General features: G+C 40.0%; 2 protein-coding genes across 7 annotated transcripts; one reads left to right on the forward strand and one right to left on the reverse strand.

Moving 5' to 3' along the window:
* Positions 1-3,004: 3,004 nt before the first annotated feature.
* On the reverse strand, positions 3,005-12,148 carry Ald1 (fructose-bisphosphate aldolase). 5 transcript variants are annotated; one of them, XM_070286300.1, is made up of 6 exons: positions 11,921-12,148; positions 7,339-8,155; positions 7,026-7,225; positions 6,393-6,485; positions 6,081-6,173; positions 3,005-3,767 (listed from the first exon to the last, which is right to left on the reverse strand). In XM_070286300.1, the coding sequence occupies exons 2-6, from the start codon at positions 8,132-8,134 to the stop codon at positions 3,678-3,680; spliced, it is 1,272 nt and encodes a 423-aa protein (XP_070142401.1). In that variant the 5' UTR covers positions 8,135-8,155; positions 11,921-12,148; the 3' UTR covers positions 3,005-3,677. The 5 variants fall into 5 exon arrangements, 3 of the variants coding, with proteins under 3 accessions (XP_070142401.1, XP_070142399.1, XP_070142400.1); XR_011445083.1 differs by lacking the exon at positions 6,081-6,173 and having other exon boundaries at positions 6,340-6,485; positions 11,921-12,144; XR_011445082.1 differs by lacking the exon at positions 3,005-3,767 and having other exon boundaries at positions 6,025-6,173; positions 6,340-6,485; positions 11,921-12,144.
* Positions 12,149-13,699: 1,551 nt separating this feature from the next.
* LOC108078793 (dipeptidase 1) lies at positions 13,700-29,221 on the forward strand. 2 transcript variants are annotated; one of them, XM_017172859.2, is made up of 8 exons: positions 13,700-13,750; positions 22,056-22,792; positions 22,854-22,923; positions 22,993-23,169; positions 23,257-23,341; positions 23,435-23,510; positions 23,667-23,805; positions 28,685-29,221. In XM_017172859.2, exons 2-8 carry the CDS (start codon positions 22,134-22,136, stop codon positions 28,790-28,792), a joined length of 1,314 nt encoding a protein of 437 aa, XP_017028348.1. In that variant the 5' UTR covers positions 13,700-13,750; positions 22,056-22,133; the 3' UTR covers positions 28,793-29,221. The 2 variants fall into 2 exon arrangements, 1 of the variants encoding a protein (XP_017028348.1); XR_001770839.3 differs by lacking the exons at positions 13,700-13,750; positions 22,056-22,792; positions 22,854-22,923; ... (2 more) ...; positions 23,435-23,510; positions 23,667-23,805 and adding an exon at positions 27,635-27,958.
* The last annotated feature ends 42,868 nt before the right edge of the window (positions 29,222-72,089 follow it).

The raw sequence follows: 72,089 nt of genomic DNA on the forward strand, positions 1-72,089 counted from the left end.
TTGGGTCTCCACTACCTCTGACGCTGCCACTTCCTCCATTGCGCCACATGACGTGCCGTTGATATTTATGTCATCGCCATTCTCGTCTCAGTTCTCGGAGCTCCATTCTGAGGACTCGGTCCTTCTCCTTTGAGCGTAATCAGCAACGTGCCAGGACAGGGCGAAATCACAATTGCACCGCAGGAAGCCGAAGGATACAATGAATGTGTAATGCACTGAGAAACGAAGATGAATTACAGGTCAGATAAGAACGTGATGAAGGCAAGTGTTTTTATGATGGAAAGTAGCAAATTCGAATTTGATATTTAAGAAATAAAAGCAGTCTCTTATCCCTTTTAAGCTCTGAAAATATCTATAATTTATAAATAAATATATTATTTTCCTCAGTGATAGCTGTCGGAAGGGTGTACCTAGTTTAGAAACGTTGCAGGTCGAGATCCTGCCGGCAACGTGATGATGTTTACATGCTATGCAAATACAATTAATTCCACTTTTGTGGACAATCTTAGTGCCAGGAGGTTGGTGGAGGGGTCGAGTGACATAGGAAATGTTGACACTGCCACGGGCTGTGTGGATCAGGATGCCAAATGCCAGGCGCCCTTTGTTAGGTTTCCCACCCAGCATTTCCCCTTTGTGGCTGCTAGCCCCTTGGAGGCTCACATTAGCAACAATTTGAGAGCCACTGTGCGAATATTGTTTTGAAAACCATTGGGAGAATTTCCTTATTGCCTTCAATGACGCAATGACGGTGTAAACAATTTGTTCATCCCACTGCTGTAAATCAAAACATTCCATCCTCCCTCCAAAAACAAAGGCAATTAAATTGCCTGTAATCGAATTTTTGATTCTACACAGAGAAAAATAAGGTAGGGAGAATATTTAAAGAAATATTCTGAAACGATTTTAGCGGGCAAAGATGTCATAAAATGATCTTCCTCTTTGGAAAGCTGGAAAAGTATGTATTTTTATACCCTTGCAGGGTATTATAATTTCAGTCAGAAGTTTGCAACGCAGTGAAGGAGACGTTTCCGACCCTATAAAGTATATATATTCTTGATCAGCATCAACAGGGGAATCTTTCTAGACATGTCAGGAAGAAATCGATTTTTTGGCCATTTTTGCAAAATTTTATAAGGGGTTACATCATTAAAATTTTTGATTTTGATAAAAAATTTAATTTTCAAAATTTTTAAATGAAGTATGCAGATTTAATAACTGTAGAAAATCTTGCACAGAACAGTTTTCCGATTTAAAATTAATGCTCTTTTGGCCGAGTTATGATATTTTTAAATTTAAAAAAAAATCAAGAAGTTTTTTAATATAAAAAATCCGATTTTATAATACAAAATAATATTTTTCTAAGTGAAGGAATCATTTTCGACCCCATAAACCATATATATTCTTGATCAGCATCAACAGGTGAATCTTTCTAGACATGTCCGGAGGAAATCGATTTTTTTGCCATTTTTGCGAAATTTGATAAGGGGTTACATCATTAAAATTAGCAAAAATGGCCAAAAATTTTGATTTCTTAAAATTTTAAATTTGGTATGCAGTTTTTTTAAATTAATAAAAACTAACACAAAACGGCTTTCCGAATCGAAATTAATGCATGTTTGGCTTAGTTATGATATATTTTAATTGTTACCTGCAAGGGTATACAAACTTTGGCTGGCCAAAGTTAGCTTTCTTTCTTGTTTTATCTGACAGACTCCTAAAATAACAAATAATTAAAAATTATATAATGTATTAATAAATACTTTAATAAATATATACATATTTCCTTTGATGCATTCCCTTTTCTTATTTCCAAATATTCAGAAAACCCAGTGTCATCTCATTGCCCAGTCTGGCTGTCTGGGATGTGGCGCATTTGATTTGGATACGATTAAACGAACTTTGCTCTCGGCGAATAAAACAAACTCGATTGGGAAGGGAAAGGGATCACGGTGCAGATTACGTTGCCCATTGCACGCCGTGTTTACATTTGCATTTTGCAGCGAAGGAAATTGTAAATTGAAATTACGCGACATGGACAGAAAGTGGGATATCAATTGGGTCGACCAGCAAATCTGTCATTGACCTAAAACACCGAGGGCTTTAACTTGTGATTTGGAATTAAATTTTATAGATTCTGTATGGGATATTATTTCAGAAAGGTTTATGAAATCATGGCATAAGCTTATATGCTTGGTAAGCGTGCCATATTACTATAATTACACTAAAACCATATTTCTTCGATGATTGAAACTACATAATAAAATGAAGATGTATCTAAAAGTAATGCTTGTCAAACTAAAAAGTCTCAAGCCCACTTTACAGTGCTTTTCCAACTGTAACTTACGCCTGAATGTATGCAAAGGTATTCTCACCCATTCCGCTCAAAATAAAAGCCAAGTGCCATATTTTTTGCTCTTTAGGTTTTTTTTTTATTGAATTGGTGTTGTTTCACACCCTTAGTTTATGTTGTTATTATTATCTTTTTTGTTGTTTTTTATTTCTTGTATAATGGTTGAACAGCTGGTTGTTGTTGCTGTCAAAGGTTGTGACTTTTATTATATTTATTTACTGAATAAAATAGTTCTTAATTATTTTGCCTGTTACTGTTAAATATATTTTTTGTGTGTTTTATTTTCACATTGCACTTCAAACTGGTTTTTTGTAATTAACAACGATATGCAGAAATTGCAACTTGAATAACATATATAAATAAAAACATGCTTTGATAAATATATGTGTGTTAGTCATTCATACAATATTTAAGTTCATAAATATGTATTGTGACAGCACTGCTCTGCTACTGTCTACCGAGCCTTGATGGGGGTCTCAGCAAAAAGAGTCGTGAAACTCGAGTAACAAGTACTGAGCCCCAGCTACTGGATGTCCTTTTCCAGTCCTAAAAGTTCGTTTTCGTGTTTAGTAACAACATTTTGTTCGTCAACAATGTGTGTCAGTAAGTAAATATGTTTGTTTGTTGTATATAAGTATAAGAGTTGTTTGGGGGTTCTTTTGGGATCTATTGTATGTGTTTGTTTATTTTGCGTCATATTCTTTCACTTATACTTATCAATCATAAATATAAATTGTAATAATAATATTAATGATAAAACATCGATTTTCATCATAGATAACTTTTTGTGTAAACATTAAAAATTGTAAGAAAACTTTGAGTGATTTCAATGGTGCAAGCCATTTTACATTTCGGTGTTGTTGATAGCGACGGCTGTTCTTTTCACTATGAAATGTGAGGGATTAACTTAACGATTTACGACATATTTTTGCTTGTTCACATTGAAATCTTACATAATCATAGTAATAATAATAAAATAGAAATTGCATAACTTCAACAAGTATAGTTTCTTGTGCTTAAAACTAAAGATAAAATTGCTTCTCATCGAACGTAATCCTTTATATAATCATGTAGCGTTTGTTTATTATTGTTGTTATTTTTTTGTTTGCGTATATTCGTTTTGCAAATATATACTAGAAGAGAATAACATGTTTTCTTCAATTATAATCCTTCATTTTTTTTTGGGGTTTTTTTTCTATGCTTGCTTGCTTAGCTCACGAAACTAAGATAAATATAAACAAAACTGCCAAAATCAAACATTTCAAGCAATCGGCTTCGTAGATAGTTATATGTAGTTGTGTGTAGACAGTGCCGCTTCCGCCCCAAATTAGTAGGCGTGGTTGGCCACGAACAGGGATCCGGATCCAGCGCCGGCGGAGCCAGCAACGTACTTGCCCACAGAGGCATCACCGTTGGCCTAAACAAATAAACGAGAGGAAAGTGAAAGGTAGAAATGTGATTAATTTCATTTGGGAAAAATCCAGGAAAATACTCCTCTTAATTACAAAACACTTGTTCTTAATTATTACTTAGTTATTGCCTGGCAAGCCGCAGCAGAAAAGTTTTCGGCCAGCATCAAAGTTTTTGCTCTGATTTTTGCTCTACGGACACAAAACTTTTCCCAGTTTCCCAGCCACCTGCGGCAATTTCATGGAAACTTTACACACGAATACATCGTACGGATAGCGAAAAAAAAAACTTTTGGAAAATTTAATTTTGCAGTTTCTCTGAGGGGAAAATGTTGATTCGATTATATGAAATTTCACTGGTAGCTCGGAGAAGTCATTTTTCTACTTTTTTTTTCTGGGAAATTCCAGCTAAACTGTCAGTTACATTAACCTAATGACTTCCAGCTTTTATGATTAAACTTTTAAATGTTGTCTGACTTTGTCAAAATAACTTGCTTAAAATAAATGAAAATAACTTTCTTATAAATTAAAATGTGAACATTAAATTAGGTGTATTAAATTAATAATTTCTCACTTAATTCTAAGATTTTGAAATTATCTACTCTTTCTCTATAATTTCAATAGTAATAAAACGTTTTTAAATAATTTTAAATCATAAATCATTTAAAAATAAAAATCAATTTAGCAAATATGGTAAAAAGGTAACATATAATTTATTAAGTTTGTTGGTTTATCATTTTCAATTGCCAAAAGTGTGCGATTTTCAGCTAAAAACTAGTCAGTTAAGCGGTAAAAAAGTAAAGGATAGGCTTTAAGGAATATTTTTGCGGTTCCTTGGCTGGCGGAATGTGTCTGTGCCGCCAGTCTCTCAGTTCAGCTGGATCGTCGTCAGGATCTGTTATAGCATCGGTTCGATTCTGACTCGGGATTAGTGCGTGGGGCATAGTGCTTATGCCCATATGATACACTAATGCAGTTTTCATTAATTAGCTACTTCATTAGAACCTTGAAAGAGACCACTATATGTGTAATTTTGTGTAACTTGGCTTGAATTTTGCTTGGATTATTTTGCTAATACGACTACGGTCACATCGTCCGTAAAAGGTAAACAAAAAAACTGCCGCCATTCGCGGCGTATAACTATGAATTTCTGAATTCCTCGTCGAAGTATTCTTGCATAAATAAATGCAGAATCCTTTAAATTTATGTTTTTAACCTATGATGCTTAAAATTTTTTTAATTATTACCAAAGAAAAATTTTAAATTAAATTTACAGCGCAAGAACCTTGCCACCGCAAAACATATTATTTTTCCTAATTTTCTAATATTTTTTCAGTTAAAAAAACCAGCGAAATTATATAAAAATAAATATCTCATTGTGAGACCATACTGTCAATGAGCTGGCTAATACATTTTTCAATTACAATTTTCTTCATTAAACCCGTATTTTGTTATCGAGTATCTAGTATATAATATGTAGATCTATCGATTATCGCTCTAATGAAGTAGCTAATGCATTATTCTAATGCATTAGAGCGCCATATAGTCATCTTGCTCGCACTTGTGCAAAACGCTATAGCGCGGTCAAATCTTTAATGAAGTCTCTAATGCCCATATGATACAGTAATGCAGTTTTCATTAATTAGCTACTTCATTAGAACCTTGAAAGAGTCAACTATATGTGTAATTTTGTGTAATTTTGCTTGAATTTTGCTTGGATTATTTTGGTAATACGACTACGGTCACACCGACCGTAAGAGGTAAACAAAAAAAACGGCGGCCTTTCGCGGCGTATTATTATGAATTTCTGAATTCCTTGTCGAAGTATTATTGCATAAATAAATGCAGAATCCTTTAAATTTATGTTTTTAACCTATAATGCTTAAAATTTTTTTAATTATTACAAAAAAAATAATTTTAATTAATTTTACAGCGCAAGAACCTTGCTACCGCAAAACATATTATTTTTGCTAATTTTCTAATATATTTTCAGTTCAAAAAACAAGCGAAATGATATAAAAATAAAATTCTCATTGTGAGACCATACTGTCAATGAACTGGCTAATACATTTTTCAATTACAATTTTCTTCATTAAACCCGTATTTTGTTATCGAGTATCTAGTATATAATATGTAGATCTATCGATTACCGCGGCAATGAAGTAGCTAATGCATTATTCTAATGCATTAGAGCGCCATAGAGTCGTCTTGCTCGCACTTGTGTAAAACGCTATAGCGCTGTCAAATCTTTAATGAAGTCTCTAATTAATGCGGCAGTGTCATCCCACTATAATTAATGCGGCAATGTCATGCCAGTATTAGTATTTGTGCTGGGCGACAAAGAGGCTGGCATTTGCGGCGTACGATGGAATCGAGCCGGCCACATATTGACCCTGGCAGGCCAGGGCATTAGCCTGTGGGAGCGGGAAGGATGGGGATTTTGGTTGGGATTAATTAGGTTTAGTGTTTTTTTTTGTTTTTCCAATTACAAAAAAGCGAAGCATTATGTAATGAAGGCATGTTATGAGTGATTTCAGCTTGGCAAAGGCAGCTACTTGTTAATTAATGTTAATTAGTTACCACATCAAAGTTAATTCTTTGCCAGAGAGAAGAGAATATGGCAGGATTTTTCAGTAGGTATGATCATCGATATGCAAGGTATCTTTTCCGGCAGCACTTTCAACAGAACCAGCTTCGTAAAGCCCACAAGTAGCCAAACCATTAGCCTAGGGCATGAGGATATATGAGTTGGGGTTTTAAAATTATGAAAGTGTGGATAGTGTGGGAAATTTTTAGTAAATAAAATTTTAAAATATGACGTTGAATGGTGATGAACAAAGTAACCAATTAATAAATTAGGTTTAGTCAATGATAAATTAATAAAATGAATATAATGGTTAAAAGAAAACTATTTTTAATTGTTTAGTTCTGAAACTAATATTCTTAAATGAAGCTCGAGATAAGGAACACATATATTAAAGTTCAAGAGCAAAATATTTCGAATAGATTAAGCATCGATAATGGTATTGATAAGTGCTATTGAGTGGGGGAATATGGGAATGGTTAGATATTGGGATTATATTTTGGGAGTGGGAACGTGGATCAGCGGTTTATAAAGGCGTAATAATTCCTTAGACCGATTAAACCATTAAAAAAAAATTCGTTCAAAGCAATAACCCAGCATTTCCGGCACTCCATGTGCCGACACCACTTAGTCTACACCCGATCCTATATACATAAACTTAAGTATTTAACCGAAGACTTACCTTAGCGCGCTTAAGCAGCTCGTTCTGGCCGGCAGCAATGTTCTCCTTCTTGCCACCCCAGGCACGCAGGACGGAAGCCTGCAGGGCACGGCCGTAGGAGAAGGTAAGGGCCCATGGGCGGCCCAGGGGAACGTTGTTGATGGCGCTCAGGTTGACGGTGGCCTCCTCCTCGGACTGTCCACCAGACAGGAAGGTCACGCCTGTAAGCAGAATTAGATTAGATTGGTTCTATGGAAGATGCGCCGGAAAAGGTGTATCAGAAATCTAAATCTGTGACATCCTTAACTCTAATCTAATCCCGATCAGGACTCACCAGTAACAGCGGCGGGCACGGTGCGGCGCAGAGCCTGCACGGTGGCCAGGGCGATCTCCTCGGGGGTGTTCTTCTTGGCCGACTGTCCAGCGGTGACCATGTTGGGCTTCAGCAGAGTACCCTCCAGGTAGACGTGGTGGTCGCTCAGGGCCTTGTAGACGGCGGCCAGGACGGTCTCGGTGACCTTCTGGGCGCGGTCCAGATCGTGATCGCCATCGGGCAGAACCTCGGGCTCCACAATGGGGACGATGCGCTGCGACTGGCAGATGGAGGCGTAGCGGGCCAGGACATTGGCGTTCTCCAGGATGGACTGGTAAGAGGGGGTGTTCTTGCCGATCTTCAGCACACAACGCCACTTGGCGAAGTCGCAACCGTCCTTCTTGTACTGGGCGCAGCGGGCGGCCAGATCATCCAGACCCTGGGTGGTGACCTCATCCTCGGAGCCGAACAGTGGCACAACACCCTTATCGACCTTGATGCCGGGGATGATGCCCTTCTTCTTCAGGATGTCGACGAAGGGAGTACCGTCATCGGCCTTCTGGTAGAGGGTCTCGTGGAACAGGATCACACCGGAGATGTTCTCGGCCAGTTTGGGGTCGGTGCTGAACAGCAGCTGACGGTAGGCGCGGCGGTTGTCATCGGTGTTCTCCACGCCGATGTCCTGCAGGCGCTTGCCCATGGTGGACACGGACTCGTCGGCGGCGAGGATTCCCTTGCCGGGAGCCACGATCTTCTGGGCGATGGTCCTCAGCTCATCCTGCAGCTCCTTGCTGGGGTAGTTGAAGTAGGTGGTCATTTTTGAGATTCGAGTGTAGTTCTGCAGCACGCCGATCCATTTTCCCAGAGTATTTCGTTCGATTCCCAGCAAGAGATGGTGTTGGAAAGCAGGTAGTCCATTTGTGGTGAAAGAATAAGAATGGGAGAGGTGGCTAGTTAGTATTTTGGCTATGGAACACGAAACCGTATTGCGAAAAAGTGCGCCATGGTTTAAACGGAGAATTTTGAAGCTGTCGAATGTTACGCCTAAAAAAGCAGTATAAATTTATGTATATATTCTGTTAAATATCTAAAAAGACTGACAAATCGACCAAAGCTATTTTCGGTTCGAAGAAATTCTAATAAGATAACGATTTTGATTGATGGTATAAAAAGAAATATGGGAAAACCTTTATCTTATATATCAAGTTCTAAATAAATTTAACTTATAACTTTTATTATAAGTTTATGATTTCATCATCTTTTCAGAGTCATATCAATGTCACTCAAGACTTCTTAAATTTGGTAAATTATTTTTCCATTGAAAAATATATACATAATCTTTGTTTGGTAGTGTTCTTCACAGCTGATTTCAGTAATTGAAAAAATTCAAATGCGCATGCACTGAAAACGTGCCTTTTATTTCGCTCTCTCTCTATCTATCTATAAATCTGCCTCTCTTTCTCACTCTCACTGCCTTTTCCTCTCATTTTTAGAGTACATACAAATTATAGTACACTTTTTATCAAGTTTTCCCCTCAATTAACAGAGAAAAATAAAATGTTCCATACGGCGGAATTGTAAATGGAATTTCTTCAAATATCACTTAGTTATGTTCTTTTTCGGGCACTCTTAATTTTTATTTTTTAATTTATTTAATCTCCTTGCAATAAAAATAAAAAAAAAAAACTGATTTATCAATTAACTTCTGGAGCACTTGGGAAAGGCCAACCAACCTCGACGATGAATGTTCAGTAACTGAGCAAAGTCACGGAAAAGGCTGGCGAATAATGATTTCCTCTGATGTAATCAAAGTCATGGAGCCTTCCCTCTCGCTCTCCCACTGCCTGCTCTCTCTTTCACTCGCCCGCACAAAAAGCGTGACGTAGAAACTTTCACTTTCAGTGCTGCTCTGCCTCCGCCCGGCAGAGAAGCCGGCGCAGGGCGCATGAATTTTAGCTTGACATTGAACAAGGTCAGGCAACAATGTGCCTTCGCTTGGCAACAATGTTGCAAGCGAAATGTGTTGCTTACGAAATGCGGATAGGAATTGTCGAAACAACAAACACACACCGCCGGTCGTGTGGCGCGTGTGAGGAGCGAATAAGATAGCCAGATACTGTGCGAGAGAGATCGAAGACCTATCCAGCAATATGTAGATACAGATACGAAATAATATTCGCAGCTAAAAATTCAGACTTGACTTGTTTGACATTGACAGTGAGCCAGCCAAGGACTGGAAAATAATAAATGTCAGTCTATAGATTAGACCACCTGAACTTATCGCATGAGAACGATTGCCCCATTTCTATTTTATGGTGATATAAATGGGGGGGAGGAATTTAAATATAGCTTTCCTAGTTTAACTGAAGAAATATTTACAGAAATATATGTTATTATATTATATTAACACATTTTTTGAATTAATAAATCGATTAAAAGTAAAATTTTAATCAACTATTCAAGTTCCTATATTTATAAAAATATATTTTAGAAATTTTTGTCACACTTTTTCCCATAAAACACATCTTCTTTTCTATATAACACTAAATCACTTGACCAAGTCATACATATACACTCTTCTGTATCTTTGGGATGAGTTATCTATATCTAATTCTGAGTCACTTGCAGCGGGACACACACCTACACTTGCCGGCAATCAATCGAAGACTGAGGCGTTTCCAAAAAACAAGCGTAATATATACCACGAATACAAAAAAATAAAATAGAGAAAGAATGAGGAAAAGGGGGAAAGAACTAGAGAATAAAAAACCCGAAAAGCATAACAGGCAACGCATGACAACAAAAAACAATCAAAATATATTTACTTTGCTATCAAGGAGCATGTATAAAAATAAAACCGACACATGTCTCTCAGTCACAGTGTGTGTGTGCTCTTTTTTCTTGCTGTATAGAAAAAAACAAGCTGATAAAACGAGAACATAGAAACAATATATTTGGTAGAAGTTGCTCCGGAAAGATGAAAAAACAAGTTGGGCATGAGACGACCGCATTTTGTATCTGCTATCAGTGGAAATTTCGAATCAGAAAGCGGCACAAAAAAACGAGCCCCCGTGGGGTGTTGGTTCCAAAGGTTGCCTGGCTTAGCATTATCATAACAAGATTTTTTAGGTCCGGCCTCCTCGAAAAAATACAGACAGTGGGTCAAAAGAACATCTCCCGAGGGAGATAAGTCCCACGGCTACTGATGTAATAACTGCCAACTGACGTCAAGTGCTTTTTGATGGTAAACACGAGAGGTATTCGAATACTATAAAAACAGCTGCTGGAGGAGTGGAATTTGGAAGCGAGCACGTATGCCTCCATTTCTATCTGTATGCCCTTCTTGAGTGACCCCAATAACTTTGCTGACTAATCCTAAAACGATAGGTTCTATGTCGTTATTGCGCATTATTATTGGAATAAATATTGATAGGAACAATAAAATATTTGTATAATAAGGATACATAATGTTACCTTAGATTTCTAGGTCAAACATATATTAAGCCAAAAAGGAATGCTAAAAGTGTTTACTTCTTTAAGAATCTCGAAATTTCTTTGGGTTTTGGTACGATATCTTTCAATCAATATGTTAATTAATACTACTAAAACTTCTTTTTATTTCTCTGTAAAATAATTTTAAAATAAAATAAATTTTTCAGGCATCTGATAATTTTTAATAAAATATCTTAATTATCTTTAACTTTCAATCTGAGCTGGCAATTCCTGTTGACCTTCAAAAGAAGTCCTTGCCCCTCCAAAAACTTGTTTCTCTACACAACGCAAAACCACCCTTAAGACTAGTCTCCCTCTTATCACAATTCCCTCTTGTTCTCCGTGTGCAAGTATTGTTACTTCCACTACTTCTCTCATTCATTGACCAAAAGGTAATTGAAAAGAGCACCGAGTAAAGAGTAAAGTGCAATAACACGAGAAGACATCAACAAACCGAAAAAATCAGCGATTAATTCAGCTAATTGAAATCTAAACGAAAGTGTTAAAAGCAACTCGGCAAAGATACATTTATATAGGCGCATATATATGTAGATCTAACATTTGCGGCAACTATTTATAAAGAAAAACCGCAGCGGCAACTACAAATTGCAGTTGAAACTTTGCCAACAGCCGCCAAGTGAACTCAATCTGTGGTGAAGGCGGGACGGCAGGGAAGGCGTGGCGGCAAGAGAGCCGGTTGAGCCGGTAGGGAAAACTACTTTTGAGAGACTTTGATACCCGATAAGGTTTCCTTATCGCCTGCAGTTTTCCCCTCCTCGTAGTGCATAGGTCAATAACACTCGTTTAAAGTTCTAGAACCCATCATAAATACTGAGACACACTGAGAAAAGTTCGGGAGAAAAATAAGAGAATAGAAAGTCCCCACGCATACACACGCAACACTCTCACGCTTACAGATTGTCAGTGTTTTTTTCTGTAAATTTCCGTTACGAAACAACCCAGAAAATTGGGACCGATTACGCGAATTTTCTAAGGCACTTGATGGGTTTTTTCTTGTGGTTTAGTTGAATATCCCAGCGGGTTTTTCTATGGAGTTTCTCTTGCCTTTTCTTTGCTTGTTTTTATCACTTTATCACGCCCACTCACTCACCGAACTGGAAACTGAATCTGGGAGGTGATTAGCTGCTACTACTGGCTGCGACCGCTGCTGCTGCTGCACTGGAGGAGAGCGGTAAACGCTTTTATTTTCGGCCCGAGTTGCTGCCGCCTCTGCCGCTGCCTCTGCTCCCGTCGACGGCGGCTGCGGTTCCAAAGCGAAATAAGCGAGACACGGCGACGAGACCCCAAAAGGTTGTTTAGAGGTCGTCGCCGCCGGTGTTGGGCAACCGACTGAGCCAGGCGCTACGTGTTCCCAGACCCCAAAATGGAGAGCCAGAGAGCAAGCAAAGCCCTGTCCAAAGTTAAGCTTTTCTGAGAGCTTTTAGCTGATGATAATACCGAACTGACGGATTCAAAGATACGCTATAGCTTTGGGGACAACTTTGCACTGCTTTAGCTTTGCTTTTGACGGTTTTTTATTTAAAATGGGTTTGATTTCTGTATCTTATTATCCAGTTTTAAGGGGTCATTCTTCTATGGCTTATATAAATATTAATTATGTACTTAATATTAAACAAATTATAACAAATTTGCTTTAGAAATAGATATAACTAAAAATATATTCCTAAGTCTCTATACTCTTGCAGGTTACAATTATATCAGGGTCCGAGTTTAAATTTTCTATACAAAGCTGGAAAGCTGTTCTGTGTTGGTTTTTATTAGTTAAAAAAAAAGGCTTACATAATTTAAGTTCGATGAAAATGCAATATTTTTAATTTTAGAAATTGTAACAAATTATATATAAAACAACATTATTTTTAATATATTTTACCCCTCTTTTAAAGTATATTTTGTTACTCATAAATACTATTAACTTTACCCTAAATGAAATAATAAAATGTGTATATTTTTTTCTTACTAATTACTCGCGACCTGCTTTACTTGGAGCGGTCAATGAATTTTTTCGTGTCCATCAGCATCAGGTACCCCTCGAAAGCCGTCGACGGGGGAAAAAGAGAAGGAGGAGGAAACAGCAGCTAGAATAAGCGACTTTCACGCCATGCCTGACCTCCTGCAATGTTAAAGGACTCAACCCCCGAGCACCCATAACGTGCCAAACAGCTGTTTCACAGAGAGTGAATTTCCCAGTATTTTCACTAAGCTGATTTTGAGTAAAAGAGCAAAAGGCTCGGCTAAAAAGATTCTCTTTTCTAATTTATACATGTTTTGTGAATGAAAAACTTTACTAAGATTTATAGTTTAACTCTAAACTATAGCCAGGATCTTAGAAGCAAAGTCTTTATATCTTAATCCAAAGAATATGGTAATTAAATTGAATAAAAACGAATAACAAGTGCTCTTACCTAATGCAGCAACCTCGGCTGGCTGTGCTCTTCGCTGGCCTTGCTCTCTGGGCGCCTCGTGTCAGAGTCCTTCGTCCTTGCTCGGCCCTCGTGCCTGCCTCACTCGCTTCCCAGTTTCGCTTGGGGATCCTGGCTCAGTTTTCAGTTCGAATTCGTGCGTCGGCCGGTCGAGTTGTGTGCCAAACGCTCGGCACCTGTCGCCTCACACGTGTTGCGTTCCACTTGCGCTGCGCTGCGCGTCTCCTTCGCTTCTGGCACTTCGCACATCCACGCCCGCGTACACCGCGGCGTATACGTTACGTTATATATATTACGTATTGCCGAAGGAAGCGAAAGCCAAATCGAAATAATATTCGATACTAATTATGTGAACCTAGAGAGTGAAGTGCTAAAAAAAAGTCTGCGTTTCAAGCTTAAGCTGAGTGTTTAAACCTGAAAATAAATAAAATAAACCAAAAAGAAAGAGAAGGTGTGTGTGTGTGTGGCTTAAAGAATGTTAAACAGTTTGTCCAGTTTTGGTAAGAATTTGGTGTGCTCATTAATATTAAATTATGTAGTGCAAATACTTTAAATAAAATATGTGTTTAAAATAAAGAAGCAAATTTTAAACATTAGAAAACCAGAGAAATTTGTTATACATTCCAATTTTTGTTTAGTTTTTATATAGATGTAAAAACTAATTTTATTTTAAAGGTCAAGATTTAAAGGGGATGCATATAATTTTATTTCCTTTTTTTTTTTGAATATTTATTATTATAAGAGATTTACCTTTTAGTAAAGACAAAAATACAAAAAAACCCAAAAATATTTTAAGATGTTTTCATGTTCCCTTAAAGCGTATCCTTAAATACACAGTTTGTATAAAAAAAAAGTAGATAAATAAATGAAATGTGTGCAGCGAAGAATGCAAACTAGTTGGTCTGGTTTCTGGTAAAGTTCAGTCTACGAATATGTGTTTCATATGCAGATTTTTGCTCGCCAGAGTCATAATATTGAGCAATTGATGAGGGCGCGTTTAGCTTTGGCTGTGTGGCATTCGCCTCATTAATATGCGGCAGGCGACACAACACCCGGACTCCCTCCCTACCCCCTAGTGTCCTCGGCACCTCTCCATCTCCTAAAACACACAGACACTGACAGAGACACACATTTTGACAACCCTGCCACCCCTCTTGTGCATGTGTGGGTCTGTGTTTTGTCTCGTCCTCATCTGCATTCGTCCCGAAATGAGTATGAGTATGAGAATGGGAATGGGTATGGGTGTTTGGGTGAGGTATCCTATAACCGACTGAGCAGCATCCTGGCTGCTGATGATAATGTTGATTCCTGCCTTCCGCTACAATTTGCTTTGAACTTTATCCGCCCAGCAGTCCCGCCCCTGGAGCAATCCGTAAACCCAAATTGAACCCAAACTCCGGCTCACATTTCTCTTGCAGCTTTTGTTGTGGCTATTATAAATGCCAGTTACCTTTTCTTCGGCTCGTTTTTTGTTTCAACCAGGACAAAGTGTTTATGGGGCTGTCGGTCAAGTCGGTCTCTGGCACTTTGTCTAGTTGAAATTTTGCGGCTTCCAGCTGGAATCTCTCATAAAATGCTTCGAATTGTGGTTGCAAACACTTTAAATGTCCGGATTTGGAAAACTAAGCTCAGAATGAGTGTCATGGAATGAAGAAGATAGGCAGCAAGAATTTTCTTTTACATAAAGTAAGAGAATTTTGGAAAAACTATGCTGTAAATCATGTTGTGTTGGTACTATATTTCTTGAGAAATATTTAGAAATTAAAATAAATTAAATTAAACCTCATTCAATTAACTACTTCTTTTTAATTTCAAACTCTTCTGCCCATTATTTGGACATCTGTTAAAAGGCCATTCCTTCTCTGATTACTTGTGGCATTTCGTAACATAATTCGATTTATTTCGGGTCAAAATTTGGGCTTCATTTGGTTCTTACGCCTGCAATTGGCCTAACTCAAGCATAAATTATGCATACAAAAAAAGGAGAGGAAAATAAAAAAGAAAACAATAAAAGGAAGCCCTGAAAGGGAGAGCGTAGGTCGAGACAAATCAAACAAATGGCAAGAAACATGAAAATGTTGTAAAATAATTTCAATTCATTCGCATGACATTTCGCATGCCTTTGGGCCCTAATGTTAGCCGGTTGTCATTGTGTGTATGTGTGTGTGTGTGCTGGTGCGGTTTATTGTTGCTGCTGCTGCTTTTCCGGTCCTCGAAAAATTCCATAGAAATATTCTGTTTCTGTTCGGTTTCGCTTGTTTACGGCCAAACACAGGACGCCAGGAGAAAAGAGAAAATGAAAGCACACAGTGCACATCCTTGTTTAAATTTTATTTTCTTTTTTTTTTTCGCCACTCGCTTCCTTTTGTATTTCTAATTTTGGCTTTATTTCGCCATATGAGTCGCATTCTGCCAGCGGCAATTTATTTAATTTGTGCCAGATGAGGATCTTATTTTGAGTTATTTGGAAATAAACCAATAGCAATATTGATAGAATATTTATAAATATTAAAAAATTAAAAACAAGTGTGTGCTTAAATAATATAAATTATATATTTGATGGCTTGCTGGTTGTAGGATAAGAAAAAACAAGAAAGGAAGCTAACTTCGGCACGCCGAAGTTTGTATACCCTTGCAGATTGGTTTTCATATTTATATTATAAATTATAATGCCGAAAACAGACACTAAACGGAGTTTCATAACATTTTACCTATACTTAATATGTTTACAGTTTGACAGTTACAGTTATACATTCCCAGCTTTACATTATCTCTACATCTACGGATCACTTATATGGCAGCTATATTATATAGTTCTCCGATTTTCATAATATTGTTACCAAAATTCTGAAATAATACTAAAAGCTCATGTCTCAAAGTAGATGAAAATACGTTGAAAAACAAAGAAGTTATAATTTTTTCTATCGCTTTCCCTATCGTTCCTATGGCAGCTATAAGATATAGTCGTCCGATTTTCATTAAATTTATACCAAAATTTTGAAATAATACCAGAAGCTCATGTCTCAAAGTAGATGAAAATACGTTGAAAAAGAACGAAGTTATAATTTTTTCTATTACCTTCCCTATCGTTCCTATGGCAGCTATAAGATATAGTGGTCCGATTTTCATAAAATTTTTACCAAAATTCAAAAGTAATATATAATGGCCATGTCTTAAAAATTGTGCAAAAATGTTAAAAAACATCCAAGTTATAATTTTTTTTCTAAAAATTTATCGAACAGCTATATGATATAGTCGTCCGATCCGGCCCGTTCCGACATATATAGCAGTGAGAGTATATAGAAGACTATATGTAAAGTTTCATTCAGATAGCTTTAAAACTGAGGGACTAGTTTGCGTAGAAACGGACAGACGGACAGACGGACAGACGGACGGACAGACGGACAGACGGACGGACAGACGGACATGGCTAGATCGACTCGGCTGGTGATGCTGATCAATAATATATATACTTTATAGGGTCGGAAACGTCTCCTTCACTGCGTTGCAAACTTCTGACTGAAATTATAATACCCTGCAAGGGTATAATGAATAAAATAATATTTGATGCTAAATGAAAACTATTTAATCCGCTTTTTTAGTGCTTCATGCAGCTTATTTTCTTTTTGAACTCATACAATTGCGAGAAACAAAAAATTTGATTATTTATATGCATTTAAATTAATATTATTAATAACAGATTGGAAAATGTTCCATCACTTTTCTATAAATAAACTCCTTCTTAGAGCTGAGCTTCTAGGAAATTATTTGCCTGCTCCTCCTTCACTTTAGGGGCTTTGTGTGGCCCTGGAATCAGCTGCTATTACCAGAACCCTAATGATATGTTTTATTTCTTATTATCCTCGTACAATTGACTTAGCATAAGCTAGAAAAATTTCCAGTATGGCCTCGAGCAACTTGCGCATTATGGTGGAAACCTTATCATCACACCGGGAGGCGGCATTCCCCACGAACCAGAACCACACAACCAATCCTCTAAGGAATCCGCCAACTCCCCAAGACGGAAAAATTTCTGAAGTGGGCGGCGTGGGTGTAATTCGCATTGACTGTTTGCTACAATTCGCTAGTGAATGGAATTTAGAGCTGAATGAGAGGCGAATGAAAGGGAGTTGGGCCGAGAGCTTGGCTGGGGGTTTGATTATAAATAACGTAAAGAGCACATGAATGCATTTTGATTGTCTGCTGTAGTTTACGGCACGTTTCCTTTATTTTTTCTGCTGCTACTCCTGCACCGGCTCCTCCTGGTTCGGGCTTGGGTTCTGGAGTTGTGAGGAAAACGGAAAATGAAAGACGACAAACTCGCAGGGTGATATCTAGGGGGCGGGAGGAACTGCTCAGCGGGGCGATGGGGGCCGACTTCCTTAAATGGTGCACTAATGTAGAAAAGAAAAGCATTTTTTATATTTATTTGCTTGCCACTTTGCATGGAAATTCCAACTGCAACGAGGACATCGCATTTCCTTACTGCAATTTTCCAACGCGCGCGCTCCGGTTTCTTCGTCACAACCTCACCCCCATTTTCCTTATTTTTCCCATACTTCCTTTTTCCTCCCGCTTCCTTTTCTTGCCTTCCTTCGTTATTTTCTGTTTTTCTTCTCTCCTTTTTTTTTTTTGAGGCCATGCAAAATAATGTTTCATGTTGCAATAAATGTACGATTCAGTTCGTACCTCCCACCGTCGTCATTCCATACTTCCTCGAAGTATGGAACCTCCCGCGGTTCGTTTCGGAACATCCTTGCACCCATGCATGCCACTCAACAAAAATAAAAAGAAAAATAAATAAAATGCATAAATGAAATAAAGGCAAGCACACACACACATCTACGCATTGCTCATACGCAGCGTTGTACGCAGTTATCCTTGCGCCCATTTCCTGTCCTTTCGACTGTGTCTGCTGGGATTCCGCCGTTCACTTTTCAACAGTAAGGAGCGCAATTTATTAACTTGCCGCGTCATATTTAATATTGTCCGATAGGGTTCAAAATTGTCCAATGCCTTATTAATCAGAGTTCACTTGAAGTAATATTTATCGTTACATTACAACAGTTTTTGGGAGTTTGTCAAGTCTAATAAAGTTTTAAAAGAAATGAGATGATCACTTAAACTTTAAATAATTTATAAACAAATGTATTTCCTATTAAATCTTAATAAATTTACAAGCAAATGTGTTAAAAGCATTTGGAACACCTAGCAGTTGCCATAGACCAAAAAGCTTTTAGGGGTTTATACTGTTTTATCTTAGCTCTTATGTTTAGACTATTAAAAATTTATCAAAATACATAACAAACAAGAATGGAAACTAACTTCGGGAAGTCGAAATTTGTATACCCTTGCAGTTTGTTATAGGATTATGGCATCTAATCAAAAATCATTCATAACTCTGCCAAAGAATAATCAAATTCAATACGGAAAACTTTTCTTTATTAGTTTTTAATGTGCTAATAAATCTGCATACTGGATTTTAGTATTTTAAGAAATAAATTTTTTGTTAATTTTTGACAATTTTAACGATGTAACCCCTTATAAAATTTTGGAAAAATTATAATTTTACATATTTTTTCCAACATGTCTAGAAAGACTCGTCTGTTAATGCTGATCGAAAATATATAAGGTTTATGGGGTCGAAAATGGCTCCTTCACTACTTTGCAAGCTTTTTCCTAAAATTATAATACCCTGCAAGAGTATAAAAATAATGATAAATTTTAACATTTTCTGGAAAAAATAACATTTACAAATACATATACAAATCCTATTAGAAATTATTAATTTTTAGAACACACTTTATTATTAATATTATTTTTATATTATTTCATCCAACATAATTCATATATTTTATCCAACTATTCACTATTTTATTCCCTTTTAAAATAGTCCCAGTCGATCTTTGATTTAACTCCATTTAATTTCATCCTTGTTTCACTTTATTTTGCCCTGCCAGAGCTGTTGAACTTAAGGGGGGATATACATGTAAACCAAAATTTTTTTTTTGAAAATTTTTTTTTTGTTTAAAAAATAGTTTATTGCTTAAAGAATATACTGTGTAAGTTTGATCATCGAATTCCAACTTGAAGTGCCTCAAATTAAGTATGCAAGCAAAGTATACAAGTGTTAACGTGGGCGCATCAAAAACTTTAAACGTCTTTTTCTCAGCTTTAAATTTGTGCATTTTTACCTATTCTATGGACACGATTCACAAAAAACTACGTAAGATATCAGAGTGAATCAAATTTTATTATGATCCGCATGAAATTATCTTCTATTTGAACCTACATGGTTGTTATAAAACTGAGTATTACTATTTTTTAATAGGGTGGGAAGTGAAAACTGATCACCTGAAAATGGCATTTTTTCCTTCAAATCAAAATTAAATTTTTTTTGTCTTGAATTCTTTTTGGTTTTTTAGGTTCAAATAGAAGATACAGGTGTAATGAATACAAACAAATTTAGTTTACGGATTTTGGACAGGAATTACGAGCTCTATCGTGTCCATAGCACGGCAACTCAAAGCTCGAGGCGCTACGGCATATGTTCCATAAATCCGCCATTTTGTAAAATATTGTTTATAACTATATTTTTTTTATCATCTCTGATTCTACTTTTAACTATATCCAAAGTTTCTCGACGATTGCTTGACTATTTCTTATAAAAAAAATTCACGAAAAATGGCAAAATTTTGACCGCTTACATGTATATCCCCCCTTAATTAAATATACCATGTTGTGGCTCTTAATTTCGGTTTGCATGCCGCTTGTTTTGAGGCATCAATGTTTAATGAAGCGCCAAACGTTTTCGATTTCACAGACCCGGCTTTTGTTTGTCGTCCTTGCCGTCGTCCTTTCCCCTTTACCGCCATGTTAACCCAACTGGGTCTAATTTGGACCGCTCGCTCCGCCTTGGTTGTTGTATTAATAATTCGTGCGTTGCGTTTGAGTCACGTTTTGCATGTCGCAAAATATTCGTGGCGCGTTGCCCTTGTCAATGTTGTCATTTCCTGCTCATCGCTGCCTCTGTTGATTTTTGCATAATTTTCCTTTGGCCAGATAGCTTAAGGATTGTACCAAACAACACAATGAAATTGGGGACAGTATTGCAAAGAAAAAAGAGAAGAAAATGGGGAAGCAGAAAATTCGTTTGGACCAAAAATCTATAACCAGAAGCAGAATGGGAAGAAAGGTACAGAGAAAAGTGGAATGGGAATACTTTGAAAGGTTTTTAAGAAATTAAATTGTATTCTGAGTAAATGCTACGATACTTATAGAGTACCTACACTTGTCTTGACTTAGAAGGTTTCTCAGATCAAGTTCAAGTCTTTATATTTTTGATATCTTAATGCTGATACAAATTTCTTCCTGTGTGGAAGCTGTAACACAGTCAGAAGGAGACCAAACAGAGCAGATAAGATATCGCCCAAGTTCTGTATAGTGGAATGTTTTCATTTTGTTCGCAAGCATCAGAGCATGAAAATCAACATGCGAACTCCACTTGCTCCTCGCTCTGGATTCTGGATTCTGGATTCTAGATTTAACTTTTATTTCTTTGTGACCTGCCGAGTGCACACCAACAGTTAACATATGAAAATGAAAAAAGAAACTCACGCATAAAAATGTAGAAATATAAATAAGAACAAGTGTTAACATAATCTTGGTAAATATACATTATTTGGTTTATTCAGTGTGTAAAGCTGATTTCGTATAGTCACTCCTTGTTATTTTTAAATCAAATAAATGAAATCGTAGAATTCATTCGTAAAGCTTCGATCTACAGCAATAAATCCATGGCATTCCCTTAGAACCAAACCGAATTTCTTTGCATTTTTATTTGCTCAGTTTACCATTTCATTTTGGCCATTACGATGCTCGACTTTGTGGCCGACTTTGCCGTTAAAAACTATTAAAGTTGTTGAGCTCACTTTCCCTGTTTTGGGCTAAAACTTTAATTTCACTTTCTGGGACAAAGAATATATAAATATTTGCGTACTTGGCCCCCTTTTGGGGCAACGCAAATAGGGCTTCAATTTCTTGGGGAAATATTTAGAACTTTGCTCCCCCTCTCTTAGCTTTCTGCCACCTGCCAGGCTCAGGCCGAACTTTATGTCGTATGCGAATATAAAAACAACTTTAGTATACCAACTACCAAAATAAAATCGTATGGATAACGTATTTTCCACGCAGAACTTTTTTACCGTACAGCAGGGGAAACTATTTAAATTTTCTGCGATTTCTTTTTTGGGTTTCGGTGACTAAAAAAAATAAATGGAGAGGACACTTTGCTATAAATAATTTTGCATTTTTGTTGTGCATTTTATGCATTTTGTGCGCGATTTCGATTTGAAGTTGGGCTCTGAAATAAATATGAAAAGTTTTATTTATCTTTGTGGGGTGGAAAAGTCGGGAAAAAAGTGGGCGTGTTCGGTCTACGCCATTGGCTTTTGGGGCTTAGATTTGGTTTGGGGTTTTGAGCTGGTGGCTGGGACAGGGACTGGGACTGGGGTTATTTGGTAGCACCGCCGTGGGCGTTATATTTATGACATTTGTTTGCCAACAACTTTCAATAGCTCAATCACGCCACCCGCACATGCAATGGGCCAAGTCACCGCCCCCTCCGTTGAACCAGAACACGTTGGGAATCAACGACATCTTAAAACAAACACAAAAGTTTGGGCTTAAGGTTGTTTTAATTTCCTTGAGTACATTAAATTCGAAATTTAATCTAGAGATTAAAAATAAATCAATTAATTTCCCCTTGAAATGTAACTCCATCTCCTGTCTCTATTACTTTTCCAGCTAGAAGACGGAACATATTCAATGTGAGTGCTGCCGGCTGTGTGCTCTTCCACTAGAGCTCCGCGCCACTCGGTGGCAATGAAATCGCGGAAGCTGCCGAAGGGCTTCGTGCTTTGTGGCCTCAACTGTTTGACCTTCGTCTACTTTCCGCTCGTCCTGCCCATCCTGCGATGCTCGGCCGGAGCGGCAACGGGCGGCTCGGGTGCGTCCGGCGGTGGCTCAAAGACCGCCGACGACTTCGACTACCGGATGCAGCGAGTGCGAAATGTGCTCAAGGAAGTGCCGCTGATCGACGGACACAACGATTTGCCGTGGAATATACGCAAGTTCCTGAAGAACCAGCTGAAAGACTTTCACTTTGGCGGGGATCTGCGGGAGCTGGCTCCCTGGTCCTCGAGTGCCTGGAGCCACACGGATCTGCGTCGTTTGAAGGAGGGCATGGTGTCCGCCCAGTTCTGGTCGGCCTATGCCCCCTGCTCGTCCCAGCATCTGGACGCTGTACAGCTGACGCTGGAGCAGATCGATCTGATCCGGCGACTAGTTCAGCTGTATCCGCATCACATGGCCCTGATTACCACCGCCTCGGGCATCGAGCAGACTCACCGGACGGGCAAGATCGCCAGCCTGATTGGGGTGGAGGGCGGTCATGCCATCGGCACCAGTCTGAGTGTCCTGAGGATGTTCTATCAGCTGGGCGCCAGATACTTGACTCTCACACACACCTGCAATACACCTTGGTAAGGGGCTAAAAGATGAGATTTCCTTTCAGAAATATATTATTAAATTTTCCTATTAAAGGGCGGACTGCTGCAAAGTTGACGAACCGGGGAAGTACCCGCACATAGGCGGGCTCTCGCAGTTCGGCAAGGTAAGTGTGCCGTTTCTCCTTTGACATACAAGGATAATGTCTCTAATAAATCCACAACGACTCGGGCAGCTGGTGGTCAAGGAGATGAACCGGCTGGGCATGATTGTTGATCTGTCGCACGTGTCGGTGCCCACGATGCTGGACGCTTTGGCGGCGTCGCGGGCGCCGCTCATCTTCTCGCACTCCTCGGCGCACGCCATCTGCAACAGCTCCAGGAACGTTCCCGATCATGTCCTGCAGCGCATTGTGAGTAGAAGTCCATTATGGTCGCATTAATCCAGCGGTAGCATTAATCCAAATCCCCCGCTACACCTCTGGCCACATCCATTGCAGGCAATAAACGGCGGTCTGGTTATGGTGGCCTTTTATCCGCATTTCGTCAGCTGCTCGGGACAGGCGACACTGCACGATGTTGTGGGTAGGTTCAGGGTTCACTGGGTGCGCCGGGTGCAGGGCTCTCTGAGTGATTAATCTTTAAACTTGTGCTTTTTGGCCCACGTCCACCCCGCAGCGCATATCAACCACATAAGGGAGGTGGCCGGCATCGATCATGTGGGCATCGGAGCTGGCTACGACGGAGTCAACTTGTAAGTACGGGCCAAAGGACCTTCGACTGTGCACTCCGCACGCCGCATGCAGCTTCAATTACATTTCATTTCATTTGGCAAATTATGGTCTCTCTTTCGTCCTTTTTCGTTCTCGCCTTCCTCCCTCTCTCTCTCTTTGCCGCTTCTCCACTTAAGAGTGCCCAAAGGACTGGAGGATGTGTCCAAATATCCGCATCTTTTTGCTGCCCTGCTCGAGTCTGATAAATGGTCAGAGGAGGATATTGCCAAGTTGGCTGGCAAGAATCTAATACGTGTATTCAAGGAAGTCGAAGCGGTGAGTCCACGGCAAAAAACACACAGAAATTGCTCACTTTTCTCTGGCATTTCTCTATTGTTCAATGTTCTGCCCCTGAAGTATGCTTAGGTGCTCTCGCAACGGGTATTGCCTTACCAGTTCGAATTTGAAACTTTTTGCTAGAAACGAAAAACACAGCAGAGGGTAAAATAATCCCAGTTAAAATCTGAAGTCTACAGAGATATAACATAAGTATATTTTTAAGCTAAAAAGTGCATTTCTTTATTATTAAGTAATTTCTTTAAAAATTTTAGGTTTCTAAACACTCCTTGTGTCACTTCAAATATTTATTTTAACTCCCTAAAGCTTCCTCTAAGACCTGCGACTTTCAAGGGTATTAAATATTTAGTCCTTACCTTATTAGTCTGTATTTTTTCTTGGTGTTAGGCGCGTACCTGACCGACTTAAAGACGAAGCCAGTGCCGGGAACTGAACACACATTTCTTAGCAAACAAACAAAGAAGTTGAAAAAGAAGGACATTGCTTTGGTCTCCGCTCACTCGGTCCCGGTTGTTATTGCAGTTGGAAAATTCCTTTCGCAAGGATAAAAGGAATAATGTGGCTTTGCAATGGAATTTGCACATACTTGGAGTGGAAGCCAGAGGAGGAAAATGGCAAAAATGGGAGTAGAAGTGGGAGAACAGGCAAGGCAGGACCACTGGCAGGACATTGGCTTGACGTCGAAAAGACGCAAGTTGTGAAATAATTTTAAAAGGATTTTCAAATGCTTATTCCGATATTTATACACGAGCCTGACCAGCAGCAGCAACTGAAGCAACAGCTCCAGCGCCAGCTCAAGCTCCAGTTCCTCCTCTAGTTTAGCAGTTTGTTTGCAGCATGCGGTCAGCTTGTTTGCCGTCCCAGCTCTCGGATTGGATACAGACAGAATTTAGAGCGGGGATAGTAGTGTTCGGCTGCCGTCTATGTCTGGGCACTCCAAGCTCAAGCAGCATTCAATTTGGATCAATACGGGATACGCCACGGCCAGAGGCAGAGCCCCTCTTGGAGGAAGTTACTCCTCGGCATTGAACGGCACTCGAGCGGAGGCTAGTACCATTCAAAGGCTAGCAAGTGGGTTTGTTTTTCAGTCCAATAGCTGGTTACTCGTAGGGGATGTTGCGATGCTTGAATAGATAGCTGACTAAACGATGCAGCACTCCAACAGGCCCATCAATGGATGGCGGGAGATGTTTCCCCTTTAGGTTGGCAAATTAAATTATCCTTCAAATTAAATAAGAATCTGGCAAAAAAGGAGCATTAAAGGTTACTAATAGAGGGATGATAAGATATATTTTAGTTTTATTCCCAACTATATCGTACTTTAAAATATTTTATAAATATTTATACTTCTTTAATTTTCACCTCAGTAAGGTAGTACCTCAAACCCATTTAAAACAAGATTAGTTCTCTAAATTAAAATAGTTTAATATTATTCCGAGCAACGTAATTTCCTTCTATCGCTGAACCAATTTAAAGATATAATAACAAAAATAAATCTTACGACCCCCTTGAACGCTGTCCGTGGTCGTAGATTTCATTGCTTTTGCTGATTATAAAAACCTCCTCCAACTACAGCCCACTTTGGCCACACCCAGCGCTCACCCCCCCTATCTGACCGCCCTTTCTGGCCAAGTTGAGAAAGAGATGCCGCAGCATTTTTTAATTTAGCTCTTGTCTCTCGCTGACTGAGAGACGACGACGACGAGCCCGGCAAACTTTAATCATATTCTCGAGCTTGCGCCCGGACTTTCTACATTGTAATTAGTTTTAGTTCGGGGTGCATATAAAATACGTAGAAATACTTAATGTCCGCGATTACAGGCGCACTTACCCCATCAGAGCTATGGGAATGGAAATGGGAATGGTAACTACATAAAAGGAGAAGGCTACAAAAGTATTGCCTACTTTGCAGGACGACTGATTAAAATCGCCGAGCTTTTATTGCGCTTTGCACTCAGCAGACAGCCATATATAGAAATGTATATATATCTTTACTGCTGTTTATTACATGGCCATAATGCTCATTAAGAATTGTATTTTAATACGTTTCTGTTTGTTTCTGTACTTTTGTATTTTGCTCCCCTTTATTTTTTGCTGCTGTGTGCGGTAAAAAGTAATTAAAAATGCTACCCAACGCCTTTTATCCTGTTGGCCAAAAGCCCAGAGCGAACAGAGAACTGGAAATTAAGCCAGAACCAACCATATATACTTATCCCAATGACATTTGCTTTTGTTTTGCATCAGGCCAAGTCCCCAGTTCATTGAACCGAACCCAAAATCCCACCCATTTCAGTTCTCAAACCGGCGAAATAAAATACGTTATAGCCTACTTATGGACGTCGCCAGGGCCGGGCTCGTAATGCAATTAAATAATAACGAAAAGCGGGTCAAATGTTCAATTATTAGAAGCTTAATGCTGTTTTGTGCTCGGGATTTTGGGTTGTGTGTACCCTGGGGACTGGTCGCTGCTCCGGTCAGGGCTGTGATAATTAAGCAAGTCATAGAAATTAGGCAAAAGGCCATTTTAATGATTGCCATCTCGCACAAACGCACAGAGCACACACACATATACCAGCACAAAACCAGCTCATACATAATACCCTTTCGAACTGGACACGCACTCGGTCAAAATACAGAGTGGTGTTGTTCCTAAAAACGTTTCCATGAATTTCTAAAGATTTTATAACCCGAGAAAAGGGTTCTAAACAATTTTGAATTAAAAAATATATTTTTAAATTATTATTAAACATTTTTAGTAGAGACTGATTACTACTTAAACTATAAATTTCCATCAATAATCCAAATTCCGCGTCTGCATGACTTCATCAATCCATAAATCACTACTCTAAATGTGTTTTATCTATTTAATGATATCTAAAAAATTTTAAATTTGTGCTTTTTTTATGTTTCTTTTGTCCAGAGTCTTGACACTATTTGCTTTCGATTTTTATCAGTTTTAAATGATTTTTATACATCACATGCATAGGGGAGCTCTGGGTAAATTTATGACCCCTATAAATTTTAAAACGGTTCAAAACTAAGTGCATATCCCAAGCCCCAAAAGAAGTCTTGCTCCGTCCGATCAGATTTAGCAGGCGTAACCGCTTTCGAGAACACATTCCCAAGGACATTAAAGACAACAGCGATGCCCGCAAATTTGTGGGCGTGGGAGGTGGCCAGTGGATCTGCTCCCATAGCCATAGCCCATGAACATGATAATTTTCCCGACGCCAGTTTTTATCTACACAAAGGCAGCCTCGGCTGGGGGGCAAGGAAAAGCCAAGGATTTTGGACTCCTTTACCCCAAACCCCGCACCGCTTGTGTTTGTGTAAATGTATCTTTTATTTTAGCCTTTTATATCTAATGCGAGAGCGAAGAACGGCATTTGGCACGACACATAGCCCAAGTGGCGGCGACGGAGGCTTTGTGAGCCGCGTGAGATGGGATGTGAAATGTCCCCGGCAAATGGCAGCAATTTGTGCGAGACAAATTCATTTAAATATCTTTTTTCCCAGCCTTGTGTGCACTGGGAAATAAAGTAGATACATTTAATATAGAAAGAAATATTGAGTAATTTATAAGTTTCTGTTTTTATAAATAGGATTTTAGTCAAACAAAAAATAATTTAATTGAATTAAAACTTAGCATAAAGAATCTTAAGAGCCTCATGTGACACCTTCTTTTTTTCTTAGTGTATGCATTTTCAAAAAGTGTTTCCGCTGACCTTCTTACAATTGATTTGGCATGGGGTTGCCTTGTAGGAAAATGCGTGACAGAGGAAAGGGGTTTCATTTTCCGCTCCAAACTCTTCATTTATACTGTAACTGTGAACTGGGCTTTCCATTTTCACTGGCGGGTGGGTGGAAAACGCTGCTCAAAGGCCGGAAGAGTCTAGCCAAAAGGCAAAAGGCTCAAAGTTCTCATAGTGGGTCATGCACACAAAGTGCAATGACTGAGTGAAAGCTGACGTTTTATTGTTGTTTGTGTGGCAGGGCGCACATAAAGCCTCATAAAAAAGTCGTAAATTCGATTGTTGTGTGGCAAACAAAACCCAGGAAATGGGACCGGCCGACCTAGGCCTCACCAAAGGCCCCTCCAAAGCCTGGGTCCCTCGTCGCCCCCGCTCAAAAGGTGTTTGGTGTTAAAAACAAAACATTTTCTCTCATTTTATGTTGTTTTGGTTTTTTTTTCTGTGCCCCCTGCCTTTGAATATTTTCCGTTGTGGCGGCATTAAATGTGCTTCAACTTTTGCCAGGAATGGCAGGTCTCTGTTTTGGCATTCAGATTTAAGGTTCCTGTGGCTGCAAAGAGACTCAGACATGCGGAAGAGGTTTCCTTATACTGTTTGCTACTGAAAGCCTGACAAGCTCTTAAAGTCATCAATACCAATTTTTGAAAATGTCTGAATATAGGGAGTCTATGCCATATTTTTAAAGAATTTACATTTTAATAGAAAGTCATGGAACAAGTTTATCGTAGCATAAAATCTTATAAATTCAGCATTATTATGACTTGGTCTCTAATAGCCCTTCTTTGTTATTTACCAAAACTAAAGTCCAAGTCCAATTTCGGGCTAAAACTTATGAACAATATTAATGCCATATGAAGAGTACGCGAGAGAAGTTCCAAGAAATCATTTCTGCATTTGAAAATTCAAACAAAACTTTGGCAATTACGCTAAATAACTTTTGTAAGTTGTGCCAGCTTGGCGTTCGGCGTTATGCAATCAATTTTCATCAATCAAATGCAGCTGTTGACACACCCCCAGAGGCACCCCACACCCACACCCCCACACATGCCTAAATAATTTGCTAATGGTGTTTTAACCAAATGAAATGTGCTCTGATTTATTTGCAGGTGCGCGATCAGATGGAACTTCTGCGAGTGGCACCCATTGATCAGTCAATTCCAGCCGAAGACATTATGGGCAGATCCTATTGTCGTTATCAAGGACCAAGAACGTGATAATTTCTCCATTTGTAAAGTTCATTCCCAACCCATCTCGCATCCATATGCACATATATCCATATACTGTTTCACCCGTGGCATCTCCCGTGGCGAAAATGCGAAAAAATTATGTCAAGCGTACGTGTTGTAAAGTGAAACTTGTTTTAGGTTAATTGACAAAGTTTTTCCTCCTCTCTGCTGCTCTGGTTGTTGTTATTTGTGTATTGTTGCTGTTGCTGTGTATTGTTTGCCAGTGCGTATGTGTGTGTGTGTTGCAAACACACATACACAGAGACACACATATATTGGCACAGGGAAAAAAATGCCGACTTTTTTTCAATCGCTAAAAGTCGAGCAGCTGGCCAGCTGTTGTTGCACCGCAAAAATTTATTCAAGAAAATATTAATAATAAAGATCAAATTTAACTCTATAAGAGTATGAATAATATTCTGAAAAATTCGTAATATTTCCTTTGAAATATAAAAATTTAGAAAATAAAATTTGTAAATTTTTCGACTTTCAAAAATTAATTTTCCCAGTGCCAACAACTTTGTGCGCAGCTGGCATCGCCCATAAACAAATACAAAGTGGCAAGAGGAGGCGCCGCCCACCCACACACACACACACCTCCGTTACCACCCCCCTGAACTCTCCTACCCCGTTTCCTCTTCATCCATAAACTAGCCAACATTGTGTAAATATCATTGCCATGTTTATTTTTATCTCTAGCTCTAGCTCTAAGTCAGGCTAAAAGAGGACAAGCGTAAAAAAAGGAGAACAAAAAATATATATAAATCCATAGCACGAAAAAGCAAGAAAAAGTAAACCCTATAATAGCTAAAGTAAAGCACAGTTAGCCTCAAATTAATAAACCAAGAGCAGCGTGAAAAAAACCGAGACTAATCCCCAAAAGTCAAGCTAAATGTTGGTAACCAAGGAAAATCTAATTTTTCACAGCGTATTTTTTCTATGAAAAAGTTATTAAAGTTTACAAAGAATATAGCTAATAGTTAATGAAAGTGTGGAATCCTTATTTGCGACATTTGCTGGGCCGATTCGTATCGGAAATGGCGACAAAAGTTCATTAATCTGGCCTCATTAGCCCAGCGCACGCAATGAAACGATTTAATTATAAAACATTATGCGTTTAAAGTGTTTTTAATTTTGTTATTAACCTAAATGAAATTCCCATTTAATTAGTTAATTAACATTAAACATTTAATTGGCCAAGGTTTAATACAAAACGAGCGCACGAAAAAATGAATGCAGTTGTAACCACAATTTTTGCATCATTTGTAAAGCTTAATAAATAGCAATCTTTTAATCAATATTCAAGCGAATGTAAAGAGGCGAAATGGTAAAGCATTTTATAATTAATAGATCCATAAAAAATTCAACCCGCCAAAATTGCAAATAAGTTCACGAACAAATGAATTAAACGAGAAATACCATTAAATAACAATTGTATAGAAAATGAGAGCTAATTTAAGGGCGATTGTTCAAGAACTCATATACCTATGCATACTCACCTATATCACACACACACTCATGTATAGATATGCGTATTTAAATATTTGATTTTAATTTAGTCATCAAATTTGCATAAGCAGAAGGGACAAATTACAGCAGCTCAACTTTGGACTTTTTGTTTAAAAAAAGTTGAAAAACTACGAAAAAAAACAACCAACACAAATATTAAACGTTTAACTAGGTGAAGGTCGGAATAAAAAACAAAAGAAATAACACATGTGATCAAAAATTAAATTAAATTACAAATATATATTACTACAACTTGCATATATTACTACGATAATTTAATGTTTAAAATAACACAAGAAAAAAACCGAACAAAAGAAAGTTACAAACGAATTCAAACATTTTTACTGCTGAGGGAAATTGAAGACACACACAACTAACGTTTATCGATTACAAATAGCATATAATAAAATGGTAAATCTAACTGTAAACCTATAGGAAAATTTCTTAAAGCCCCGCTGAACATGTGGCCAGTGAACACCCTGTAAATATTTGTATGAATACTGATCGAATAGTCGTAATAATTGTATGAAAAGTATGTCAAGTTGTGAAATGGAAATAACCGAAAACCAGCAGAAAATAATTATAATAATTATAATATAATTATAATTCATATGTGTACATTGGAAGATGTCGTAAATGGCCAGCAGAAAAATACCAAAAGAAATATAAAAATAAATAAAATTTAAAAAATTATAAGAATATTTAAAACAGTGTTTTTGTGGTGAAGTGTTTTTAAACAAGGTAAGATCAGACATTTATTTTAAAAAGGTAGCATTTAACAGCCAAAGTTCCTTAAAAAGTTTATTCTTTGACACCCAGTTTTCATCGCTCTTCAGTGTAGTTTTCCCCACAACACCCACGAAACTCTCAAGGAAATCAGTTGGTGTCAGCGAAGCTCTTCAACAACCATCAAACACTTCCAGCTCCGCTTGCCATTGTTTTTTGCTTTATCCTTATTGTGGTGATAGCACTCGGAACACACACATTCAGCCAGCACTTGGCCCGGCACATCCTTCCCGTATCCGTTCATCTGTCTGATGCCGTCGGTACTGGCTTGTCAATTCGAACGTAAAAATAAAAGGATATGCCATTTCGTTCCAGTTTGTTTATATCAGCGCATTTTATACACCCTAAGCCGGGCCAGATAAAACTCCTGTGTAATTTATTTGCGCTTTGGTGGCCAAAACAGAGTTCAAACTGTGAAAAATCATGGAATTTATCTGGGGCGAAGGTCAAGCATTTGGAATCCCACTCGCCGCAAACCACATAACTCAATGCTCGTAAAACTTGCAAATATTTCACATTTGTTTTATTTCAGCTGCGAGCGTTAAAAAACTATGCATCAAACGACACGAAACGAAATGTATGTTTTACATAAAATTTCAATTAAATGAAATAAAGTTTGGGTTTTTGGGTGTGTAGATTCGTTCTTGGCAGCAGCGGTTCCGATTGCCGGGGGCTGGCAACGCACATCTCCTTTAAATCATCTCGCTGGCAGCTGAAATGAAACTGGCAGTGGCAACAACTTTTGTTAAACATTTGTTACCAGCAGCCCTACCACTGGCAGCGCCAACAGCCATCACTTACCAGTGGAAACTAATAAAAGTAATAAAAATCGAGCGTGGAAAGTCCAACCGAAGTGAGGCGAAGGGAAAGCCAAATATGTGGGGGTTGTGGATAAAATATTATAGGAAATACTTGGTTTTTAACTGTGTGATTAAAAATTTTTTTTAATTAAATCATTTCAGTTTTATAAAAATGAGTAATATAATGAGGAACTTATGAATACTATATTTATAAACTTACTATGTTTATTTTACATGTTGTGTTATAATTTTCACTTTATTTATAAGCATTTGTTGGCTTGGCTTCTAAACATTAATAAAATAATATTTTTTGTGTTAAATTAGCGTCTTTAGTAATTTATATATGCAGATAGTTATTAGCTAATTAATTTAATGTTAGTGTCGACAACAAAGGCTGTAAAATTAGGTCCAATTATATATTTTTCTATAAGATTTCATCATTTTTCATTCACATTTGAATTATTTTCATTTTGTACTTGGTGTTCTTAAATACTACGCATTATATTTCCACTCGAAAATCCTCTTACAATAAATCTGGACTGGCCAGTCTGGAAAGAACCGAAAATATGGGCTAAGGAAAGGGGGAATGCGAAACCTCAGCAATAATAAATAAATATAAAAAGTATGCGTGTGTGCGGGTAAGAAGGAAAAAACGAAAAGTGAAATAAAAAAATCATACTAAACATTTTCGTTTAGTTTCCAATGACGATTTGCTGGCCCAGAAACCCACCCACCACTCAATCCAACTCAACACCACACCATTGAGCCACCCAAAACACAGAAAAATAAAATATGGAGAGCAAAAATTCTATTTTAAAAATAAATATAATAAAGTATTTTCACTCAAATTTTTACCTAAAGATCTCGAAAATGAATAGTTAATTAACTAAAATAATATTTCTTTAAAAATAGTTACTTTTCATAACTTAAGATACTCCTCCATTAAAATATTTTTTGCCGTGCACCTCACCGCAAACAATGTTGCCGCCTTATCCGGTCCATTCTCATTCCCGACTTTTGGTGGCACCCCTTAGATGGCCCTGGCCCTCGGAGTGCCACCAAAAAGGATTGCTCTACGCCATAAATTGTTGTATTTTATTGTCCAATTTTTTTTTATTATTTTTCTGTGTTTCCTTTTTTGTGAGTTTTTCCGCGTTGTGTTGCTTATGCTTCATCTAGTGCTTCGGCTCGAGTTTCCTTCTTTTTTTTTCGGGCACTTTGAGCCACATGCTGAGTTGTCCTAGGCAACTGGACCAAGATCTGGACCCTGGACTCGGGACCGCGGACAAACTTGGCCGACATTCGCATTGTCCTTGTTGGGAAAATTGTTTTTTAAAAATAAAATATAAGCACATACACGCGCGGGCACACAGGCGATTATTTTTGAATTATTAAATGGACGTAAGGGTTGCAAAAGAATTGCCTTGTTATTTTCCGCTGCTCCTCTGCTAAACAATTAACAAATTCCTGAAATATTCAGACTGTCAGTGCACAACAACTCAGCCCTTCTTGGCCTTGCTGCAATTGAAGTGGAAAGTGCAGAGCAGCAGGGGGAAATGTCTTCTTTAGCGTGGTGGAAAAGTTGAAACGAATACTGTTCATGCTGTGAAGTGGAAAAAGTGAGGGTATCGAAAAATGAAGGAAATCGAATTGGGTTTCACAGGAAAACTGCAGGCACTCAAAGAAATTGTATTTAAATAAATTAAGTAATTATTAAATGTAAAATGTAATTAATTTCGGCTAAGAATGGAACAAATAATACATTTTTCTTATATGTACCTATGTATTAAGCATATTACATTTTTTTTAGAAAGGTTTTATTAAGCTTGTTACAAAAAATTCAATATAATCTTTCTTTCAATTCAAATTTATTTTTAAAAAATTCAGGAATACTTTTTCTGTGTCTGTTCAACATTTCTCATTTTCGGCCAACAATGCGTATGCGTAACGCGGCAAACATTTTAATGAGCGTTTGCATAACAAATGCGGTTTTCAGCATTCGATCAGCCATAACCAGACAGACACAGAAACACCACCCAACCACCCCAGCACCCACCACAACCACAATGGATGGAAAAGCTCTGGAATTTCCAGCAAAAATGAAACTGAGTAACTGTTACATGCAATTATATTTAATGATGATGTTTATTGTATAATACACTCACGCACATGGCCCTTTGATTGTTATGATGATGAAACGATGCTGATGGCAGGATGATGGCTTTTTCATCCCCCCCACCGCTGCCAAAGCCCATTTCAATTTATAAGAATTGATTTGGAATTAAGTAAATTGAATAATTTATAATGCAGTCGCCGGGCATTATAAAGCCCGCATTCATATCTGTCCGGTCAGCAGCTGGGGTCCCGATGTGTGTGATGTCCTATATTCATATTTCAGACAATCGGTCCTTCGTTTAGTTAAGCCCCAGCTAAGCTTTGAACAGATGTCCTGATGTCCTGATGTCCTGATGCTCCCATATGCTCCATAGCTCCTACCCCCAAAAAAGGCAGTAGCAGCTGACCACTGGCTGAGCCTTTGTTCCGCTGTAACGACCGTGGGCAGTTGTTCAAGTCTAGAGGGGCGCACGCGTTTTGACCCGGCTGGGGCTCGTCGGCTATATGGGTGGTATTCTTGCCCTCCTAGGCTTCGCCCCATGTTCGAATAATAATTTTTTACATTATGCGTGCTACGACGAAAAATTTATGGAACCAAACACTAACACATACACTGGGAAAAATTACTGGTAACTACATTCATCGGTATCTTGGCTCACTCCTGGTGGAATTGGAGTGGCTTCACCCTCCCTTCCTTGGCCATCGCTCTCCAGCTCTCGTCCGATGGCCCCTTTTCAAAACCTATCTAAGGCATCCCCAAGGAGAAACAGCTAGCTGAAGGCAAAACAAAGAAAAATTAAAACATTATAAAATTTATTTCCTTAAAAGTAAACATTTAAATTGAATTTTGAATATTAAGATTTTAAAAGACATCTGCTGCAAAATTTTCTTTTAAATTAAAAATCTTAAAACTTAGGCGGTATAGTATTATTTGAGCAACAAAAAAAGTACCGAAAAAAAAATATTTTCTCTTATTTGCCTGCATTAGCTTCTGGGCTTAAAATCGACAAAATTAAATTAATTAAAAAAACTTCAGCGACCCTAACATCAAAATGGCATCGAGAGTTAGCCAACCTTTCTCTGTGCAGAGAAGAAAATAGACGGGACCGAGGGACATACAGAGGAGCTAAGTTGTGTATTAGTTATTTTATTTTCCTTTTTGTATAGGTTACGCTTTCATTATTTTCTTTTAAAAAAAAATGGGACCTTTAACTCTCGGTCAGGTTTTGGTTGATTTGAAAACACACCTGTATTTCACTCACCCTTTTTGTAACTCCAGCGAAGAAAGCGCTTTCCCGCGTAGATGTGATGGGGAGGCTGTGTGGAACGAATATTATTTAAACCCTGCCGAAAATCTCACCCTGCATATTCTTTTCTTTTTTATTATTTAATCTCAACACTCTCCCTATGTCACCGGCCTATCTTTTTTCCCTCTTGGCTCCCCACTAAAACTTACACAAAAAAACATATAAGTACGCCAAAAAAAATAAAATAAAATTAAATTAATTCTGCAAATTCGCCAGCTTCTACAGCATCTCGCCGACGATATGGGTTCGGCTGATCGCTGATCTAATTTTCCCTTCTGCTTTCCCTCTCACTGCTTACTGCATCGCAACAACAACCATCGGCTCAAAAAGAAAAAGTCACAAAAGCAGCGGTTACTCCGCCTATGCCAAATTTGGCTGATGCTTTGGTGGCAAGAGGGGGTGACGTTATCGGCTCCTCCGCTTTGCGGAGATCAACGGTGAACTGTGCTCCTCCGCCTTGCTTAGATCAGCGGCGCTTCGGTGGCAAGAAGGGGGGGTGAAACTGTCCGCTCCTCCGCTTTGCTGACGCTCTTCTCCCGCGCTTGGATGGAACCGCTATTGGCGGTCTTCTCTCTGTCTGCTTCCCCCGCTGCGCCCTCGCCTTGGCGCTTCGCGCTGACCAATATTGGCGCCGAGGAAATTGACCGCTTCCGAGATTCCTAAGCGATAAAAACTTAGGACACAGCCTTTTTTTTTTAAAACCACTTATTCACTCTCACCGTGAGTCGATTCCAACTCCAATAGGGGTCCAATATGAATTCACAAAAATAAAAAATATTCTCTTCACCAACAAAAATGAAATTTATAGCTCGATCTGCAGAGCTGCGGCCGATCTGATTAATGACACCGCCAGAATCAATTTGGCCGCCCGTCGCGCCCTCACGACAGCGGGAACCTCCGATCGCCTCCCGAAGATGCACCCCTTCGGGTGAAAGACGAGAGATTGACCCAGCTAATTTCTCTTAACCATTTCACTTCCACCCCAAGACCTTCTCGGATTTGCCGACAGATGGCACTGTACCGTACGCCCTTATCCGCAAATTTGCCTCTGACACCTAGGCGGCGCCACCGAACCTCGTAACCAAGCGTTACAAAATGCCCCCCGCCAAAGATCAGACTTGGGGTAAAGCGAACAAGTCTGATCCCAACTAAGCTTGGGTCTGCTACTGCTTAAGGTCCTTCGCGTGGTAACGCCCGACTGAGCGTCCTTGGAGGTCCTCCACTTCATAACAGGCGCTGCCGACCTTCTTGCGGATCCTAGCCTTCACATAGGCTGGGCCTAACTTGGAACTATATCCGGCCTGAAAGTTACTTTGTTTGAAATTTCTCCGAAATACTTCCTGGCCAATAGTATATGAGACCTCCCTCGACCTCAAATTGTAGTTTCTTTCATTTTTTTCTCTCTGCTTTCCCATTACTTCCAGAGCCTTGATTCGCACCAACTCTAAAGAATCCGGCTTGGAAAGCCCAATGGATCTGTCTTCCAATAGTTGGAGAGCCCTTAGCAACTTGTAATTTGCACCAGATGCCACATACTGCTGGCCGAATACCATATAGTATGGCGATGTGCCTAGGCTTGCATGGACAGCCGTTCGCAGGGCACAAGCAATGCTGCTGAGTTCCTCATCCCAATTTTTTTGATCCGCCCTCACATATGAACGGATTGCGGCCACCACTGAGCGATTGACTCGCTCGGATGCATTTGCCTGTGGTGAATACACAGCAGTGAGCGTGTGCGAAATTTTATAATCGCTAAGGAATTTTTGGAAGTGGTCTGATTTGAATTGGGATCCATTGTCCGAGACTATGGTTTCCGGGAAGCCAAAGGTGTGGAAAAGTTCCTGTTGCAGGTACTTGATCACTAAGTCCGCAGTTAACTTTTTCACTGGTTTCAAAAACACGAACTTGGAGTAGTGATCAAGCACTATAAATATTCCCACATGCCCGCTTCTCGAACGCGGATAAGGTCCTAGAAAGTCCACATACAGTCTCTGGAAAAACCTTTGAGACTCTGGGGCTGCCCCCATTGGCGGTCTTTGCACGCAAGTTGGAGCTTTCGTTGCCTTGCACATATCGCATGCGAGGACGTGTTCTTTCACATCCTTGACTAGACTTGGCCAATAATAAAAACGCCTTACGCGCTCTAGCGTTTTGTGAATGCCCCCATGCGAAGCTAGAGGACTCTCATGCGCCTCCGCTAACACTTCGGGTATTAGCTCTCGCGGAATCCAAAGTTTCCACACATAATTATCATGGAGCACCTCGCCTGTAGCATGCTCGCATCTCTTGTACAGCCGGCCATCCACAACCTTAAGATCCGGCAGACTGTCTTTGTTGGATTCAACTTGGTGCGCCATAGCCGCATACTCAGCTGACTTAAAAGCTTCAGCTTCCAAATCGATCCCCGAACTAGTATCTACAGCCGCCAAATCTTCCTCATTGACCCTGGAGAGGGCATCTGGTACCACATTAAGTCGCCCACTACGATGCTCAATTTTAAACTTGAAACCTTGCAGCTTCAAGGCCCACCGCGCCAATCGGGAATTCAAGTCCGTTTGGGACATAAGCCACTTGAGCGATGCGTGATCCGTGATCACAGTGAACTCATGCCCTTCCACATAGGCTCTAAAGCGGTTTATGCAAACTATTGCCGCCAAGCACTCTTGCTCCGTCACCGAATAATTTCTCTGGGCCTTGTTGAGCTTTTTAGACACAAAAGCAATGGGAAACTCATCACCTTCTGGAGTCTTTTGTACCAAAACACCCCCAACTCCAGTTTTACTGGCATCACAATGGATATAGAAAGGCTGGCCAAAATCGGGACTGCGCAATACTGGTGCCGCGCACAGCATATTTTTCAAATTCTCGAACGCTTTTCTTCCCTCCGGAGTCATTACAAACTTGCATCTGGGCTTTAACAAATCTGTGAGTGGCGAGGCTACCGAAGCAAAATTGCTAATAAACTTCCTGTACCACCCCACCATCCCGAGAAATCTCCGAAGAGCTTTCAAAGAATTAGGAATTGGAAAATCGGTCATAGCCGAAATCTTTTCCGGATCTGTTCGTATGACCCCTTCTCCAACAATGTGACCTAGATATTTAACTGAACGCATGCAGAATTTACTCTTTTCCACGTTCAAAGTCAGACCCGCCATTTTGATGTATTTAGCTACTTTCCTCAAGACATTCAGATGCGAATCAAAACTATCCGAGACTATTAGAAGATCGTCTAAATATACGAATACTTCATTTCTCAGATCCGCCGGTATCACTTTGTCCATAAGTCGAGTCATAGTTTGCGATGCGTTGGTGAGCCCAAATGGCATGACCTTATATTGATATAACGGCTTGCCTGGAACGGTGAACGCCGTTTTGTCCCGAGATTCTGGATCCAAAGGTATCTGCCAGTATGCATCCTTAAGATCCAAACTCGAGATAAACATTGCCCTAGGCAACCTACTCAAAATTCCGTCTATCTGAGGCAACGGATACGCATCCTTCTTTGTAAAAGCATTGACTTTTCGACTGTCTAAGCAAAGCCTTACTTTGCCTGGTTTCTGGACAAGCACTACTGGAGAAGACCATGCACTCTCGGATTCCTCGATAACTCCTAGTTTCAACATTCGATCTACCTCCGCATATAAGAGTTTTTCCACTGCCGGAGATACAGGAAAGTGCCGCTGCTTTACGGGCTTAGCATCGCCTACATCTATTTCATGCGACAACAACGAAGTCTTCCCTAAACCGGAAATAGCAAATGACGGGAATTCCCCGACAACTTTGTGCAACTGCTCCTTCTGGCTTGCAGACAAATCATGCGATTCGGAATTTATTTCGGCAACTTGCATTTCTGGTGGTAGGAGATTGAATTTGGACCAGAAATCGATTCCTAAATACATGTCCTGGCTTAGAGAAGGTATTATGAAGAACTCTAACTCCTTAACATCTGACTCGTAGATAACAGGGGTTTTTAATCGCCCAATGACCTCTTGCCGGCCGCCATCCGCAGTATGCGCAATAGACATGCCCCGTTTGAATGGAATTCGCTTGCTTATAATTTCTTTAGCTAAATTTCCACCCACTACGCTCATAGCTGCCCCTGTATCTAGTAATCCAAGAACGTCTCGATCTAGAATTTTCACCTCCGCATAAGGCCGTTTGTCGGTCTTTTTGTATCGAATTGCGTTTATAGTTTTGGCTGCTTTCCAAAACGCTCTCATTCTTTCGGAGTTTCTTGAGGCAGCTTTCGGATGGACTAAGGAATTTGAACTAATTATAGCCTTGCTAGAAACTACCTTACTCCTAATAGGACTAGATTCGACAAATATATTATTATGTATTTTAGAACCTATATCTACTGGTTGTCGTCTCGATTCGACTGAGGGCGACGAACACGCATCAGCTGACGAGGCTGTGTGTTCGCCATGGAGTTTTTTTGTTGGCATTTCCCGCAAGATGGCTTATAAGTATTAGGAGCACCACAACCATAGCAGAATATTTTCCGCTTGCCTCCGCAGTCCTGGTAGCGGTGACCTTCTTTGCGACAGTTCCAACAAACTAGAGCCAACGCCTCTATTTCATCTCCCTCTAATTCGCCCTCGGAAAATTCTTCCGCATCTTCCACTAGGTGATCCTCAACTATTTCTGCAACTTGCTTGCGAGCCGGCCCGTTCTGTTGATACCCCAAACTTCGCTTCCTTTCCTCATGATACTCTTCTCGGCGTCTACACATTTCTCTAAGTTCCGCCACAGAATCTATCTTGAAATTTAGAAGCTGGTATCTAGTCTCGGGTCTGAGATTTCTCCGCAAGATATCCACTAATCTCTTTTCCGACAGAGGGGCTTCCAAGTGGTCCATCAGCTGAGCAATGGCCTCGTAGAAACAATCGAAACTTTCTTTGTCCCGCTGTTTCCGATCCTTTATGGCCTCCTCTATGTCACCCTCTGTCCGCGTGTCTTTGAACTGCTTCCTCAAAGCCTGACAAAGTAAATCCCACCGCATGTTTCGAGAAGCCTTGTGGAACCTCCAGTAGAACTCCCTCGCTTTACCATCAAATAAAATGCTGGCATTGCTACATAATATTGGGAAGTTACCCTCTAAAGTCTGGTGTGTCTTGGTTTCGACTCTGTAAATAAAATGGTCCACAGGAATGCTTCCTGGGCTGCCATCAAATCGTAGTTTCCAGCCATTTATAATTTGGACTACTTTGTCTGGTCTATGCGACAGATCAGATGATTGGCTTCTGGGGGTATGTCTTCCCTCAGGCTGAAATTCTTGGGGAATATTAAAATCTGACGAATATTGGTCCTGCCCCAATGGAACTGGAGTCGTGTTTCGCCCTAACGAGAGAGTTTGAAATTGAGCTGCCACATTCGACTGAATTAACTGAGCCATGTGTCCAGATAACTGTGCCATCATTTCATTCTGCATTGATTTCACAGCTTCCGTGATCATTGCTCCTACCGCTTCAGTAGAAATCGATGCTACCGCTTCACTTCCGCTTCCGTCTCCAGAATTCTTAGCTGAAGCGCCAGCCTTGCTTACCGAAGTTTGCTTCGGACCCTGCGATCCCGAACTAGCAGGTACAACCTCAAAACAAGCTGTGTTGCAAGATGGGCATTTCCCATGCTTCTTTGAGTAAGCCGAAAGACATGATTTGTGGTATTCCTGTTTGCATTTGGTTTTGAAAATGCCTTCTTGCCCTAACTCTTTGCCGCACAATGTGCAGTTAATCGGAGTAGCTACAGCTCCCTCCATTTCAGCAAACTACCTGTCGAATCGGTCTCTACTTTAAACAACTTCTCAAAATTCCAATCCTAGCAAACCCTTAGCAAACGACAATAAATAAATGTTTATATAAATAATAAATGAAATAAATAGATAAAATAAATAAATGTATAATAAATAATGAATAATCTATAATAATAAACCGGCAATATATAGTGTGTAATGAATAATAAATGAGATAATAACATAAAATCGTAAAGAATACCAAAAATTTTGTAAACACAAATTTTGTAAACAAACGCAGCAAACGAAAACGAATTAAAAACATTTATTTGCCTTCAAGCATAGCTTCCTCCCTAGTTCAGACCTTATCATGTATTTACCAGACAAATGTGAGACGAGTGCAACAGAAAAAAACAAAGAAGACAAAAAAACAAAAACAATGCATCTGCTTATTAGCTCTGCACTGCTTAAGACAAAGCAAACGCTAATCAGTTTTTTGTCAATTATGTCTTTCTCCTCTGTACCCTCTCCTATTGCTACCGGGCCTATTTCTTTGTCCATCAACCGTGGCCAGACGACTTCTTCTAAAAGATATTCATCTGTATTTCCATGCGCTTAATAGACAAATTGTGCCCTGATTATTTTTTTGGATACTAAAAGATTTTCGCCAAGACTTGCTGACCGTGGCCAGGGAATAAACTACTGATAGTTTTAATCCCTGTATATCCTATTCGACCATAAGCCTTAACTACCGACCTCTCAACTGTAGGGTGTCGAGTCGCCTGCTACTAACTACTCCTAAGCCGTGGCCGGATGATCGCTGCTGGCAGCTTGATCAACCGTATTTCCTATGCGACTAATTAATAATTGAAGCTGGCTAATGAGATCGACTACCTTTCGCTGCATATACTGAAGCAACCGTGGCTTGCAGCCAGCCATACCAACGTATCTGTCTCTAAAGCCCACTCCAGTACTTATGCCACTGGAAGGTAATCGAAGTTGTTGAATGTGTATTAATGTGCTTTTGTAGACCGCATCTGGATGCAGCTCTAACGAAAATATTTGGCCTCATGCGTTGGGCGCCAGAAAATATTATTATTCTTAATTTAAAAACATTATAATAAATTATAAATGTAACGACCGTGGGCAGTTGTTCAAGTCTAGAGGGGCGCACGCGTTTTGACCCGGCTGGGGCTCGTCGGCTATATGGGTGGTATTCTTGCCCTCCTAGGCTTCGCCCCATGTTCGAATAATAATTTTTTACATTATGCGTGCTACGACGAAAAATTTATGGAACCAAACACTAACACATACACTGGGAAAAATTACTGGTAACTACATTCATCGGTATCTTGGCTCACTCCTGGTGGAATTGGAGTGGCTTCACCCTCCCTTCCTTGGCCATCGCTCTCCAGCTCTCGTCCGATGGCCCCTTTTCAAAACCTATCTAAGGCATCCCCAAGGAGAAACAGCTAGCTGAAGGCAAAACAAAGAAAAATTAAAACATTATAAAATTTATTTCCTTAAAAGTAAACATTTAAATTGAATTTTGAATATTAAGATTTTAAAAGACATCTGCTGCAAAATTTTCTTTTAAATTAAAAATCTTAAAACTTAGGCGGTATAGTATTATTTGAGCAACAAAAAAAGTACCGAAAAAAAAATATTTTCTCTTATTTGCCTGCATTAGCTTCTGGGCTTAAAATCGACAAAATTAAATTAATTAAAAAAACTTCAGCGACCCTAACATCAAAATGGCATCGAGAGTTAGCCAACCTTTCTCTGTGCAGAGAAGAAAATAGACGGGACCGAGGGACATACAGAGGAGCTAAGTTGTGTATTAGTTATTTTATTTTCCTTTTTGTATAGGTTACGCTTTCATTATTTTCTTTTAAAAAAAAATGGGACCTTTAACTCTCGGTCAGGTTTTGGTTGATTTGAAAACACACCTGTATTTCACTCACCCTTTTTGTAACTCCAGCGAAGAAAGCGCTTTCCCGCGTAGATGTGATGGGGAGGCTGTGTGGAACGAATATTATTTAAACCCTGCCGAAAATCTCACCCTGCATATTCTTTTCTTTTTTATTATTTAATCTCAACACTCTCCCTATGTCACCGGCCTATCTTTTTTCCCTCTTGGCTCCCCACTAAAACTTACACAAAAAAACATATAAGTACGCCAAAAAAAATAAAATAAAATTAAATTAATTCTGCAAATTCGCCAGCTTCTACAGCATCTCGCCGACGATATGGGTTCGGCTGATCGCTGATCTAATTTTCCCTTCTGCTTTCCCTCTCACTGCTTACTGCATCGCAACAACAACCATCGGCTCAAAAAGAAAAAGTCACAAAAGCAGCGGTTACTCCGCCTATGCCAAATTTGGCTGATGCTTTGGTGGCAAGAGGGGGTGACGTTATCGGCTCCTCCGCTTTGCGGAGATCAACGGTGAACTGTGCTCCTCCGCCTTGCTTAGATCAGCGGCGCTTCGGTGGCAAGAAGGGGGGGTGAAACTGTCCGCTCCTCCGCTTTGCTGACGCTCTTCTCCCGCGCTTGGATGGAACCGCTATTGGCGGTCTTCTCTCTGTCTGCTTCCCCCGCTGCGCCCTCGCCTTGGCGCTTCGCGCTGACCAATATTGGCGCCGAGGAAATTGACCGCTTCCGAGATTCCTAAGCGATAAAAACTTAGGACACAGCCTTTTTTTTTTTAAAACCACTTATTCACTCTCACCGTGAGTCGATTCCAACTCCAATAGGGGTCCAATATGAATTCACAAAAATAAAAAATATTCTCTTCACCAACAAAAATGAAATTTATAGCTCGATCTGCAGAGCTGCGGCCGATCTGATTAATGACACCGCCAGAATCAATTTGGCCGCCCGTCGCGCCCTCACGACAGCGGGAACCTCCGATCGCCTCCCGAAGATGCACCCCTTCGGGTGAAAGACGAGAGATTGACCCAGCTAATTTCTCTTAACCATTTCACTTCCACCCCAAGACCTTCTCGGATTTGCCGACAGATGGCACTGTACCGTACGCCCTTATCCGCAAATTTGCCTCTGACACCTAGGCGGCGCCACCGAACCTCGTAACCAAGCGTTACACCGCTTTTAGCCATTCTTTGGCAGGGCTCATTCCTAAATTTTGGATAATTTAAATACGTTGAAAAATGGTTGAAAATGTTATGCACTAAGCAAAAAATTAGATGCTTTAATGATTTATATTAGTTATTATTTATTTAGGTGCTTTAAGAGATTTTATTTTACAATTATCTCTTATTTTCAAGAAACTAATTTATAAACTTTTCATTTTATATTTAAAGATCTTTCTTTTATTGAAATTTTTCCCTTTAGTAATTTTTCAAGAACCTCAAGAACCTCTTTTGTTGAGAGCAAGAAATCTTCTCCTGAACCAACGACATATGCTGTTGACAACCGCAAGGCAATTAATGCTTAGCACCACAAATCCTTGCCACAGCATCGTAAAATATCAAAAAGTTTCTGAAGAGAGAAGACGAGTTCTACGCCGGAATGAATCCAATTATGTGCTTAATCACTAAGAAGCCCCAGCCGGAGAAGTTCTGGGGGGGAAAAGCGGTCGAACGGCGTTGACAACGCCGGGTATGGTGTGTTTGAGTGTGAAGTGATGACGATGGCGACGTGTTGTCAAAGTGACAAGTGCCCACACACACACACTGGCACAGTCACTCACACACTTACTTGCCCACCCACACGCATGCTTCCTTATTTCGACTTACTTGCAGTTACAGGGGGAGAAAAATATAAGTTATAACTTTATTTTTGCTTATTATAACTATTAGCTTAAGTAATTTACCTTTTTATTTCCAAAAATTCAAAGTTACTTTTGTTAAATAATATCTTAATTATAAATAATTTATTAAGATTCAGATTTATTCCTGAAATTTATAAAGATATATCCAGGAAATATAAAATTGTATGTGAAATTAAAAACCAAGCTTTTGTTTATCTATTTTTTTGAACAGTGTTTAGGTTTCAGGTTCTTTGACAATTAAGTTTAATTTGTAGATTATTTATTAGACTATTTTCCATCAGTGCATTGGCACTCACACATGTGCGTAGCGTAACGTTCGTTCTTCCAGGCACTTGGCTCAACATGTGGCATGGCTTAAGGCGCACGGCCGGACGGCCTGAGCCTTTAAGCATTAAATACTTTAACACACAAGCGCTGTTAAAATTTATTCATGGCCGTTTTTAATGCCAGCAGGATGCGGGGAGTAAAGGGGCTGTTCTGGAGGCCAGGACTTGACATGCAAATGTCTGACTGTGTGTGTGTGTGTGTGTGTGTTTGAGCTGTGATGGGTGACGGAGCCCTTCCAATGATTCTCCCTTTTTTTTCCCCATTTTTTTCCGGCTGCCTCTTGCTCTCTGCTGTTATTGTTGCTCCCGCCACCGTTTTTTTAAGCATGCTTTTGAAAAGCTATTGAATATGTAACCACCCCACCACCCTACCATCCATTGGGGGGTGGGGTCCTTCTTGTGGCACTCAACCGCCCCCATCCATACGGCCCCTATAATGGCTATTTTTTACACTCATTTGGCAAATGTCCCGAGGAAAGCGTATATATGGGGAAAGCTTAAAAAGACTTTTGTACTTTGTTTTTATTAAGAATATGAAGTATTAATGGTAAATTAAGTCATTATTTCATAGTATATTGTTATCACTTGAATCCTTGTCAACATATTAATAGGGACTTCAAGATGATTTTAGTTAGATAACTTAGTACTTTTTCAAGTTTTTTTTCACTTAATTACTAGCTATTTAGTTTAAACCTTTTAAATTATTCTTACTCATCAAATAGAGTATCCATTTGTGAAGCCTCACATGCAAAATAAATAAATCTTGTTCCTTTTTGAGCCCCACTCCACCCTCTGTTCCATTTCACATGAATTTCATATCGCCCCCGGGGGCAGGAGGTCCTTGCAGGCCTGGCCAAAGGGGTCGTTGTGATCCAATCACTGGTTAAATGGTGAGTGAAAGAGGGGGAACAAGTGGGTGGTGAATGCCGCAGCTTTCATTAGTAGTGCCAACAGCGAATCAGGCCCACACCCCGGTATCAATCGACATTGTGCTGAAAGCGGCAATTTAACACTTTTGCCCCACTGCCTGCTTGCCGATAAGGCGCCGCGTTGCCCTCACTCAAATATTTGAACATTTAATTTTAATTTTCAACTTTTTCCGCACACGCACCCCGGCCCCGGGGCCCGACACATGCGCAATATATTTGTCACTCTGATGCCTGCAGGCTTGACTTCACATTTCCCACTGCCAGCAGGCATATCAGAGGGCCAGGGGTAAATGACGCCGTCGTCTTTTGATTTGCTTAAAGGTTAAGCGACTGTGACATTTCGCCCAGATTTCAGGAGCCAAAGCCTCCTTTGCACAGCCTGTGTTGACACAATTAAAAGCTCCCAAAAATTATAATACAAATGTTTGTCGACTTGAGCGCAAATTAGTTGGGTTACAAGGGAAGAAACAAAGAATAAAAAATTATTACACCGAATGCCATGACTTTTGACATTTTTTCGGTGGCATCATCAGAGAGCGTTTCACTCTCGTCTCACTTCCAGGATGCGAAGATGCCGCCGCCGAAAGACAACTCCTTCAGACATCAGTTGCTGCCATTTCCGCATCCGTTTTGCTTTGTTAGTCCGCTTCCGGTTTCTGTCTCAGTTTCTCCTTAGGTTGCCCCGGTATCTCTGTGTGCGGTGTATTCTGGTGTCTTTGTGCGATTTTGGTTTCATTGCACCCATTGCCGTGGTTTCCCATTGTTCCCAGGCTCCAACTGCACTTAAAATGTTTATAAAGTTTTCCCTTTTATACCCTTCTAGAAAGGGAATAGAGTTCTTTTGCGGATTATATATCAGCTACTCAATATTATTTTCATTTTTACAAATTGCTGTGATGAGAGTTTATATTTTTAGCCTAATCCCTTTGCATTTATATTTATATTTATATTTCATGGCCACATATAAAAAAGAATAAAAATAGGAACACAAATCCTGTCTAAAGTCGTTACTTTTTGTAATGCTTATTCCTGAAATTCCTCTTAGTTTTAATACCTGCTGTAAAAGCTTGAAGATATTTCCCATAAAATAGGGCATAGCTCCAGCGTTGTTGAGCTCAGTTCAGCTTTCCTCGTCTTTCGTTCATTTGCTTCCTGAGCTGTTTCTTACTCCTGCAGCTGAAATTGTTGCTTTCCTCGCTGCAAAGTCCTCAATTCTATTTTGGTAGCAGTAGTTATCTTATATTTGTTGTTGCGGCGGAATTTGGTATTGTCGTGGGGTTTCCTTTGCTGCATTTTCAATCAGAGAGCAACGTCAAATAAGTCGTTGATAAATTGAAACTATGCCCTCTTGATTTTGTGTAAAACTAAACTATTTAGTTTAGCCTGACCTTGTAACCAATTTTGTGCTGGCCATTCGATGCAATTACTTTGTTACTTGCCATTGGCATTAACAGTTTAATGTGGGTTTTCCGGAGAAAACCTAACATTCCATCGAATTGCTTTGGGGATTAAACAAACTCCTTTTGTTCTTTATTTTTTTTAATTTTATTTGGTTTACTTTTGAATTTTGTGTTTTTTGTGAATTTTTTTAAATTGCAATTGTTTGCTGCTTTCGTTGTTCTTTTTTTTTTTGATCCTCTCTTACTTCTGTGTACTTTCCTTGTTATTTTTGCTGTTTAAATATGCCGCAGTATTTAGCATGACAACGACTTTGACATCGGCAACAAGCTCCGAGGGACCCTGCCTTGCTGCTTCCCATCCCGTGTTCTCCCCGCTTTTCCCTGTTTTTCCCAGCCAGGTTCAACAGACTTTTCCGACTGCCAATATTTCAGTTGCTTTTTACATTTGCTCCTCTTTCTCTATCGCTATTTGTCTCGGGCCCTCTTGGCCCCAAACTCTCGCCGGAATGTGTGTTTGCTTCCCTGTTTGCCTGCGGCTTTTGCTTGCTTTTATGGAATTAATTAAAACTTCGCTGCGCTCATTTGCCAAAAACCGAAAAATAAAAATCAAAGCATAAAGGGGAGCCAAAGACAATGTTTTATGTGGTTTTTGGTCCCAAAACTTAGCTCAAACAATGGACAACACTGCTTCCAATCAGTGCAAAGTAACTTAATAAGGCTTTCATAAAACAAGACCTTATTATGTGGTTAAATTTGTGTTAAAATGAAATGTTTATTTACTTTAATGAGCCTAAATATAGATTAACAAAGTAAGGGACAGTTGGGTTTACAGGAAAAATAAATATAATGTATGAAAATAAATGGCAGTGGATGCGGCACACTCCAAAAATATTTACAATTTTGCATCCTTTCCATGGGAAGGGTCGCAGTCCGAGTGGCATCCGCTTAATGACAAATTCCAAACAAACCGCCCGCCCTTAGCCAACTAACAAACCGGCAAATCCCATTCAATCCAATCCCCAAAACAATGCCAAAGGAAGGACAATCCTGCTGATATCGTCGGCTCTCTGGGTTCGGGCCATTTCACGTGTCTGCCCCCCGTGTTCGGGCAAGCCACAGGCAGTGAGTAGCCTGATTTTATGCATTTTATTATCTGCCTTAGTCACGTTTCAATTTACGGCCCATTGGCGGTTACAATTTGCAATCACGTTTCGCTGGCAACTCACAAGCGCCAGCCAACTTTCTCCGGCCTGACACCTTTATTAGGGTCTGGCACCAGCCACTCCAACTCCTCCAACTCCGCCAGATCCAACAGCTCCAAGTCTGCTCCAACTCTGTTTATCATATGTCCGCCGAAGTTGGCCTCGTTGTGGTTGCCTTTGTAGCACTGAAAAAAAGTAGACCTTTTTGTGTAATATTTCTAAAAATAGTTGGTAGAGTAGAAAAGCTTTTTGAACGCTGTAACATTGTATTAATTTGTATATATTTTTCAAATTTGTACATTGTACTATATATTGTTTATATGGTTGCTTTTCTCTCTGTGTTTTGAGGCTTGTTTTAGTTTTTGAATTTATTGCCATTTCTTATTATTCCCGCCTTTTCCTGTACCAGAGTCTCGCCTTCCGTTTCTCTTTGTCTTGCGTTTATAACTTATTTTCCCGGGCAGGTGCAAATGTTCTTGGCCCTAGTCTTACCTTTGTCTCCTCCCAGTCGGTGTTTGTGTCCTTCTGCACACCTGACCCGCACGACTGCCTCGGCTTCATTGTTATGTCCTTTATCTATGACGGTTCATTGTCCCGGTACGCTCGCTGGCTGCGTGGAACATCCTAAGACCCAGGGCAGACTCAATTTCACTCCCTCGACTTGCACCTGTAGCGCCGATTTCATTTTGTCTGGGTCACGTGAAGTACACTGTACAAAAATAGAATTTCCTATTAAATTTCTGTAAAGTTTTGTGACGAGAAGAAGGCAGATACACAAAGGTATTCTATTCATTAATGAAGTTAAAATTAATATGAAATTAACTACATGGTTTGTATCTCATTTTCATTCACAAATATTTATTCTTTGTGTAAAAACTCCACGTACAATCCAGAGCCAGTTCAGACTGCAATCGTAAATTGTAACTTTTTATTACATAATTTCTGTCATTACCCTGCAAATGGCGAATGGTGGGTTAAATTGCCTGGCCACCTTTAACCCACGTCTTGCGGCCATATTCGTAATGACTTCAATACATTTCGACTGTCGCCGCCTGACTGACGTTGCCTGCTCCCATTTTCCGCTGCCCGCCTCTTCGCTTTTCCACTTTTCCGCCACCCACCACCTCACCTTCCTTGGCTGCGTGCTGTGCATACATACACGCTGGAAGTGGCGGCCCACTGTCTTGCCTTTATGAGCCTTTTACTGCCCAGCCTGGTAATGTTAATTTAAAATGTAATTAGTTTAAGTAACGAACACACTTTTCGGTGCCCCGCAGCTTGCCGCATTTTTATCTACCAATTTTCCAACTCATTACCAGGAAGGAAGGAGAGGTTAGATCTGGGGGAAGAGCCTGGGAGTTTCTTAGCATGAACTCGACTCGATTTTTGACCATTAAGGTAGTTTCCAGTGGAATTTGTAGTTCATTATTTCAATTAATTCCGAATGTATATGAAAGTGGAAGTACTTGAAATCTTGTCATATATTTATCTAAGCTGTCCTTTATGTCCTCTAATTTCAATACTCTTCTAGTATATACTTGAAGTACGTGCTTTCAATTTTTTTAAATAGTTATCCAGAACACCTGCATTGACCTCGTCTAATTCTTGGCAGCATTTTAAATGAGTTTCCCCAGTTGCTGTGCATAATTTTCGCATTTACGAGAAACTTTTATCCCACTTTTCCCATTTTCTCCTGTGCTAATTTCTCTGGCTGCCATCATAAATCAAACAGCCTTTTGATCATCAGCGACTGGCCAAGAACCCAGGCGGCTGGGGCGGAAATGGGGGCGGGGGGTGGTGCTGCAATCTGGAAGCAGGACTCTAATTAGCTGCCGCCTTGGCCATCCCTTTGGCTTGTTAGCTTTGTCAGCTGGCTTTTTATATCTATTTTTGCTTCATTAAACCAATTTCCGTGTCGCTGTCAAAACAACAATTGATTTCCGCGCCAATCGCCAGTCGCCAGCTGAGTCCTTTGAGCTGTGGTCGTTGTCCCTAGTCGTTCGTCCTTCGCCCGATTCAGCCCCCCATCTTCCGTTTTCTTCGCTGCGCTTTCTACTGCCCAGCAATTTTCCTTTTGCGGCTGGCCACTTGTGTTTACATTGGCAGCTGCTGACAGTAACGAGTTGTTCAACACACGTCCAAGCTCATGTCCAAGTCCACGTCCATGTCCACATCCACGTCTCTGTTGCAGCTCATCGTCGATGTCCTTTGTCAGCACATCGCCTGTTTGTCTATCACTCTTCCTTGCACAATGGCGAAACGGCAGTGTGCGCACTTGCAAATATTAAAAGAAAAAATTTAGAGGAGCCCCAGGCCCCGAGGTTCATCCAGCTGCAAGGAAGCTTCATCTCTGTTACCAGGAATCAATGTGTTATTGCTGATGTCTGCAATAAAACTTACTGATGTTCTGTATGCCTTTTGTACACTTTCAACTTGGGGTTATTTGTTTGTTTAATATTTTAGAACGTCTTTATTATATACTTATTTTAATATTTTAGTAGATTTAAAGCTCTTTTCAGAGCAAAATCTGTACGAAAATGTTGGCTACTCATGTAAGGTGGAAATTCAACTTTATTCTTAAATTTGTTTGAATTTAAGTTCAATATTAGTCCTTACACCAGACCTTCTCCCAGCTAGAGCACCTTAAATTCGATAATTTCTCACACCGCCGTGTTGGCCTGACTTTGGAATTCGCCCGAGTTTAATGCAGCAGAAATTATTTGCATTCTGCTTTGGCTGCCATTTTTCTCGCCAGCTATGCTAGCGATGCGAGCGGGCTTCTTAGCTGCTCGGGCACGTTATGTTGGCCGGGCCAATATGATTGAGCGACTTTGGCTCGCACACGTGCTGCCAATATGTGTCTGTTTGCCATGTGGAAATGGCGAGGCATTTGCAGCAACGCTGCGTTCTGCGTGCATTGCAATTTAAATAAATATATTTTGCGCTGCTTCTGCTCCTGGAAAATATCAGGAATACCGTCAAAGTCGGCAAGTCGAACAAACAAAGCAGCAAAGGCAGGAAGAGGAACCGGAGCAGGAGCAGGACCTGGTTTGGGGTACGCATAATTTACCAATGCGACCGGGAACTGCAGTCCGGGCTGCTCCTTTCAGTATGCAAAATTATTGTGTGCTTTTGCCGTGCGATTTACTTTGCCCGATTGCAATGAGATACCATGCGCCCTGCCATTTCATTCCATTGAGGGCCGTTGCACACTGCGTATACGTAACGTGGCGCAACATTGCGATTCGCGAGCCCATTCAAGCATGCTGGCAAATACATCTACCTCTACTTGTAGCAATATGTATTTACATTTACGTAGAACATACTATCGCACACAGCGGTGCACAGCGCTACAAATGCTCAATATGGCACTTTTGGCTGCACATTTTAATACCCGCTGATGTTTGGGTATATAAAATGGGATTTCTATAAAAAATAAATGGTAAAATATGCTTTTATATAATAAATATCATTAGAATGAACCTTCTCCATATAGATATTCCACCGTAATTTGTTCCTAAATGTTTCAATGAAAGCAAAATATAATTTATATACGTATTTTTACAACCATTTCAAAGTCTTTAAATATTCTACTCTTTTCAGCTCACAGATAAATGGAAAATAAAACGGGTATCCTTTAGTCGAAGTATCCGATTACCAGTCGCTTACTTTTTGGCTCTGATATGACTCGATGGCTTGACAGCCATTGATCTGGCTTATGCTAGTTGGCAGCACTCAGTGGAGGTGAACAGCGATGCCCGATTTTGGCAATGTATCCACTGGCATTGTGGCATTGTGACATGGCCTTTTTATGGGCAAAGAATACCGAAAATTGGTTGCGTGTTTGCGGACTATGAATATTTGCACAGTCCACTTGAATTTTAAATTTTCGCGGTGATCCTTAAACAGTTTGCGAAAGTAGCCGGCAACTAAATTAAATTACTTTCGGCGATTCACTTAATGGGGCGGACCAAAGCGGATTCGCCATGAATAATTTAAAATATTTATCGCCCCCCCCCAACACCCCGTGTGGCCGGCGGGCAATGGAAATGCCATAAAACCCATGCCGAGCAAATTATGCACATTAATGATATCAAAATGTGCGAATAAACAGTTGAATTATGGCCCGGCCCAGCCGCCCAACTAATTGTATGTGTGCTAGTGTGAACTTCATTTTATTAATTCATTTAAATTCATAGCTCAACATTCGCCAGCACCCACTCCCACTTGCACACGGATAATTTCGAAACTAATAAACCATAAGCTTCATAATTAGGTGTGTGTGTCCCAGAGCCCCCCAAAATGGACACCCTCCACTACCGTTTCAACTATATATATATACTATTCGTAGATGGACGGACCGCAAATATGTAATTTATTTTACTAATTCAGCAGGTTCAACCTCTGGAAGCTGATTGCTCACGCATCTCCGGACCATGCAAAGTGGCCGTGGTCCTCGTAACAGGACCCGTCAGCACCTCATCTCGCCTGCTTCCTACTACCTGTACCCGGTCCGAAACATACGCACAGCACACTCCTGGGAGACAGGACATTAATGGACATCGAAATAATCAAAAACTAAATTTTCCTCGTCCGGTCCTTGGGGTCGAGTGACCAAGGACCCCGGCTCCTCATAAGCTGACGCTTCCAATTCGAGTTTTATACAAGAGATACCGCACTTTACTTTGCTTCGACATTCATGAATTCATTCATAAATTATTGGTCCCAGTGCAGTCATAAAGTGACCGAGGCGACCACCAAATATCAGGCGATTGCATATGGTCAGCAGAGCAGCAGCAGCAGAGGAGGCTATGGCTCGGAGTCCAAGGTTGTGGGGGAGGAGACTCTGGGTCACTGGGTGGCAGGGGGGTTGGCTCCATAATGGCACTCGGTGGGCGGTGCCTCTGATTGAACTTACGCAAGAGCTGCTCTCTCTCTCTCTCTGATTTGCTCCATTTCGCTGTTGGCTGAATGAAAGTTATTCGATATCCGTTGACAGCCTTTGATTTGCGAACTTTAGCCCTCTGCCTGCCAACTACTCTATTTTCTCTTGATTTCATATTTTTCCAATTGCTTTTCGAATATAAACAATCAGAGAGAGGAAAAGGTTCTGAAAGAAAGATTGTTTATTGGGTAAATATTTTTATGATTATAAAATACAGTCTTGTCAAATGATCTCTTAAATGTTGTATAACTTAAATATTATCATTTCGTAGAGTATAATAATTAAAGATCCTTTTTCGTCCCTATTCACAGAGATTCACATTACGTCTAATATCGAATGACTGCCTTTGGCTGGACCTGCCGAGTCCAATTTTCAATTCTGTTGTAAGGCCAACGAGGAATGACACTCCCCGGTGATTTTGCCAGAACCAATGCAGTGGCAACCATGACAAATGAATTGGTTAACAAACAGACAAATCGCTGCCTATTGCAGCAGTAGGCGTGGGCGTGGCCGGGTGACAGGAGCCTGATACTGTTCACGGGACAAAAGCGGGCCAAAACCGGTGTTCGGTTGAGCTACCCTTTGGCCCCGGGAAGCGGATCAATATTGCGTTTTGCACTCGATGGAGGCTATATTGCATACTGTCAGACGGGCTTCCAATTTCAGATGCCAGCAGGATGAGAAAGTTGATGCCTAATAAGCATCTAAGCAGGACGAGTGACCAGAAACAAACTGGAAAACCGACAACACAAAACAGGAAAACGGAATGAGAAGCATCAAAATTTTGCACGTGTTGCTAGTTCGCCGGTTCCCAGAGCTTTGCGCCGATTGGGGTTTGGGTGTGGGTATGGTGTGCCCTGTGTGTGTTTTTCCATGCAAGCTCTGAGGATGCAAAAACAAAAAGTTACGCCAGGACATTCAAGGCAGGACTGTGAATGCATTTTGATTGCATGCACATTGGTTTGAGGGTAGAGTGCGCTTTGAATATGCAATATATTTTCTAAAAAATCTTGTTTTAACTTTAAAATGAGTATGTAAAAACCTAAAGACTTATCATATATACATATATATATCATATTTACAATTAAAAATTGTAGTTCATTAAGAAATCTGAAAGGTGTGTTTTACCTGTAAGATAATTCTATATTTTTACTATTTATTTAATTTAAAAAGTATTATTTTAAAAGACAAATCTCACCATATGGGGCCCCAATATTTCTCACCTGTCTTGGGTGTTGTTTTAAGCCCGAGGCAAAGAGCAGGAAAAAATCATTGAATAAATTTTCCTGCTGCAACAAATATGCAAAGAGCTCAGTTTAGTTCAGTTCAGTTGAGCCCAACTGGGTCTTGTTGGTCCGTTTGTTCTTCAATTGCCGTGTGGCAATGGCTGCAGGTGGGCTAGGGGCCCAAGATTTCGCCAGAGGGTGGGCTAACAACCAACAGCTAACAGTCTACAGTTGCCACTGTCAGTATGCTGCCACTGCCACTGGGCTGCCAATTACGGCGTCGCGCTGACTGTTTGCCTGTCAACAGGCCAGACGCCCAAGCCACAACTCCGGCCTACGTCTCTGCATTCGGCAGTTGCTCATTTATTGTCGTTTCTAATTTATTTCACTTGACAGTCATTGTCCATTTAGGATTTATATGCAACAAATAATAGCGCCCCATATCGATTGGCCCACCCACTGTTCGGCCCACTTCCGGCCCGATTGTGCGTTGTCTGTTGTGGTTTATTGGCTAACTGCTGTAAAATTGATAAAGTTGACTCCGAACATAATCAAAAGTAATAAATATTGTAGCCGCTGTGCTTGAGTGCAATCAGAACAGCATGGCGTCACATGTTCCCCCTCCCCGGGCCAATCGAATTTATTTGATTTGATTTGATTTGGCCCAATTTGAAGGCGCCTTTGTCTTTGATTTCTACGTGCGAAACACTTCCCAAATCGAATGAGTTGACTCCGTTCGCTGTGGGTTTGTTTGTGAGGTAGTTTACTGCCTCTTTTATATAAACAACATCGATATCCGGCCTGTCTGGCTTTGTTTTCGATCTGAAGTTTGATTAAGTTTAGCAAGCAAAAGGTAAATAACCGGAGCTTAGCACGTGTTCATGGGAAATTTGTACCTTAAAGCCAACTGAAAAATCGTAGCATTATAAATATTTGACGTAACAAATTAAAACAAGTCTAGTAAGGTATTTTGTTTTCTAGGAACAAGCCCTAATTGATTTCCATATAAACGAAACAAAACCCTTGTTGACTTGGCAATTATTCCGAAATCGTTCAACTAAATTGAAACCGAAGATGCAAATAATGTTCCATACAAAAACTTGTTTCGTTTCTAAGACTACAAAAAATATGATTTTTTAAAGAAATCCATAGACCGCAAGTAGAATATTTGATCAATTTGAAACTCTGGCATTTTTCCGGCATTTGTTTAACCCAACTCAAGTAAAATATGAAGGCGAGGGGGGAAAGACAATGGGTAAATGTGTGCCAAGTGGCTCTCATGCGACATAACCATCTATAGGAACCATCCGACCATCAGTTTTGTAGTTGTGTCGCCTCCCAGTCAACTTTTCTGCCAATGTTGATTGTTTCTGTCCCTGTTTTCGCATGTGTGTGTACAAGCACTGAGAGAAATTACAATGATTTAGAAATTTCTACTTTAACTAAAAGGTTTTTAAGGTCGACGAATGATTCTAGTAATAGAGAGACTTGACTTCATAGACAGACGTAAGTCAGAAGACATTAAAATCTTTTATCTTTATTCAAATAAAATGTATTTTTATATCTAAAATACTATACTTTTTTCTCTGTGAGTGTGTCTTGCTCATGTTTGCTTGATTTGCAGCACTCGTATCACGGAAAATATCAAATTTCAATAAATCAAATTCAATTTGGACAGACACACAAACGTAGATGGGTGCGCACAGACATGCAGGAACTCGAACACACTGGTATCCTGTGCTAGTAATATGTCTTTGTTTCACTCGCTGCTAAAATATTTGCTCAGTCTTGTTGTCATCTCCCGTCTCGCTCCAATCTATAGTCCACTCGCTCCCGCTCCCGCTGTGTGCCGTTGAGTGGGGGAGTAAGGGAAGCCCCCACTCAACGGCACACTATTTGTCCTCCTTATTTGTCTGACTTGCCATGTGTGCGTGCGTGTGTTTTCGCATTTGTAATTGTATTTGTGTATTTGATTGTCATCAGTTTAATACACACAAATACAGACACACTCACACAAACACACACACACACTCTCATGCTTGGCGGCCAGTAACTGGGCCCAGAGAAAAGGAAGTTGAAGGACTCCTTTGCCGCTCAAGGGCATAATTTATTTGCGGCTGAATTTTATTGTGTATTTTGTTTGATATTATATGGGGTGCCAGCGAGTCCGTGTGTGCGGGTGGGTGTGTGCGTGTGTTACATAATGCAAGTGCGCCAACAGCTTGCCAAATTATGTATGACCGAAATATAATGATTGAGCCTCTTCGTATTATACAAATTATTATAATTACACTGTTTATAAATGGAGAGAATTTTCCAAAAAATTCCTATAATTTTCTAGAAAATAATATTTTAGAAAATATACCTGTGCTAATTGAATTAGTTTGTTACTTACTTCAATTTTGCTAAGTGTACAGTTTCTTAGGGAACCGAATGCGTTTAATTTGCTTTTCGCAGAAACCATCAAATTCTTACTTACTTTGAACGTACCTAATTATAACTATCTTCTTATATATTCAATTTTCTCTACCCATTCCCCCCTTTTGGACATTAAATTTCGCATATGTAGGTGGGCGTGGCTTGTGCCCGAAGCTCAACGGAAATAATTTGAAAAACATTCAGTGCCCCCACTGTCTTTTTTTCTCTCATTTCATACTCTTCTGCCTCTGTGCCTTGACGTCAACGGTTGATAAATTCAATTTATTTTTGTCGGCATAGTTCGGCACACTTTCCCGCATATTTTCTTTCCATTTCGAGTGGAGGATGGGAAAAACGACGAAGGGGGGGAAAAGAAATTAGCCAGCGGCTAATGTGGCTTAGGCGCACGGTCGCGCACTCACACATGCACATAAACGAAGCGGCTCCCACTAAGTGTAGCATACTTTTATGGGCCAGTGCGAAATGAAACCAAACGCGGAATTAGGTTTGCTGTGATTCCCAGAAACAGCGGTGGCCTAATGGATTCAGGGAAAAAAGTTGGAAAAAGAACCCAAGCCTTTATGAAATGGCGACAAAGCTAACACTAAAGAGGAACGAAAATGCTGCCTTCTTTCAGTAACAAAGAGTTTCTTAAGAGTATATCACTATCAACGACCCCTTAATTTAGACGACCCAGCTTTAGAGTTCAATTTTAAAACCGTAAATCTCCAAAGGGTTCACTTTAGCATAAGTTGGACATAAATAAGCTGGCAGTCCATAAATTGTATTTTTATATTCAACCCACAATCGCATACATCACAAATGATTCATTATCCCCATTTCCGCCTTTGGGATTACTCGGCTTTTTATTAATACATTCGAGGAGTAATTTGCCGGGCTCAAGTCAGACAGGATTCATTTAATACTTTTTCCGATTTTATCATATTTATTTCCCTTACATATTTATGTTTTGCCCGAGATACTACACAGATGGCAAATCAAATCCACTCAGGCATAGGCACTTCCGCTCTCTCCGCTCGAACTAAATACATTTCCGATGCGCCATATTTATGAATGCCGAGACGCAATGGAGTGTGGGATGAGTTGGGTTTGATTCAGGTTCGGAATCAGCTACGGACTCGGATTCAGATTCAAATTCAGATGAGTTGGAGTGAATGGATTCGAGCGAGCGGGTGTGGAATGGATTGGTCTTTGGCCTTTTCCTTTGCGCCGTGCAATGAAATGGCATTCGTTGTCGCTGTCACTTGATGCATAATTTTTCAAGCTCTCTGCTGTGTCGACGTGTAGTTGTTGCACATTTATAACAGCCAGTGAAGGTACACTTAGGAAAAATATAACTCTTTGGGTAGTTAATTCATTTTATTTTATTAATTTGATCAAAGAAATTATTAATACAAGTAAAAAGTTCTAAGGATACAGATTTTTTTTTTAACAGAAACTAAAACCTAACATTCAAGTATGAATACTTTAAATATCTTTCAGTGTAAAGTAAAATGATTGCATTTATACGGGGGGAATGTTGGAAAAACTAGCGAGAGAAGGTGGCCAAGACAACAGCGATGCCGTGACTATTTTAGTTAAATTAATGACGCTCTATTTGCCGAGCAAGTGGACCGACTCTCCCGCCAGCTTGAGGCTGTGATAAGTACTGCCAGCATGAGTTACGGCCTTCCAGCAGGTGTGAGTTGGGCGTTGGGCGTTGGCCGGTGCCCGTCTGGTGGCAGGTGCACGCCGGAAGCGACATATGGCACACATATAGTATATACTGAAGACCCACTTAGACTGCTAATCACATGCAGCTCAGGTCCATCAATCTAATTATATTCGAGTGCAACTATTTGACCAGAGAAAATGGGTGGAAAATGTGCACACTTATTATGCAGCTGAGCAAGAAGGCTGAAACGCAAACGCAAAACCCAAATTAAATGATATCGTGGCAGGAATTTACGACTCCCCAAACGTTGGCATAAGCGCCCCGATTATCGGTTTTAATTATGAGCACCATCGAACCATGTCCCCGGAAAATGATGAGGGGTTTACGGCGGTGACCTTCGGTTGGCCGGGCATATCGGCAAATAGCTAAAAATTTATTGAATTGCCAGCCACAATCATTTGCGGTTAATGATCACACAGCCCTACGGAATAAATTTCACAGAAAAATCCTAGGAAATGCGAAAAATGTGTGGCGCTTTAAAAATACAGGAATTTGTATAAACAAATTTGAAAATACTATCAATATGTACATTGGATAAACATTAAGGGAAACCATAGAACAGTTTATTTAAATAGGAAAATCATTTACTATGGTTATTAAACCAGAACCTTTATTATTTATCAAATCGAAAGGCTTTAGAAATATTTTATATTCATTTAATTATAAACTAAAAGAGCAGCTTACCTTTGAAGACAACCTTCACTTCAAGTCTAATTTTAAAAAATGAAATTGCACAAAATCCTCACTTGTGCCAAATAAAATTGGAGTTTGACATGAGATTTGGGCATGTATGTAAATGCAGTGCGAGTAGAGAAAAACGAGTTGGAATCTGAATTCGAATCCGAATCCAAATCGCAATCCTCGTCCACTTATGTATGTATCTCCACTCTCCATCTTGATGCGTATGCAAATAAACATGGAGAGCTCCCAGAGTCATTCCAGATGCACAGGGTCGGAGCGAGGCAGGACGGCTTTAAGGAAGACTGATTCTATTACGGCTGCTGATGCTCAACTCGGCATAAAATTGCAAAGAAAATTTTATTATTGAAATTGAAAATCAAAGAAAGTTTCGCCCAGTTCACCCGTATACCCCAAAACATCAAGGAAGCAGCTAAAAGGCGCCTAAAAGGCAGGAACTTTTTCTTCGATTTTGATAATTTATGAGCTCAGCCGGATTGATAAAAGACAACTCCAAAAGGGGGCTTTCTTACAAACAAGGCTCGGGTAACTTTAGTGCTTAAACTGGCCTAAATGCACAGAGAAAATGTTTATAAATATTTTCTATTTAATATTTATACATTTTGGTAGTTAGTATTCAGTTTTTGGCTTAGTTCTTCAACACTTTGAAGAGTTATGCTTATTTTAAGGCTTTGAAATTGTACACAAAAACTAGGGAATATATATATTTTAGCTGCAAGTGGCACCCTTTCCGGAATTCGAGGGCAAGTGTAGCAGGAAGAATTTGAATTTCTGTTAATTCCGGGCTGAGCTGCAAGCCGAGACGGAGTCCTGGCCATGGCATACCAATTTGTATGTATGAGGGAGAGGCGAGCCCACCGCCTGCTCGTGCTTAGGGGGAATTTCAATTATTTTATTAGCCACATGAGCGGTCCTGGGCTTGGGGTTTCTTTTGAGCCGAAAAGGGATAACTTTCCAGGCCAGGTGAGAGAGTGTGCGGCATTGTTGCCCGAGGGCGATTATTATGAAATATGTTGCATACTTGCAGAAGGTACAGGCCGGTCGGTGCTCAAAGCCAGTGGCTAAGGCTGAGGCTGAGGCTGTGGCCGAGTCTGAGTGTGTCCTTTGCATAAATCTTTCATGTACTATATGAAAGCATATTTACTAATAACCCAATATCCCTTTTTTCCGGGGATTGGGCAGCCTAAAAAGGACAACGATGTCCTCCAGGGCGATGCGGATGCCAGGCGGGCGATGGCTTAGTCTATCGACGCTAGTTTCGCATTTAGTTGAGTGCTTTGTTCTGGCGCACACGGAATTGGGACATTCTGGCCTTGCCTGTGCATATTTTTAATTAAAGCACAAAAGGCCACAAAAACAAAGGGCCGTTAGAGCCAAGGAGCGTGGCAAGGGGCAGGGGAAATCCCTTTTCGGCATGAGCCGGCAAATAAATGAAATATTTATTAACAACCATCCGACATTCTTGGCATTTTTGCGAGCGTAAGTGAAAAGCCGAAAGAAAAATAAAAGCCAAACAAAACCATAAATGAATTCAATTACATTAAGTTTTTCTTTCGCCTCTTTTGTGTGGCAGGCGAACAGTTCGCGGCTCCTCGCACCACGCTTCCTGCTGACCCCTGACCTCGCCCCTGACTAAAGGGGTATCGAAATCGCCAGCGTATATTATGCTTTATTCAATTCCCCACACTCGCCCAGTCCGGCCATAAAAAACCCAGGCAAGGCGACCAGACCAGCGAAAAAATATATATACAAAAAAACAGGAACAAAAAGAATGGGTATCCAGCATCCGAAATAAAGCGCAAAATAAACAAGAGACGAAAATTCAACGTACGCGAACCGCAGCAATTTAAACAATGTCCAATGCAGTTCCAAGTGGTTTTTACGCCCAACGCTTCACTGGCTAACCAAAGGCAACTCTGGAGATCCACCGCTTTCCCACTTTCCCACTTTCCAGGACTCCAGCACTCGCACCCTTCGTCCCGCGCTGCATAGTAAAAGAAAATTGTTAAGCCCTAAAGGCCATCATCAAATAGTGATGAATATTGTGCAGGTTCTTTTTACTTTCGACGCCAAACAAGTCTTCAGCTGAGGGTTTTTGGGTCAGACAGCGGATCGAACTGGAAACAATTGCAAATTGATTGCCGAGAATTTTAAGCAGCTGCGAAAGTGAAACTATAAGAAGTTCTAAGACAAGTTATTGTGGGTTAAACATTAAAGGGAAGAGAAAAAAGAAGAAAATGCTTAAGACAAAATTTATATTTATAAAATAGCATATCTTTTATAATAATTTTAAATTATATCTCTTCCTTTGTACCGATATTGGATCTTTTATATTCTTTTACAATTTAAACTTTGTCTTAACACAAATTGTGGACTTGGACTATCTTTAAATTTGAATAAACTTCCCTCAAGGTAACATTTACAGGCAATTTAGTATCAATTCAACGTTAACTAAACTTTCAATCCATAGCCAAAGTTCCTTCAAAGTTGTTCAATAAGTTTCGAATAGTTTCCCTTTGGTAAAGCCGATTATATGGGTCCAACACTTACCACAACTTGAATAGTTTTAGCTCATTGATAACTGGCACCACAATATCTACAGAAACTTACATCTCGGGAGCTTAAGGCTACCGTTGCGTAATAAGTTTATTTACATGCGAGCCGAACGAAGGAGGTCATTAAAATGTATTTATGCTGGTCATGGGATGAACTTTGTATACAGAGAAAAAAATTAAATAAATTAAGGTCTTACTGAGGATTAAAATGAATTATTAGAATAAAAAAACCTTTTTAAGTTCTAAAAAACAAGTAAAATAGACTTAAAATATATGAAATATTTTTGGTTGTTATATTAGCTTTTATATAAAATTTCTTTCACTGCATCAAGGTACACACACCTTGAGCTGTGGGGATTATCTTCCTTGAACCCGGTGACCGCTTAACCGTGACTCGCTGCTGATATCGATGGAGTGGCCTTAAATGCCAATATCTCGCATTAAAGGCAACCGCGGAGTGGATGTGGCTGGGGACGGAGACATGGATGCGGATGTGGATGTCCTAGGACGGCAACTTGTCCTGTGGCTTCTGCGGCTGCCGCCGATGCTGTTGCTGCTGCTGCTGCTGCTGCTGGTCGAGGGCGTTAACCGAAAATCGATGGCCGTGCAAATGGAAGGGATGATGTATGCGGCCAGCGCCTGCCAAGTGGAAAAGTTGTGTGCGAGTACTACTACCTCGCATCTGTATCGAGTCCGCATCACATTTGCGGCCAAGATACGGTGCCCTGTTAGCCCGAGATGTAATTGGAATTTGTGGCATGGCCTCCTCGCGGAGCAGGAGCCATTGTTTGCTCACTCTCGCTTTCGTCCGCCATGATTAACTGCACCTGCAGACAACGGTGGGCGGAAGCAGCAAGAGCCCAGGGTTCAGCGACTCACTGACTGACTTGCCCAGCCGTAACGCCCACTTTCCGCCTCGGGATCGCTGCTGTCCGTAATGCGAGTCGTCAATCAGCTCGGCGTGCATCTGCTCCATGCCAGTCCTGGGAGTGTGTATGTGTAGGGTCAATGCTAATGAACTCTCATTAAATACTCGCTACGAGAAAGCTCCGCCCGCAGTTCAAAGGATGTAATTTCAGTGCAAGTGCTTAACAAAATTGAGCAGATTTCATTGCATCTTTATATGCACTCGGAGAAAAGTAAGGAAGAATGCAAAACTTGTACGAAAGATGGAAGATTTGCTTTATAATTTATTAAATCAAAATCTTATTTTTCATAAACAAATATGGTGAAACCTTTTTAGTAGTTTCTCTAAGTTGTTTCTGATATATCACGATTTTACGAGACATTTCCCATTTTAGAACCCTACTAAGCATATGAATTCAGTCCCGCTTGTCTGTCAATTGAAATCCCATAAGTCTGTCATTTTATGATCCACAACCCGCGACTATAAACAACGTTTGATTATGGTCGGGATCGTCATCGCGCTCAGCTTTTCCGAACATTGCCCGTCAAGTGCAGCGATTTGCAATGCAATTTTATTGGCCGTCTGCGTATTCTGTCATAAAAGGGATTTACTGGCGAAGCTCAAGGAGTTCGAAAGTAAAATAGCTGCTTAGAGCGGGCTACACATGGCTCAACTAATGGATGAAGTTGGGTAAAACCTCTGTGGACTCCGTTGATCTGTCAAGCACATGCTGTTGTGGGCTCTTGGCCATCTCATTTAAGTTGGCAAGCCGCCCGCTACCATTATACCTGGCCGCATCCTCGACCGCGAGTGTGCCAACCGCCAAACAGTATCATCGACATAAAATAAACATGCATAATGGAGCATCTTAAATGCAACTTATTTTGCATAGTTAAGCATTTGAGTGGCACCCCTCGGCCGGCCGGGTAGCTTCGCCATCGTCTTGGCCCGGCCGCTCTTCCCACTTCACTAACTTTGATACTTCCACTCGACTCGACTTGCCTTGAGTTTGAGGGAGGCAAACAGGAAACTAAATGAAAATATCTAACGCTGGCAGCCGCTGCCGCCGTCGCCGCAGACCGCACACTGGCTATGAAAAGTATGCCCCTCTGTCTGGCCTGAATGGAGCTGCCTCGTCCTTGTTCTCTGGGTTTTTTTTTTCGCTGCTCACTCTTAGGCGCCCAGCCACTTGCCATATTTACACCAATTCCCTTGTCTGTGTGCCGGGCTAGCCATTTTTGTGCTTCCATTTTTCTGCCTTTTGCCTTTCATCCTCCCCCGCGACTCACCCGAATTTTGTTTTTATTTTGCCGCAGCCAGCAGAGCTTTCATGCTTAAGTAAAAAATTTAATGCTTCCTCCATTCTGTTTTTATGCTGTTGCTTTGTCCAACATCAGGATGATGAGCAGTCAAAGAAGCAGCCGGAAGCCCGGCCATGCCAAGTTTGTCTGCCAAGAGTGTCTCAAAATGTACTATAAGCGGAGTGTTGAGAAGCCTTGAAAACAAACCAATAAAAATTGAATAGAAAAATACAAGGAATTTGGTAAATACTAAGAAATTCCTAAAACCATCTCTAAGCAGGTTTTCTCAAAGATAAATATTCGTTTATAATTGTTTATAGAGTATAAGACAGTCACTACTTGGTTTTCCGCTAGCTTAGCTGCACTTTTTCTTGCAGTCTTTAGGCACTTAGTCGGTTGTCTGCGCAGCGTCTTCAAAGGGCATTATATTCAATCATGGGGGTTAATCATTAGACACAAGCTCACTGACAGGCGGGGAAAACCAAGTGGCAGATGGACAGACTGTCTGTCAGAGAGTCAGTTAGTCATTCCATCAGAGGATGTTTTGCTTTGCAAATTGTGCATAAGAAATGCTGCAGTTGAGCCAAGACAGATTATGCGGGCCACACGGCGTATGATTGATATTTCCGATTCCCAAGGCAGGGCGTGAAATTCGCACGGCTTAAGCTAATGACCAAGTGCTGGTAATTATAATGACCTTTCCACACTTACACACAGAGAAGCAGCATGTGTTAATTGACTTCTGAAAAACGCTAATTATTTTGTTCAGTGAATACGCTTTTGATAAAACACCTTTTGGCTCCTTTTTGTGCCCACTCATCCTAATTAGCCTGCCCTAATTTTATCCATACGCTCTTTGTAAATAATACAAAAGTCGAGCGCCCAGCCAAGGTGAGTGATTATCACGAAAAATTCTTCTTTTTTTTGGCTTAAATGCGAAAGAAAAGTTTATTCAGGCATTACATTTCGGACGCCTACACGAAATGGATTCCAGGAATCGGAAAAATAATAATATATCGGATGAGCACTCTTATGTGTTGTTACTTAATCAGGCTCAGCCTGGTGTTTAAGCTGAACTTAGTGCACTTTAAGCACTCCTTTTGTTGGCTGCCAAAAAGGCCAAGGCTCTCAAATTACCAGAATTTACTTTACTTGGTAATGCCATGACTGAATACAATTGCAGATTTTATATCTGCTTGATTTAGCTTACCTTTGGGGCTTTTCAGTGAGGGGGGGTTTTCCGGTTCATTTGTATACGTTTAATTAACGGCTCAGATGACAACCCACACAACCCACAGTTGGCTTTGCTTATGCCATAAGTTTATAGGGAAAATATTTGTAATTTGTATACTCGTTGAGGGATTAACAGTGAGGGTTGATATATAATTTAACTTTATAACAATAAAACTTTAAGTTAAATGAAATTCAAGCTATTTTTTTAATAAACAATTTTAAAGAACACACTTGAAATCGTAAATTTCTTTATAATACAGGGTAATGTTCAAGTCGAGTCCCTATTTCCTATTTCGAGCTTCGCTCTACCATTTCATGCCAAAGCCGGCATTTGGCGCTCGCATTGCTGTTGTTGGCCCGGTCATTTTTGCGGCTTTTGGCTAACAACACACATGCAGCAAACACAGCAAACAAAAACCGGAGGAAAACAAAAACAAAACCAAAGCAAAGCAAACCAAATAAAACAAAACAAAGAAGTGGCACAAGGACTTATGGAGGATGCGACTGCTGCCGCTGATGCTGCATCCAATGGGGGGGGGGATGCCACCAAAAGAATTTCTCTTGGCATTTTATTTAAGCGGATTATTTTGGCACATTTGCGCTAAGGTTTTTTCTTATTTTCGCTCCATTATTCTCCCTCCTCCTGGAAGTGTTTGTGCCGGGGCTCTCTCTTTTTTGGCATTGGAATGCCTAATGAAAGCATTTCTGCTGCCGGGCATGTGTGTACGTAAATTCACGTAAATGATGTGCACCCCGAATATGAGGCTTATTTGGCATTGTGACAAAAGTTATTTAATTATGATTATGCCCAGGCCCTTGGTTCTCAGCCCGGCTCCTAACTGCTCGTCTGCGCTACCCCCGACTGCTCATTTGCACTAAAATTTACTTAGTTCAGCACTAAAGCTGCAGAGGCTCAGCCGATGTAGACATAAAACTTAAACACGCACACCCACCCACACACAACTGTGGTCATAATAATAGCCACTAAAATACTCTAAAAGTAGTGGCAACAAACAATACTTTGTTTTAGAGAGAAAATAATTCAAATCAAAACGGTTTACCTTGTACTTTTAATTCAAGAGCTTCAAGCTGAAACCCTTTGGCATTCTTGTTCCTAATATTCTGACCACCTCTGTACTTCTAACCACAGCAGGCTCTTGGTCAGAAGGGAAAGCTTATTCTGGCCGGATACCGGTTACATGTTAGCTTTGGCGCTAATGTCAAACGCTGTGCACATGTCGCACGCATACTGCCACCCCTAGAATGTCCTTGCTCTCGGAATGCCCTTAAGTAAGTGCCATAATAATTTACAAAATTAAACAACAACTCTCAGTCGGTAAATGAAGATATCTGAGCCGAAGTTCTCATATCCTTGCTGTGTTTTTCCCAAATATTATCTCACCCAACACAATGGCAAAGTTGGTGTGGATAAAACAAAAAGAAGTCTAAGCCGAGTTGATAAAAATCGGTTGTAATTAGGTTAAATGCTGTGGAGTCTAGGTTGCAATTTTTATAATATCTTTAATATGTCTAAAATATGTTTCCTGAATTCATTAGCCTTTAATTAAGTGATCTTCGGTTAACCACAAGTTCTACTTGCCTCAAGATTAATTAACCGCTTCCTTTAATTGTAACAACTCCTGTTAAATACCTGTTTCAATTATGTAACATTTTGAGCAGGCAGAAATCGTTTCACATTTCATTTGAATTGGCCTCCTTTGAATTCAAATTTTCAGTAAATAAGCATGTGTCAGGAATCCAATGTCTAGTGTGTACCTATATTTTAATGGGCAGACTGGGAGGATGAAGGCTATGGGTCAGCACTTGATTCTTCCTTCTCACATATTCATTTATAATTCAGCCGGACAGTTATTAAGCCCCCGGGCTGAGTTTCAGAAATTCGAATGGCCATTGTCGACAAATTTTGATGCTGGCTAAAATGTGAGAGTGTGTGCACTGTAAGTGTAAGTAAGTATTTAAGACACATTTTATATAATTTTGTATAGAGAGAAGCTTTGTTTGTATAGAGTGAAGTTATGCTTCAACTACTTCTATAAAAAAGGGGATTTTTTCAAGTTATACCGATTTTTTTGTAATAATTAAACACACGTCTTTGTATTAAATATTTGTACCTTAACAGCTGATATCTTTACTCACATTTTAACCTTGTTTAATATATATTTCCCCTTCACAAATATTATCCAAGTGTACCTGTTGTCTCTTAGCTTATCCTACTAATGAAAATTAATGTTTGATTTTCTTGCTCGTGCTCGTGCATTCTCTTTGCGAGGCCATCATAATGTTTCCAGGTTGATAATCCCTGTCGAGGAGACATCCTGCATTGTCTGCCTATTTGATTAATTTTTTGTTAAGCCCGACAGTTAATGAAGCCGGCAACAGTGCAAGTCAAAAGTATTTGTCCTCGAGCGGAGGCTCTGTTAATGCAGCCAAAGTGAGTGTTAAGTGAGTGTTAAGCCCATTCAAGGATTCAATTAATTAAAGCGATCCACAGCAGCAGAGAGAGCGTATAAAATTTGATTCGCTTATGTGTAACACTTAATAGCTTTATGGGATTATAAATTAATGTAATGTTAGTTGGGCGTCGGTTTTCATAAGGGGCTTAAGGGATTTTTAATTTGCGTTCTTTTTTTTGCTCATGCCAAACTTATTTTATGACAATTGAAAGCCTCTGCTGGGCTTAGTTCAATTATAACAGCTTTTGCCAGCTGCCAGGAGAAAAGGCGAATTGCGAAAAGCGTAAACAAATTAAAGTCTGACAAGTCGGAAGCAGGGCGGTGGCTTGGGGAGCGGGAGCGGAACGGGCTGCAATTGCAGTTCCCAGAACAAATTGCACTTTGACGGCAAAAGGCAAGTTTTAGTGCCTGGCAGAGGAGGCAGGGACAGAGAGGAAAGTGCCCTCCAATGCATTCGACGGTTGTCCCAGGCGACCAACTGCCAACGGTATCCCTTTGGGTTTCGCTCTTGTCCATTTCTTTATCTATGCAGAGGGAAAAATAATATAAACTAGGGTTTGGAAGATTCCATATATTAAAAGGAGTATTATTATGTATTTAGTATTATTTAATAAATTATTAGTATGTATATATATTTTGTTCTAAAAGAAAGATTAATACTTTAATTCTAGGAATTACTTTTAATCCTAGATAAATTTCAGTTAATTGTTTTATTCAGAATACATATTTATGGAAATGTGAAAAGGGATTCTCTGACTTTTTACCACAAATTTATTTAGATTTAAAATTAATTTGAAATATCCACCTAATTGCTAGTAGACCAACAATAATCAAATTAATTGTTAGAGAAATTCAACAATCACAATGCCTAATTATACCCTTGCAGGGTATTATAATTTCAGTCAGAAGTTTGCAACGCAGTGAAGGAGACGTTTCCGACCCTATAAAGTATATATATTCTTGATCAGCATCAACAGCCGAGTCGATCTAGCCATGTCCGTCTGTCCGTCTGTCCGTCTGTCTGTCTGTCTGTCTGTCCGTCTGTCTGTTTCTACGCAAACTAGTCCCTCAGTTTTAAAGCTATCTGAATGAAACTTTGCATATAGTCTTCTATATGCTCTCACTGCTATATATGTCGGAACGGGCCGGATCGGACGACTATATCATATAGCTGCCATACAAATGTTCGATAAATTTTTAGAAAAAAAATTATAACTTGGCTGTTTTTCAACATATGTGCACTATTTTTGACATATGACCATTTTATATTATTTCTGAATTTTGGTAAAAATTTTATGAAAATCGGACGACTATATCATATAGCTGCCATAGGAACGATCAGGAAATTAATAGAAAAAAAAATTATAACTTCGTTGTTTTTCAAACTATTTTTTTCTACTCTGGGATATAAGCTTATTTTATTAGTTCCGAATTTTGGTATAAATTTTATGAAAATCGGACAACTATATCATATAACTGCCATATAAACCGATCGGTAGGTGTAGGGAAAATGTAAAACTGGGAATGTAAAACTGTAACTGTCAAACTCTCAACATAATAAGTATAGGTAAAATGCAATGAAATAATATCTGCAAGGGTATACAAACTTCGGCGTGCCGAAGTTAGCTTCCTTTCTTGTTTAATATTAATTTTCCCCAGTGTATTCCCCGCATATTTCTCCGGTTTTCCGAGCAGGCCAAAGCCAAAACCGAAAATGCTAAACCAACCTGAAGACGGGAGATGGATGAGTGGTGGCCATTTTATGTGTATAGCAACAACCATAACAAAAGTCAAGAAAATGAAAACAGAGAGGAGCAGGACGAGCACCAGGATGAGATGCGACGGGGAAGGATGAATAAATAGGGGGAGAAGTCGTGGGAAAGACCGTAGAAATGAATTTCAAGTAAAACGAAATGAAATGAAACAAGGGAAATTACAAAGTTTTAATTCAAACATTCGCATTCGTTGAAAATACTTAAGCTGCAGCTTTCCCGGCGATGGATGAGTGGGCGTTGGGAAGCAGGGCGGACCGAGGGCGTGGCACTTCTGTTGCACTGAGACTAAACGGAATGTTTTCTTCTCAGCTGCAGCACCTCCAACTTGCCCAGGCCTTCTCCATCGACCTTACACACACACACACACACACCTGTTCTTGGCCCCCCATTTTCCCAGGCCATTTTCTCGTTACCCTTGGAGCCCTACAGTTCGGCCCACTCAAGAGTTTTCCCGCCCCCTAGTTGGCATTTTGATGCAAAGCTGCTTGTGGGCTGCATTTAATTGCAAATTAAAATTCTGCGCACAAGACTTTGTATGTAAAAGACTGACAGACGCAAAGGATCCGAGTCCTTTGGGGTCTTCCTCGGCAGTAGCAAAATAAATAAATGTTGCCGGCTGGTTTTGGGTTCAACGGAGGCGCTTTTCCCCCCGTTTCTTTTTCTTTTGCCGCGCTCGCTCGACGCTCGACAAAAACTTAACACAACTTTACTCTTAACTCGTTTGCCCGAATTAAATGTTTCGCGTTAAAATTCGCCAAACAAAAATATATAAAAGTAAAAAAATAAAACGAGAGGGAGAGAAATGGAAAGAAAAAAAAGACCGGAGAAGGAAACATGTCAGCTGGGCCAGCGACAGCCGGAGGACTCGGAGGCCAGGAACGCAGGACGAGAGCCCCAGTTGCACATGAGCAAATTAAATGGTTTCCGACTTCCGGCAGACATCAACAACAGCAGAAATAACAATAACAGTCGGCGGAGCGGCCTCCTTTTTTTTTTTGTTTTTTTTTTTTCATTCATTTTGGTGAATATATGCAACTTTATGCTTTTATGGCCTTTATTTTTTTCCAACATCTGCGGCATTCAGCCGGCGGGCGACGGCCAACGTTTGCGGAATATGGATTTATAGCTGACGGAGAGCGCGTAGCGACCCACAAGCGACATATAAACTGTCACCAAGTTATAAATTAGCCGCCACATAGACAAATGCCTGAAGGAATTTCGCGTCTACATTAAGGAACGGGGATCGTTCCGAGGGTGGTTACAATCCAGCCAGGATACAAGAGATATATGTATGTATGATATATGTATATACCAGCCAACAAAAAATGGTTAGCCATATGCAAGGGAAAAACGATTTTAAATATTTAAAGAGGTTGAGAGAACATTTTCCTTTAAATATATACATAAATTGGGAAAAGAAATAAAGGTTATCCACAAGAAAATTAAATATCTTATTAGTTTAGACAAGAAAAGGAACTTGAGATAAAGCTACGAGCAAAAATTAAATGTATCATTAGTTTACTTTTTCATCTTTGTGTATAAAAAGAAGTTTTACCTAAAGTTTCATCAATGTTTATTATTTCAAACAACTGAACGGGCACATTTCTAGTAAACTTCTTAATATAAGTTACTAACAACAACTCACAATACCTTATCTTAACTTTTTAAATGTTTATTGGTTTACACAATTAAAAATACATTAAAAACGCCACTGTGCATATGTGTTCTAAACTAAAATTGACACATACAAATTGTTAAAGATCCATTTTCAATATACAAATTGAATTAAATATTTTGTGGTTTTGTATATTTTCCATTAAAATCCTGTGGCAAATTGTTGCCGCATCTCCACCAAACTAAAACCGACTGAGCCCCGCAAAATATTAAACAAAAAAAAATCCTTGACAAAAATCAACTAAAACTGCGGCGAGGACGAAAGCCACGTTTGCATATTGTAAAAAAGGGCAGGCGAAAAAAAAGGACAGAGTGGCGAAACTAGCTTAGAACTGCATTTATGCGCTGACAAACTGACCAACCTCCGACTGTATGATGGGAAAAATTGCTGTCACAACACAAAAAAGGCTGTGCACCTGCTGGGATGTGTGGGTGCATAAAACCGCT

Source organism: Drosophila kikkawai, chromosome 3R, assembly GCF_030179895.1.
Source record: "Drosophila kikkawai strain 14028-0561.14 chromosome 3R, DkikHiC1v2, whole genome shotgun sequence".
Lineage (NCBI taxonomy): Eukaryota > Metazoa > Arthropoda > Insecta > Diptera > Drosophilidae > Drosophila > Drosophila kikkawai.

Excerpts from the sequence above, each read along its gene's own strand:
- Ald1 (XM_070286300.1), bottom strand. The coding sequence starts at position 8,134 with ATGACCACCTACTTCAACTACCCCAGCAAGGAGCTGCAGGATGAGCTG. Across the intron at positions 6,174-6,392 it reads ATATCGATGATCATACCTAC|GCTAATGCCCTGGCCTGCCA; the intron begins TGAAAAATCCTG and ends CCGCTCCCACAG. Across the intron at positions 3,768-6,080 it reads TTGTCGCCCAGCACAAATAC|GCCAACGGTGATGCCTCTGT; the intron begins TAATACTGGCAT and ends TTATTTGTTTAG.
- LOC108078793 (XM_017172859.2), top strand. The coding sequence starts at position 22,134 with ATGAAATCGCGGAAGCTGCCGAAGGGCTTCGTGCTTTGTGGCCTCAAC. Across the intron at positions 22,924-22,992 it reads GGCTCTCGCAGTTCGGCAAG|CTGGTGGTCAAGGAGATGAA; the intron begins GTAAGTGTGCCG and ends CGACTCGGGCAG. Across the intron at positions 23,511-23,666 it reads GGCTACGACGGAGTCAACTT|AGTGCCCAAAGGACTGGAGG; the intron begins GTAAGTACGGGC and ends TCTCCACTTAAG.